Source organism: Cryptomeria japonica, chromosome 11 (assembly GCF_030272615.1).
Source record: "Cryptomeria japonica chromosome 11, Sugi_1.0, whole genome shotgun sequence".
In the NCBI taxonomy this organism is placed as follows: Eukaryota; Viridiplantae; Streptophyta; class Pinopsida; order Cupressales; family Cupressaceae; genus Cryptomeria; species Cryptomeria japonica.
In genome coordinates, this window is record NC_081415.1 from 691,736,840 (window position 1) to 691,808,928 (window position 72,089).

General features: G+C 34.8%; 2 protein-coding genes across 2 annotated transcripts; both read left to right on the plus strand.

Moving 5' to 3' along the window:
* Positions 1-32,997: 32,997 nt before the first annotated feature.
* LOC131038095 (two-component response regulator ORR41) lies at positions 32,998-34,305 on the plus strand. Its single transcript, XM_057970402.2, has 4 exons — positions 32,998-33,374; positions 33,486-33,632; positions 33,884-34,003; positions 34,173-34,305. The coding sequence occupies exons 1-4, from the start codon at positions 33,009-33,011 to the stop codon at positions 34,242-34,244; spliced, it is 705 nt and encodes a 234-aa protein (XP_057826385.2). The 5' UTR covers positions 32,998-33,008; the 3' UTR covers positions 34,245-34,305.
* Positions 34,306-69,144: 34,839 nt separating this feature from the next.
* LOC131038114 (zeatin O-xylosyltransferase) lies at positions 69,145-71,061 on the plus strand. Its single transcript, XM_059214225.1, has one exon. It carries the CDS (start codon positions 69,511-69,513, stop codon positions 70,939-70,941), a length of 1,431 nt encoding a protein of 476 aa, XP_059070208.1. The 5' UTR covers positions 69,145-69,510; the 3' UTR covers positions 70,942-71,061.
* Positions 71,062-72,089: the final 1,028 nt, after the last annotated feature.

Here is a 72,089-nt window from a genome sequence, read left to right on the forward strand (position 1 = left end):
TAACTAAATGGAAACCTCCTCCAATTGGCTTTGTCAAATTAAATTTTGATGGTTCATCTAGGGGAAATCCTGGTGATTTGGGAATTGGTGTTTGTATTAGAGATCATTTAGGCTATCTCTTGGTAGCTAAATCTTCTTCCATTCGTCCTGGAACAAATAATTTAGCAGAAGCTCTTGCCTTACTATATGGAGTGACATTGGCAAAAAAATTAAGATTCCACAAGTTACATGTTGAAGGAGATTCCTCTATTATAGTGAAAGATTGCATTTCCAAATGTTCATTTAATTGGAAAATTTCCTACATTTTAAAGCAAGCATGGTTATTACTAGATTCGTTTGAAGAATGTTGCATTATCATATATTTAGATAAGGTAATAGAGTATTAGATGTTTTAGAAAATTTGGGTTGTGATAAGATGGCAATAGACTCTACATCTCCAAATTTCAAGGTAGAAAATTTTCCTCATCTAGCAAGCATTATCAATGATGAAAGGAAAAATATTTAAATGATTAACACTCTCACCCTATTTCTCAACCTCTTGACTGAATGTATTAACTTTGGTTTTGTTGAGTGAGCAATTAATGAAGTTTTCTACACTCACAGCAAGTGGATTAAAAGTTTGGTGTGTTTGGCTTTATTCTTTGAGCTTCCATGTTGGCAGTATGGTGGCGGCCTTCCCTATGAGTCTTGTGAGATCAAAGTCATTCATTTGTTTGATTTCACACATGCGACATCCTCTATTATTCTGAAAAATAATTATAAACTCAGTATCAAGAATGTTGCTCATACTTGCTAATTATTTCACAACAGATGAAGATTTGAAATGATTTTGGCAGGGTATGAGAATATCAAGATAGACAGTGTTATTACCGGGTTTCATTCATAATCGGCATGTTCTTGCCTATGCAATTTGCCATGTTTTTTTTCATTATGGATTACTCTCCACAAAACTACAGAGTGCCTGAATTAGTTGCTAATTGGGAGAAGCCATTTGAGGACCATATTATTGAAGACCAGTTGGGTATTGTCTTCAACACCTCCTGTCAACATTGCAAACAAAGTATCAAGAGGATTATTGGGGAAGAAATACTCTATCCGTAGGAGAAAATCTTTCTCTTTCCTTCCCAATTGAGTTCTATATTTCTTTCCAATTTAGTAGATTTGTTGCAGTCTTGGGTCCCCTTGAAAAATATCGTTCATAAAATGATTCGAGCAGATTATTTGAACAATAATCAACTTTTGGGTGCCATCCGCTAGTATGATTTGTGGAATGGTCAGGCAAAAGTTGGTGGCCTTTTTCCCAGACAACTTCTGCTCACACATGAGGAATTTCTAGCAATATTTGATAGTATAAAGTGGTCACTTTCCCTGGAAAATGTGAGACCCTTCCAAATTGATTACCACAATGCGGGGAGAAGGTTAAATTTAGACTTAAAAAGAAGAATCTTCTCTAAAATGCATGTCATCCTAGCGATTTTAAGTCATGATCATGGGCAAACAGAGCCATCTGTTATTTCTCTAGCAGCGATAGCAGGTGATGAAGTTTCTATGCAAGTGAATAGTATTTCTCCTCCTTGTCGGCTCTCCTTTGACCAAGTCAATGAAATCCATTGTTCACCGATTGAAGACTTGATATCTGCCTTTGCTACACTAAATGTAGGTGATGGATTTTTGTCAAGATTGCAATGATTGGATAATTAATTCTCGATGCTCATACTAGTTTGAGGGACCAGCTGGACAATGCTGGTGATGATTTCGTGTTGAGTTCGTAGCTTATGGAGGTGTAATTTTGATAATTTATACAGGTTTGGGGCCTACCAGTTCATTCTATTAAGCTTTAATCTCCGACATTGCAGATCTGATAAGGGAGTCATTTTGTATTTCAATACTGTAGTATCGGTATTGGAGGTTCTCTCGTGAATTGGTAAATAAGTTAGCATATTGGTATTTAAGTTCCGGTATAACACAACTGGTTACATTAGCGTACCAATATTTAAGCTATGGTATAACACAACCGGTTTTGTTGGCTTTTCCTCTGTGGACCGGTATTCCCATCTACTTACTGGTAATGTTAGTGTTCTGGTCTTCACATCTTCTCACCAGTAACAGGTGTTAGTCTCTTCGGTAACCGGTAACAAAATTGGTGGTGGAGATATTTAGTAAATTTGCAATGTTATACCAGTAATGGAGGCTCTTATGAACCGATGAATAGGGAATCATACCGGTATTATAGTCCTATAATAACTCAACTGGTAACATTCCTTTTTCTACAGTTGACCGATATACACATATGCTCACTGGTAACTAGTTGTGGCCACTTTACAGTGCTCAGGCATCCACAATTATGTTTATCAAGATTAATGATAATCAGATGTGGCGGTCATTTTTAAGAGTTCTCTTGGTTTATCTTGTTCCGCTAGTCTCAATTTTGGCCTCTATGAGGTTTGTAGGGGTTCCTTCTTATAGCTATGTTTTCTCTTTCTCCATTGTATCTAAGCAAGGATATAGGGTTTTCTTCCTAGTTCTTTCCCTATTGAGCTCTTGAATCAGTTGTCTTATATATATATATATATATATATATATATATATATATATATATATATATATAAACTATAACAATAAATATTTCTCCTTCAAATCAATTCTCAAATAAAGATTACTATCAGCAGATCCCTTTTGAAAACCTTGATCAGTCAAATATTTGCCTAGCCTACCATACCAAGATCTAGGAGCTTGCTTCAATCCATACAACACTTTCTTCAACCTACAAACAATACTTAGATCATCTTTCACCTTACGTCCTTCCAATTGTTCAATATAAACTTATTCTTTTGGCTCTCTATTAAAAAATGTTGATTTTACAGCCATCTGATAAACCTTGAAATTTTAAAAGTTGCAAAAGCAAGAAACATCTTGCTAGCCTCCCTCCGGGCAACTGGAGCATATGTTTCCTCAAATTCAATGCCTTCAACCTATGTGTAACCTTTGCAAACCAACCTTTCTTTGTTTCTCACAACCTTTCCCTCTTCATCTAGTATGTTCCAAAATACCCATTTTGTTCCAATTACATTCTTATCTTTCGATCTGTAAACCAATTCCCATGTTTTATTTTTCTCAATCTAATCTAGCTCTTCTCTCATGCCTTTACCAAATTTTTATCATTACAAGATTTTTCTGCTATTTTTGGCTTATTCTCAAATAGGAAACATAACAAAACTTATTCCTGAGTTTATTTGCTTCTTGTGATGATTCCTTTGTTCTTATCTCCAATAATATGATCTATGAAATTATTCTTTTGCACATACCTTGGGGTTTTAGATATAGATGTTGGAGCATCCTAAATTTCCCTTTCTTTCTCATCTTCTTTGTTTTCTTCTTCTCTTCTTTTGTTAGTAGACTCATCAAACTCATATCCAATTGATTTGCCAGTTTCTTTAGAAATATCTTCATCAACCTTCACATTTGCACTTTCAACAATTTTATTCAGTCTCTTGTTGTAACACTGGTATGTCTTTCTCCTTGTATAATATCCTAGCACTATAACTTCATCTACTCTACTGTCAAACTTTCCAAGATTATCCTCATCTCTCTAGATTTAGCACTTGCTTCCAAATACCTTAAAATATTTTATTGTCAACACTCTACCATGCCAAAGCTCATATGATGTCTTCCCATGTCTCTTTTTGTATAATATTTTGTTAAGAGTGTATACGGTTGTGTGTATAGCTTCTCTCTGGTAAACTTCTGGAAGACCTACTCCTTTGATCATCATTCTAGCTGCCTCTTGTATAGTTCAATTCATTATTTCCACTACACCATTCTATTGTGGTGTCTAGGGGGCAGATAACTATCTTCTAATGCCATATTTCTCCTAGAAATCATTAAACTCATCTAAGACAAATTCTCCTCCTTTGTCAAATCTTAAACACTTAATTTTCCTATCAATTTCATTCTCAACTCTTGCCTTGAATATCTTGAATTTTTCTAATGCTTCTAGTTTCTCTCTTAAAAATGCAACCCATTTCATTCTAAAATAAGTATTAATTAACAACATGAAATATCTCTCACCTTGTATACTCCTTGTTATAGTAGGACCACATAGATCTGTGTGCACCAAATCCAGCAATCTAGTAGACAATTGTTCTTTTCCTTTAAACATTCCTTTGTCTTCTCTCCTTCTTGACATTATTTTCAGATGTTGTTATTGGTTTGGTCAACCCTGGTAAATCTATTACTACCCTTGTTGAACTGATCTTTACCAAATTATCAAAATTGATATGACACATCCTCTAGTGCCATAGCCAATTGTCATTGAAATGAGATAACAAACAGTGTCTTGTAGCTCCTTCTAGTTGATACATGTTTCCATTAGTCCTTTTTCCTGGTGCAATAATAGTTTTGGATCCCTTCTGGATCTCACATCTATCATCTTGAAAGATTACATTGTAACCATTTTTGTACATTTTCTCAGCACTCAAGATATTATGATGCAAACCCTTCACATATTAAATATTGTCAGTGTTATGCTTTCCATCAAAAGTAATTAAATGAATCCCTACAATTTGTGTTATCTAATCATCTCCAAACCTAATAGAACCTCCATTGTATTTCTCAAGTTTTATGAATGTACTCTTATCACCAATCATATGATTTGAACATCCACTATCAGTCAACCATTCATTTCTATCTCTCCTAGCATGTAAAGTAGTAGAGATAGTCTTAGAAACATCAATCCTAGGAGCATCTTTCTCTACCAAGAACAAATAGTAACCACCTTCATAATATGATTCATCATTTGAAATTTCAGCATCATCCTTAACATAATAGACTTTCTTATTGAACTTTCCTTTATTTTCTCTAAATTTTTGTCTTGTTCCCTTTTCCATTTATCTAGTAGCTATATGACCAATCTATCCACATCTAAAGCATTTAAGAGGTAACATACCTTTGTATTTTTTAGTGCCCTTCTTTAGTTTCCTTACCAAATTTGCTTCCATCTCATCTGAACTTGCATCATCTCGATCATCTTCAATGGCTTTAAATATTGCCTCAGATTTAGCTTTTTCTTTTTTAAACTTCCTTACCTCAAATGCAGTCAGAGTGTCAAATAGCTGCTCTAAAGTGAATTTCTTTGAATCATAGGTTTTTTTTTAAGGAGAGATCTTGTCACTATAGCTTGAACCAATAGGGTCATCAAAATCATGTCAACTGTGTCTTCATCACTCAGGGTGCCACCAAGCTCTTTGATCTCATTCATTGCACTGTCAACCTTCTAAAAGTAGCTTGTTATATCCTCTCCTTCTTCCATTTTCATATATTTATATATGTTCTTAGCTATCAGTATCTTCGATAATTTAACTCTCTCACTTCCTTCATAGATTTCTCTGAACTTTTTCCAAACTTCATAAAAAATATTCAAATAAATAACCTTTATCAATTTAGTCTTTGATGATGCACTAAAGATAGCATACCTTGCATTCTCATTTTCTTTGAATAGGCTTGATTCTCATCCGGAGTGGTAAGATCATTTGTCAGCATCACATACTTAGTTTCCACTGCCTTCTAGGTATTGTAACCTAATGAAACAAGATACCCTCTCATCTTCACTTTTCAGAAGTTTTAGTCATATCCCTTAAAGATAGCAATGGATAACTTATGTTCTATCAGATCTACCTCAAGCGGTTAAGCTCTTTTCCAAGGAGCGAAATCTCTTTAATACCAATTGTTAATTATCTGGCCAACTGAGAGGGGGTGAATCAGTTGACAATTAAACTTTCTTTTAAATGTTTCTCAGATATAGGATAATTGAATTAATTATAATAGATATAACATGAAAGAACATACACATAAGATATCAACAAAGATCACCAAATATGATGTGGAAAACCCAAGATGAGGAAAAACCATGAAGAATGTTAGCTCTCAATATATAACAATGGTTCAGGTGACATCAGTTAAGGTAATTCTTACAAAGGATGGCTCACTACTATAATTCTCACTACATGAGGGCTCACCGCCTAGAAAGGCTTGCTATCGAAGGAAGAAAGAAAGAAGAAAAATCTCCACCACTATAGTACCAGAACAACTTCCAGTCTCTATCAGCACACTTCACACATCAACATCAGGCAAATTTATATTTTCAATCTCGCACATCACACCTTCCTTTCTTAATGTTGCCTATTTCCATTTAGATCAACTCCTATTTATACTGATTATTAAAATCATAAATTTCCAAGTCGGCCAAGAAAAGTCTTGAAATAGGTCTACACTAAACATTCCTATGGTGGAAAGGAATGAGAAGTAGACCATAACACAACACACTGCATCTGAAAAATGAACATGCTACATATATATTACAAATACCAGACCCAAACCATAATCCACATGCTACACAAATGTTGTTACTCATCCTCTGATTTCGGATCTAACCAGACCCAAAATAGCACTACTCACTTTAGCAGAAACATGAATGGGACCAAGATAAACATGAAAACAATCAATCAAAGCCATGTCTGGTAAAAGGAGAAATCTATATCATCACCAATCACCAACGACTTGAATAGATATCAACTATAACATGTCGTCCAAAGCACCAAATAATCTGGGAACCATCCAGAAAAGAATCAATACCAAAAATAATATGTTGACATCAATGACAACCACAACCATCAACATCACATTTGCAACACCATTGACATTACATACCTTCAAATGAAGGTCCTCTAGATCTCATTCTCCTTAAAGAAATGCAGTTATCTAAAAATATAATATTTTAAATCATAGATTAAAACATCAAATTGAATCACTAGGACATGGGATTTTGTAGAACTATAGCCCTCAAACAATGTTTTTGAAAAGATATGATTTCAAACATACTTAGTTTAATTATTGTATTTATTTTTTATATTTTGTTGAACATATGTTTTTTAGATAATCATTAAGGTATTTGTTATACAAACATGACATATAGTAAGATCAAGATTTTTTTTACGATAAACAAACTACATATTGGCATTCTTGTTTCAAAAAAAAATTGGCCGTATATAAAATAAATTACATTATAGATTAAAAATATGTCGAAATAACAAATAATCCACCATGAGAAAAAAATAAATAAAATATGTAACAAAAATTATAAAAAATATATGTGCACTAGCTAATCTATGTTAAGAATTGTATTACTTTTGTTAAATAATTATGCATTATAAAACAATGTTGCTTATAAAAATTATTGCTAAAAATTAAAAGAAGCTATCAAAAATTACATAATTTTTAATGTTTTTAAAATTAAAGCAAAAAGAATCTACACCCAAAAATCTAAAATCACTATTTCATATTATCTTTCAATTATTAATGGTTTTTTTTTATTATTGGGGACAAAAAGTAAAATTTTTGTCAACAATATTGATTTAAATGTCCCACCTAGGCCAAAAAGTAGTATACACAATTGTCAAATCATTCAGTTTTTGCATTCAAAATATCAAATTGCTTATCATGCCTTTTCCCATACATATTTTTATGGGAACATTATCCATCAAGACCTAGTACACTTTCTATTTTGGGACTAGTTCACAGTCATGGACTCATCTTTGAGGTTGCAAGATCAGTGTGCTTTAATTTAATAATTTAAAATTAAGATGTGACCCACTTTCAGCATTTACCCTTATAACCTAGCGATAACTAAATATGAGTTTGCAATATCTATTGTTGAGCCCTTATATTTTAAGTTTCAATGCATATAGTTTGATCATCTCCTAATCATCTAATGATTTGGAAGTTATATTGATATATTGTTCACAACATACAATTCAATTATTGTCCAAAAAGGAAACTAGTTATGTACAAACATTCTAGTAGCATCTACATGACTAAAGATTGTTACTTTCAATCATTTTTCAATATCTATGGTTTGATCTGAAAGAATTTCATATAACTAACTAACCTTTAAAAAGTATTTTAATATATTATCAAGTTCCTAAATAATTAAGAAATATAAAGAAGTTGTCAAGGCTAATAAGGTAAATTGAGGAATAGAAGCTTGTTAAAAACATCATTAAGATTTAGAGGTACAAAAAATGTGTACAGTTGCAACTTAATCATAGACCATCCACGTTGTCTCTAAAGAAAATCAACAAATTTCAATTACTAACTCCATTCTTCTTATATCAAATTCTTTCCTATATTTAAATTTTTTGACCTAAGTAACAAGTTTAATGAAAATATTAACTTCATATACCTATATTATTAGCATACTAACGACAATATTATAATTTAATTTGTACAATAGGATTTGAAAAATTGGAAAGAAAGCATTTGTCATAGTCACTGCATAAAGAACACCAGTCAAACTTCCAGTCTAGCAAATACTCTACAAAAATATTCCAATCAGATCATTCTTAAATTCCAATATATGTATCTGTGTGTAGGTGTATTACGTTTAATAGGTGATCTTGAACATAAAAAGTGGTCTGGCTTAGTGGCTTTGACAATTGAGTGGTTGGTCCAGTTGGTCCCTCTTAACCTGATCCTTAACCAAAACTTTCTCATGCTCTAGTCCCTTCCTATTTTTGCTCTGGAATGGATTTTGTTCCTATTTTTGTTTCATTGCTTTCTGTAGACTTTGACTACCCATGTTTCCCACGTCAATATCCTACACAATTTTCTTGGGAAAATGGTCTCAAACTCGCATTTACATGAGGTTACTATTTATAGTAAGTTTCATTTGAGCACAAATGGTGTGAAATTCTCCCCAAAGCTTTGGATTGGCTAAATAAGCATGCCGACAAATTTTTGTCACAAAATCATATCTAGTTTTGAAGATATTAAATTTTCCATTTTTGAAGGGTGCGATGAAAGGTTTAAATTTAATTTTGAGTAATTTAGACCCTCCAAAATTCCTTGAAAAGTGGGCATAACTGGTGTAGCCAATTACAAGGTGATAGAGCACTTCATGAGATTTTCAATGCATCAAATGATTCGTCAATCGGACACCCGGTTCACAAGTTATGGCCTCTGAAAGTTTGGACTCTTGAAATAGGAAATATAAAATGCATCAGACACATAAATGAGGTGTAAAAGGGAGGAATACATGTTGATGTGTATTTTGACACGTCATAGGGCACCTATAATGGAGATAAGGTTGGTTGTACTTTATTGGGTGGTTTTAGCCCATGGTTTTGTAATACTGTTTGACAGTTTCTTGTATTGTATCTCCTATATATGAGGTATGTGAGATAGAGGTTGGGAGTAAGAGTCAGAGTATGGCTGTTGATTTACCTCTAAATCCCTTATTAGGGGTACTCTAGTGAAGAGCTTTCTCTGCAAGTATATTGTAATTTTTTATTGATTTCTAAATAATATGTTGAGCTACTTTTGGAGTGTGGGTGTTTTCTCTCGAAAGGGTTTTTTTGTTGAACACTAGATACCATTGAGAGGGGGGGTGAATTAGTGATTTCCAAATCTTTTCCCTTTTCTATCCTATGTTTATATACCAGTTAATAGATCTAACATAAGGAAAACATACCAATTTGATAGGAGGATAACAAAAATGCAACCACACATAAAAGGGACATCTCATAACACTGGATGTACGAGGAAAACCCAAGATGGGAAAAACCTCGATGAGAGATGTTGTTGGAGTCTACTACTCCAATCCAATCTCACAATGAAAACACTCGGTTATAACTTTTAGGGCACCAATCCAAGGAGTACCACTCCTACTTTAGGGCACCAACCCAAGGAGCACCAACCCCTGCAGTAAGCTCCAACTCAATGATCTACAATGAACATAATCAGTTACAAAAGTAATAGCCTTGTTACAAAAGAGCTTTGTAACTCTTATGCAAGTCTCTTCATCGGTTCTCCTCTATCCACTTCACTGTTGGTTCTCTGCTCACCTCTCTACTGCAGCCTTATCTTCTGTTGCAACTCATTCTCTACTGCAATCTTACTGGTTTAGCATCTGCTTCTTCTTTGTCGATTCTGCTCTCTATCGGTTCTCTTTTCTCTCTGTCACATTGCTGCTAGCCACCACTGGTCTTCTTCAGTTAGTCAGTTGTCTGCTATCTGGTTACTACTAATTCCTAGCTTACCAGTTCTCTTTTGATTCTCTAGGTGCTCTTCTCTTTGCAATCTACTATGGCTCTTCTCTACCACTTCAATCATCACTGATGCACTCCTCTGTCAGACCTAATGGCAGACTGTCAGTTGCCTCACTCTCACCGGTTGAAATCTTCAAACCAGTTCTCTCTCACACACTTAGTCTCTTCTCTAATTGACATTGAGCACTTGATTGATTGGCTCTCTTCATTGACCTCACTCTGTCATGCAGCAGCAACATTTACATCTTTGATTCGCACTCTTATAGCCAAACTTTCCTGCCTAAACGTGAGTTCAAATATTTGCATGCTAGGATTTCCGCCATGCAAAGAATCTACATCCAATCTGATCTCTGATCATTGTGGCACATCATATCTGATCAGATCTCATATCCTTGATTGATGATCTATAGCCTATCAATGAGTATCGCCATTCTATTTACCTTGCGATTCATGTCTTCTATCTTTTTCCTTTTGTAGCATGATTTTTGGCTTTGTGTTTTGTCAATCACATGCATGATGCAATTTCCTTCACCCACTTCAATCTGCAAGATCATTCTATACTAGATTTTTGTTGTTTCCTTGATCTTAAGCCGCAATCCTCTGCCTTCCTTCCTCTAGCTTTGTAGTCATCTTTAAATGTTGGACCAACTGCCAACGACCTCAACGACACATCACACCGACTTGTGCATGCATGCCACTTCAACTCCACATTGCCCCTTTGTTGGTATCCACCTTTGCTAGGTCCTTTGTGTCAATCCAGACAAGATCACCGACCAACCACACAATCGGGTTCATCGACCGATTCACAAACCATGTCGGTTATACCCTAACTGGTCTGCCTTTAACCTTGCACTTTTCTTCTCTTCCGGTGGAACACTCAAACTGGTCAGCACACTTGCCAACCTACCTCATCCACATCTTCAACATATAGGAGCCTTCTACATCTGCACTTTGTCAGCTTAAAGTTGACATCTATACCAATAGTATCTTCTGCATGTATACTGGTAAGATACCAAGCACACTGGTGGCACCAAACTTCATCTTCATTTCAGTTTCACTCTTTGTGTGCAACTACTCAATCTTGTCTTCTTCATCATTTGACCTATTCTCCAATCAATTGGTTTGTCAAAGTGACAAACATATCCTTCCTTCTCTGTACCAGCAACCCATCATGTCTACCTGGCTGATCGGGTGCATATCACTGATCACATGCACCTAAAGCAACTTAGTGTTACACTGGTTGATCCGGTGTGAGCCTTCAAACACTTACCTTTAACTCTTATGTCTTATTTCAGAAAACTATGATGCATTCCATGAATAATAGGAGATAAGCTCCACTTACCGGTGGGAGTGGATCCTTGTCATTTGCATCCAGCATTGCACCAATATGGCTTCCCTGTTTGAGCATGCATATCTTCAAACAGGCATATATGATCTGGGTGGGCACATTCACTATCAGTCATCTCTTCATATGGTGACTACATCTTTATTCGGTGGGAGTCCTGTTGTTTCACATCCACACAGCATACTGGTGGCCTGCACAAACTTCACCTCTCATGTTGATGTAATTTTTGTAACATTTTGTCTCTTCATTACAATCAACAATGCAACATTTTTCTCTCTTGATGGTTAGCAATAATGCACTGCCAACATGTCACTTACCGATCTCCAGTCCATGTCTTGTGTACCGATGAATCCAATGATCATTATGTTGAATGACATTCTCTTCCTTACCAATGACTTGCCATGCACCACTATTAATGACACCATTTTTGGTATGCATCAATGAGAACACTACTCATCAATCCTCTCATACCGGTTGCCACCCTATACCAGCTGACATCAATGACAATACAAAACCAAAATTTTCCCACATAAATCATTTTGTTCTAGTATGCATGATATTATGTTTATGTCTGTTTATGTAGCTGTTGTAACGATTTGTAAAAATTTTTGCACTACCCTCCTCTCAAGTTTAGTGTAGGAAGTTGTTCGAACAGGCATATATGATCTAGGTGGGCACATTCACTATCAGTCATCTCTTCATATGGTGACTGCATCTTTATTTGGTGGGAGTCTTGTTGTTTCACATCCACACAACATACTGGTGGCCTACACAAACTTCACCTCTAGTGTTGATGTAAGTTTTGTAACATTTTGTCTCTTCATCACAATCAACAACGCAACATTTTTCTCTCTTGATGGTTAGCAATAATGCACTACCAACATGTCACTTACTGATCTCTAGTCCATGTCTTGTGTATCGATGACTCCAATGATCATTATGTTGAATGACATTCTCTTCCTTACCAATGACTTGCCATGCACCGATATCAATGACACCATTTCTGGTATGCGTCAATGAGAACACTACTCATCAATCTTCCCATATCGGTTGCCACCCTATACCAGCTGACATCAATGATAATAAAAAACCAAAATTTTCCCACATAAATCATTTTGTTCTAGTATGCATGATATTATGTTTATTTCTGTTTATGTAACTATTGTAACGATTTGTAAAAGTTTTTGCACTACCCTCATCTCAAGGTTAGTGTAGGAAGTTGTTCTGAGCTACTTAACTTCCTTACAAGTTTAAACTTGGTTTCTCTTTGTAATCTTTAATCCCATCCAATATTTTTGTTAACCTATGAAGTGAGGGCCGATAGGAGGGTAAAGCAAAGTGCAATGATAGCACCTAGACTAAATATAAAATATAGAGGTAATTGTTTATTTCAAAGGTATGAATATATTGTTAGTGCTAAAACCCATTTATGTTAGTTTTTTTCTCATGTTTTCTATTTTTATTTTTTATTTTAAATCAAGATTGTAATCACATTTCTTTGAGGCATTCTGTAAACTAGTTAATTATGGCATGTTTGTATAGAATAAATTTTATAAAATGATGTGTTATTTAGTTATTAGTTTAGGATAGTTATGTATTATTAAAATGGGTTTCTTTGTAGAATTTAGGAATGTAGAATTAAAAACTGCAATATCACTTCATATTTATTTGTCTGTCTCTGAAATCGGTACCTAAGGTAGTGGGAGAGAATAATTACATATTTCTCTGCCAACCACCCCCATGTCTCTCTTATGGCTAGTTGTCTTATATCTTCTTTTGTTTCTCTCTTGCAAACATCTCTTTTGTCGAAATGGATTGGATTTCTTTAAACAGTTTTATCATTTGTTCTTTTGATTTCTTGCAGAAGTCTCTTTTGTTGAAAGCAATTAGGTTTTTGTTGGTATGTTTGTCATTACGCCAAAATATCAAGCTATTGACAAACTCCACAAACACCAGACTTACCCAAATCCATAAGAGGCAGTTAAGTCATGTCATGAATTCTGAAGGAGGTGCTGACCAACTAGCCAACAATCCCCCCTCAGCACTGACTGAGGGTTCTGCAAACTTATTTTAAGGAGACCACAAGGTGACCTCTACAATTTTGAGCCTGTGACCCAAGGCTCTAATACCAATTGTTGGTATGTTTGTCGTTATGCCAAAAGCTTGAGCTATCAACAAATTCTAAAAACACCAGACTTACCCAGATCCACAAGAGGCGGTTAAGCCATGTCATGAATCCCGAAGGAGGTGCTAACCGACTAGCCAATAGTTTATGTTAAAGAGATTAGGTTTCTATTAAATTCTTATAAGGCTTTTCTTTTTTTAACACGCTATATTTCTGTTTAGGTTAAGGTTATTGGTCATTTCACTTGTTTTATTGATATTTTTTAAACATATCTTTTTTATGAAAATTTAAACATATTTTGTTCACTCAAGCATATTGTCATTTTTTTCTAAGTTGGTGTTCTAATAACGAACAAAGTAAAATAATTTTATTATCCTATTATTTTCACCTAAGTATATTTTTTTGTGATGAGTCAATTTTCCTACATTGGTGTTCTAATAAAGAACAAAATGAAATATATTTTTTTTCTAAATTGGTGTTCTAATAAAGAATAAAGTAAAATAATTTCGTCTAATTATCATAATTGAACTTTCTCAAGAATTAGGTCAAGAACAAAGTAAAATAATTTACTTATCCAGATAGTTTTTACACCAATTAAATTAATTGTCTTAGGATTAGATCAAATGGGTTTAATTAATCATTTGTAGAGGTCTCTTTTTTACTTATAATGAATGCAATTTTTTGTATAAATAGTTTCTTCACTATAAATTTGGACTAAAGTAATATTATTATATTTTTGTACAATATATATCTAATATAATGGAGATTTTAGAGGGTTGCAATACTATTGTAGATGATTTTATGGAAGGAAGAATAATAGAGAAAAAGGTGGTTGATGATAAACTACTTATCTCTTTTTTAGACATATTTTAGATTCAATAAAATCCCTCATACATCATTGTTATGCTTACTTTCCAAACAATGGGCAATCCTTTGTAATTATGTTCTAGATATACATTTAAAATTTAGATTGTTGTCTATGGTAAAAAAAAAATTCATACATGTCCACCAAAGGATTTATAACTATTGTAGTTGACGAAAATCTCCCCTTTTTTATGCTTTGATGGGTATCCATGCATTGCTCCAAGGTGCTAGTTTTACCACAAGTAAGAAGGATAATGGCAAAGGATACAAAAATGTAAAGCGAAAAAATCAAACCCTAGTCGTTCTCTCCTCCCCAACTCCAAGGAGAGAGAAGGGAGAGTCACTAGGGTTGATGGTTTTCACTTAGGAGAGACTTTACATTCAAAAGAGGGGTTGAAACCCACAAGATCCAATCCCACGCAATGCAAGATTGGATTCTAAATGAGTTTCAAGGGTTAAGACATCAAGGATACCCTCTTTTGTAAAGAAATGTAGATAGAAAGATTGAACTAAGAATGCATGTAAAGTGGGAAATATTCGCTTATAAACAGAGATAGGGATATGGTATGAAGCTGCGGACCTGGAATTAGTAGTAAAATGTCGAGATGGTGCTGTTTTGCAAATTTGAGCGAAAGTTGACGGGACGATGGCACCCGGCGTGCACACGGTCCTCCGAAAAATCCGTGAAACGAAGGTGGATCTGTTCGTCTCTGCACAAGGATTCCAGATCTTCAATTACAGCCGTGTACCTGCAACCTTGTTGTAAGAATGTTTGTATCCTTACATGCGAAGGTGTAATGTATGTAGCATGTAATGTGTTGTATGTGATCTCCTCTTCAATGGTTGAATCCTTGTCTTGAATGCAACACTTAGCCTTGAATGGAGACTTAGAATGCTCAATTGCTTGAAGGAATGCTTGAATGCTTGAATGTTTGAATATCATTTCCGCGTCTTGCTCACATAAGTCCTCCTCCCTTTTTGAGAGAGGAAATGTAGTTTATATAATTGCCAATTAGGGTTGATAGACTGATTTTCCCGACCTTAGGCCGACCAGGAAATGTTATTTTCCAATTTGCAAACATAAAGACCCGAGACCCAAAAGAGACCGGGCCCAAAAATAGGGGCCAGGGACCAGGGCGCTGGGCGCCATGGTCCTGGGGGACCAGGGCACTGGGCACCCTAGTCCTGAAGGACCAGGGCGCTGGGCGCCATGGTCCCACCTCCCGGGACAGCAGGGTGCAAGGAGGATCAGGCCAGGGTGCTGAGAAATGCAGTTTTTGATGTCATGAACAAGTTTCGGGGTCTCCATTCAGGTTCCGTGTTGCATCGCCATCGTGAAGACCCAAATGCAGTTGAAATTGCAAGTGTCGCAATTTTAGGACTTTACATTTAGCCCCCACTTTAGCGAGAGTATAAGCGTATGCCAATACTTCCGGTAAAGTACAAGGAAACAACATTGAAAAACTTTCACCACGTCAAGGAGGCAAGATACACCAAGCCCCCAATGGACTAAGGATCTTACGACTTCGATTGACAAAGTAAAAGGGAAGATGACGAGGGAGAACCATGACTGTCAGTAGTAAGGTTCCCTCACTATGGGTCATGTAAGAAAGATATCAAAAATTTTCAAGGCAAAGCTAAATTTGTCAAGAAATTTTCAAGTATCTTGAAAAGATATAGACGGGATGTATGCCCCCTACGTTAAAGCGATCGCACACGCCTCACCGGGGGTGATTGCTTTAAGGTAGTGATACATATAAGAATGAGAAAGGAAAGGAGCACGTTATCACAAGGATTTAGCCCCCAAGTGTGAGATAAGCCCAAGGATAATAGACACAAAACACAAAGCACAAGGTGACTTCGCTTTCCTCAGGGTCAGTATGCTGTATGATGATTCATGTATATCATATGTATGTATGCATAATTGTTCTTCATTCCCCAATCAAGGAAGGTCACCTAGAAGAAGGGAACACATGTGTCTTTTGAGTCAACATGGGAGAGACCAAAAGAGATCTCAATGTTTTGCATCGTCCTCAAGTAGACAACACTAAGGACAACAAATAGAAGAATGAGAATAACACATAGAAGAAGTAACAAAAGAGAGGAGGAGAGAATCTGCTATGCTAATGAAACTAGTCTAGCATGTCATCTACCCCCCGATCTTGCTGATCAATATTTCGGGAAGGTAGGAAACACGCTAGAGGAGGAACATCCAACACAACAGATGGAGCTATCACAAGATCCAAACAAGGGCTATGTTCATATCCCAAGCCGCGGTGTTCTTGTCTAGGAGCTAGGATAAGTGCTTTAGAAAATGTGTTAGATAAATGGTTATCAACATCAACATATTCATATTCACTATCAGAATGAACAGGAGTAACATTTTCATCATGAATAACATTTTCATCTATATCATCATCAAGATTTATAAAAATAGGATCTTTAACTCGCACAGGATCAAGACCATCATGCATCTTATGTTTAGGAGATTTCGGCTCAATTGTCGGCTGAGGAGAAAATGGAATAATACTGGCTGAAGGTGTTTTTGGGGATTGCAAAGTTTGAGAAGCAACTGCCTGAGCTCTAAGATGACGCTTTCGTCGGCGTTCACGTGCAAAACGATTTCGTCTAGTCTTAGTAGGAAGTTGAGAAGATTGAGGAGGAGGAATGTTCTCATCCTTATTACTTGGGTGTTTAGGTTGTGGTCTCTTAGGTTGAATAATAGGAGAAGAGGAAGGTCTCTTCTCTCCATAAGAGGAAGGAGGAGGAACTGCTCCATATAAGGGAGGAATATTTGGTTTAGGAAGGAGACCAAGCCCATCATGACGAGGAGGTATAGGTCTACCTTTAGAAAGTTTATTAGACATAGGCATAGTTACATCCATAGGGATGGGTTGGGAATCTTCTTGAGGAAAGACATTAGTTTTATCTTTCAAAGGAAGAACTTCCTTCTCAAGAACGATAGGAATGTCAAGTTTGGGTGTTCTAGGTTCACTTAGAGATAGGATCATATCTTTTTTCCACTTTTGATAAGATTTGAAAAGATGATCACTTCGCGGAGGAAGAGATTGGAATTGTTTAGGCCAAAAGTAATCAATAGGAACGCTAGAAGTTCTTTCAGCTAGTTTAAAGAGACTATGATTGACAGTAACAACTTCACCATTATGGGGAAATTTCAAGCACTTGTGAATAGGAGAAGCAATAGCTTTCATGGAAGATAGCCAAGGATAGCCTAGCTTCACACGAAATTGTTTGGATGATGGAATAATAGCAAAGTCCACATCAAGGGATTTGTTATGGACCTCAATAGGTAATGTAATAGAACCAATTGCAAGAGAAGAAAATGCATCAAATAATTTCACAACCACATTTGTTTCATCATAGATCACTTGATTCAATTGTAAAGTAAAAAGAAATTCTTCAGTAATGACATTAACCATACAAGAAGGATCAATAAGCCCTCCACGGCAAGGTGTATTCTTGACTTTTGCAACTATATATAAAGGACCATCAGGAGCCCTGATAGTTTCATTGGAATCAAATGTGATGGAAGGTTCTTTAGGGATTTTCTGCTGCTCCACAAAGTTAATCACATTAGGAGTCATAGACACAAGATCATCAGGTGAGACAGAGGAATCAGTAGTATCAATCACATTAGAGGTATGAGAAGGCAATGGATCAGTAAAAATCTGAAGATTTTGGTTAGGAGGAGCTACAGATGTATTGCCTTTATCATTCACACCAGAAACAGAGATAGTATTATTATCAATCAAATCTTGAATTTTACCTTTTAAAGCAAAACATTTTTCAGTATCATGCCCAGGATGATGATGAAATTGACAAAAAGATTTGTTATCAAAATAGGGTGAATTAATCTTTGCAGGATCTATTTGCCTTATAGGAGGGAGAGTAAGCACATTTTGTTCCAATAACTTATTCATAATACTATGCAATGATTCATTCAAAGGAGTAAACTTTCTTTCTTTCTTGAAAAACTTAGAAATAGGAGGCACACCTGATGCTGCATTCACATTGTTGTTGATGATGTTTTCATTGAATTTAATGGACTCTCTGTTCGGTTTAAACTTCCCAAATGGTTGTTGACTACTATCACCCTTATCACTCAGAGTCATAGGATTTGCTTGTTCCATTTGCCTCACAGTCAGTTGATAATTGTGAAGAGTTGCGCACAACTGTTGGAAAGAAGTAAACTCAGAAAATAGGAGTTTCTCTCTAATGTCTTTTTGTAAATTAGAAATAAAGATTCTTTGAATATCATTGTCAGGTACTGGAAAAGAAATTTGAGCATACAAATGCTTATATCTACCAATGAAATCAGTCACTTTTTCTTTAACACCTTGTTTACAATGCATTAAATCAATCAAAGTAACCTTAGGACTTATATTGTTTTGAAATTGTTGAATGAAAGCATTTGCAAGTTGTTCGAAAGAAGTAATAGAATAAGAAGGCAACGAGCAATACCATTGTAGGGCTTTATCTCTTAATGTTCTAGTAAACATTTTTGCAAGCAACCTTTGGTCATAAGCAAAATCAGTACATATTGTTTGAAAGGTCTTAACATGTGTTAGAGGATCACCCTTACCATTATAAAGCTCCAAATGTGGAATTTCAACATGTTTAGGGGGGATAGCTCGAACAATGTCAAGAGAAAGTGGGCTCGCAACATCAAATGTGGGCACACTAAACTTAGATTGATTCATAGAGGCAATTTGTTGCTGTAAAGAAGAGACAGATTGTGCAAGATTGTTAATGGTCGTTTCAGTCGAAGAGTTCATATTAGACGTGTTAGATTGTGATGGAGGTGTTATGTTATTGAAAGAAGGTAGAGAATAAGGTGGTGGGACACTATGATAGTTAGTCATAGGAGATGATTGGATAGGAGGAACACTACAAGGAGGAATGGAATGGTTAAATGAATTGCCCCCTTGCGTCGTGTTTATTGGTGGAGATATAATAGGGACACTCATTGAAGGAATGAATGAAGAAGTTGGATTGAATGAAGGAAGAGGGTTGATTGCAGAAGAGGGATTGCCCCCATGACTGGTGATCATAGGAGGAATGTCTTGTGTTGACGTAGTCATTATGTTTGATGTAAAAGTAGGTATACTAGCAATAGAAGTCGTCAAAGGAATAGAATGATTAACTTGAGTAGGAGGTTGTGTATAACCTAAAGTTTCGGCACAACTCTTCATAGGCATCACATTCGAATCCACAATGTGTGCAATACCATGCAAAATATCAATTCCATTCTTATCACTTTGAACCATACGTTTTAGACCCTCAATTAATGAAAGAGCTTCACTGTCGGGGTATTCTTGAGACATCCATTGTCGAAAATCATCAAATTGGTTATCCAATTTTGAAAGTTGTTCTACAGAAACCTCATGGAGAGCTTCTTCATCATTAAGAGGATTAGAGGAATTACCCATGTCCTCGTTAAAAAGGCCATTCAAATTAGGTTCCATCTCCTCGGTAATTACACCTTGGAAAGACTTAATTCTAAGGCTTCGTCTAATGGGAATAGTGTAAGTAGGGCTTATTGTTGTAAAACTCATGCACTAAAGAGAGAGAGAAGATTTTGAATTTTAGAGGTAGCAAATTTCAATAAAATCAGCCAATCTCCTAGATTTAAGCTGTAAAATGCAATCAGGACAATCTCCCGAAATTTCGAAAAAAATTTCCGGGACCGTGGCGCTCGGAGTGCACACAGTCCTCGCAACTTTTTTCGAAATTTTCAGGGATGAAAGTTATGATGATTTTAAAGCTAATATGAAAAAATTGAGTGATTTTACGATCTGTAGATAGGCCAAATTAAAGTTGCAATCTCGAAATTGAACCCTACCAAGATTGTTGAAAAATGTAAAATTTTGAATTTTGAAAAAGGAGAGGGAAACTGAAATTTTGAATTTTATGATTTTGGAGGGAATACTAAAAGCAATGCAGGCTTTGAAATTTAAAAGTTGACTCGATTTGATGCAAAATTCGAATTTGAAAGTGGAAATCAAGGTTGTTGCAATTAAACACTTAATTTCAAAAGTCACAAACTGCAAAAATTTGAATAAAGCACTGAAATTTCGAATGAATGCTAACACACTTTTTAGATTTAGGACTGTAAGAAACACAATTTTGATATGAATTTCAATTTCAACAATTTTTGAATGATTATAAGCCTCAATCCAAGCAATCGCTAGACCAACTTTGACTTTAATTTTGAAGGTGTTAGAATTGATAAAATCAGCCAAAATTCTGGATTTTAGCAAAAAAATACAGTAAGATCTAGCTCCCGAAATTTCGGAAAAAATGTCGGGGACGATGGCGCTCGGGGTGCACACGGTCCTCGCAACTTTTTTTCAAATTTTTAGGGATGAAAGATATTGTGATTTTATTGCGGAATCCAAAATTACAGCCGATTTGGAGGTGTTTTGATTAGTGAAATTATCAGTCAAAGGTTGAATCAAGAAGGTTTTAAAAATTAAGGTTTTGACACTTAACCACTTAATTTTCAGAATTAAAGCACAAATATGAATTGATAATTTGCAATAGAAGGGTAGATCTGAAACAAGCATTAACAATTAAACATTTCACAAGTTTAATTACTAAAAAGAAAATTTTAGGGTTTTTTATGCAATCAACCTCTAAAATTTGCAAAAGATCAAACATGGAAATGTAATTAAGGAAGCAAATTTTTCAGATCTAACCATGAATAATCAGAATGAGGATGTTCACATCGGGTTCACCAAAATGTAAAGCGGAAAAATCGAACCCTAGTCGTTCTCTCCTCCCCAACTCCAAGGAGAGAGAAGGGAGAGTCACTAGGGTTGATGGTTTTCACTTAGGAGAGACTTTACATTCAAAAGAGGGGTTGAAACCCACAAGATCCAATCTCACGCAATGCAAGATCAGATTCTATATGAGTTTCAAGGGTTAAGACATCAAGGATACCCTCTTTTGTAAAGAAATGTAGATAGAAAGATTGAACTAAGAATGCATGTAAAGTGGGAAATATTCGCTTATAAACAGAGATAGGGATATGGTATGAAGCTGCGGACCTGGAATTAGTAGTAAAATGTTGAGACGGTGTTGTTTTGCAAATTTGAGCGAAAGTTGACGAGACAATGGCGCTCGACGTGCACACGGTCCTCCGAAAAATCCGCGAAACGAAGGTGGATCTGTTCGTCTCTGCACAAGGATTCCAGATCTTCAATTACAGCCGCGTACCTGCAACCTTGTTGTAAGAATGTTTGTATCCTTACATGCGAAGGTGTAATGTATGTAGCATGTAATGTGTTGTATGTGATCTCCTCTTCAATGGTTGAATCCTTGTCTTGAATGCAACACTTAGCCTTGAATGGAGACTTAGAATGCTCAATTGCTTGAAGGAATGCTTGAATGCTTGAATGCTTGAATGTTTGAATATCGTTTCCATGTCTTGCTCACATATGTCCTCCTCCCTTTTTGAGAGAGGAAATGTAGTTTATATACTTGCCAATTAGGGTTGATAGACTGATTTTCCCGACCTTAGGCCGACCAGGAAATGTTATTTTCCAATTTGCAAACATAAAGACCCGAGACCCAAAAGAGACCGGGCCCAAAAATAGGGGCCAGGGACCAGGGCGTTGGGCGCCATGGTCCTGGGGGACCAGGGCGCTGGGCGCCATGGTCCTGAAGGAGCAGGGCGCTGGGCGCCATGGTCCCACCTCCCGGGACAGCAGGGTGCAAGGAGGATCAGGCCAGGGTGCTGAGAAATGCAGTTTTTGATGTCATGAACAAGTTTCGGGGTCTCCATTCAGGTTCCGTGTTGTATCGCCATCGTGAAGACCCAAATGCAATCGAAATTGCAAGTGTCGCAATTTTAGGACACTATAAAAAATTATCTTTATCATTCTCTATATGTGTGTGGTATAGAACTTTTAGGTGATGTTGAATTATCATGAAAATTCTTTTAGGTGATATGAGACTAGCCAACTGTTGATTGGTATCACATAAGAGTGAAATGGTGAAATGGTGATTACAACCAAATTCACTATGATAGACACTCATGTAGATGATAAACAATTTTGGTTCTCTATAACCATACTTACACCCTAATGGTGAATTGTTGACTAGATGAAATAAGATTCTTTATGGCTTGAATGAATTTCTTGGTTCCAAGCAATGATGTTGACATTTAAACAAGCTAACAACTACACATAGAAAATCAATTTATTAGATTGTACATATTATACTTGCATGCATGTAAAAGGTAAATCATCATACTAAAATGATATAAGTTTTGTTTTTGGAATATCATAAAAACTAAACCATTATAATTATGTCGTAACCCATGGTTGAAAAGGTTTGCATCTACAAGCTATTTTATTTTATTTTCCTAAAATATTAGGACACTTGAAATCAAGATTTCCAAGAATAAACAAAGTATTTTCATAAATCTAATGCTTCCTTAGCATTGAGATTCAAAATGAGTTTATAAATCACTAAAATTAGTTAATCCTAAGATTTAAATCCAACAACAACAAAAAAAAATTCAATTTTTTTACATATTCCATTACTAATTACATATAGTGAAACTCTAGTTTTCCATTTGCAACAACTATAGGTGGAGTTAATATCATACATGACATGTCTAGGCTTTGGTTAAGGTTTAATGTATCACAAAAAAAAGATGGAAGATTAAAGGAGGATGAAGACACTCCACTGGAAGCCAAACATGTCATCTTTGTAAGATAAATCAATTGGTCAAGTCTCTGTAATATAAAGGCTAGCAACATTTATTCAATTTAAATGATGCTAGGGTATAACTACTCTACATTGGAATGATTGGTGGAAAAAATGGATTTTATTTACAATTTTAGGTTCTAATTTATTACTTCAAATTTTTATAAGTGTGTCTTGACTTCTTAGATGTAGAATATAGTAAATGCTAGAAAATATATTAAGAGACAGTTTTGAATTTTGATAATTTGAAGTTAAATTTGGAAGTCTATAGGAAAACATTAATTGGCCTCATTTTGAGCATTAATACCTAAATATAGCTTGGAATCTATTTTCAAGACTATTTAATGGTTTCATAAGAGTTTTAAAATTTTAATATCTTGGTGAATGCTTAAAGACTTTCCTAATGTATGAAAGATAGTGAGACAATATAAAAATTCTATGATTACATTCTCGACACTCAAATTCTTAAAATATGCATTTATGGTGAATGATGCAGGTGTCGAGATAAAGCTATCAAGTGTTTAATTTTTTTTATCAAAACCTTATTTTTTTGTAAATATTTTAATACATACCATGGAAGAGTATTAAATACTAAATAAAAGTATTCATGATGCAGAGAAATATTTCAATGTGATGTGTATTTATTCTCTTGGCATGTTAGGCATGCATGGCTAAAGAAATTGATAGGAAAGGTCAAAGACAATGCAATTAGATGAGAGATGATTGATAGACTTGGATATATCATGCATCATTCAATAAATGATGATTCTACGAGGAATGAGGTTCATGTATTTATTGAAGACTTTAAAGATACACAACCCTCATTCATTGAATATTTTAAGGGACGATAGTGTGATAGATTGAGTATTGGGCTAGATGTTGTCATACACTAAAACTTGCAGGATAAGATACAAATGCTACCATACAATCCTACCACTCACACCTAAAAAGATGATTCTTAAAAGTAGTCAAGAGTGCTACAAATTTTTGTATTGATTGTTAGGTACATTAGCTAACAACACATGTTTATGACTATTATTGGTGGTCGCAAATTAGCAAGAAACATGGTTTCCACAAGAACTTTAAAATTGTGAAGATTTATAACACATCTTGGGTTCGAGTCATGCAAATTCCAGATGGCCATGTTACATTTAGTGACATTAATGATCATTTAGAATGGGTGACAAGTGAAAGTAATCCTTGTTTCTGATATGAGGTGTATAGCTCATCACTTGATCTTTGTATGTGCTCTTGCAACTTTTCAATACAAGGATACATGTGCAAGTATGTGATCAAGGTGGGCTTGATGAGGGAGAGACAACATCTATCTAACAATCATTTGCATGTAGATCTTGATAATCTTGCTACTACAATTGATTCTATACAAGAAGGATGCACCAACAATGTCTCTAATGATTTGGCATCGACAAAAATGATTTTTTTATTCTAGTGGTATATCATTCTTTACAAAACATATGTTTTAAATTTGTTGCAATGTCATTGTAGGCAATTAATGAAATTAATGGACTTGGAAGCAATGAAAATTGTCAACTCTTGGAGGATCATTCTATACATAAATAGGTGACATTATAATTACATTTTGATCATTCCAATTCTTGTTAGTTTGATTTTTAATTTCTAAAAAATGTTTATTTGTATTGTAGACCATTGATAAAAGTGATGGAAATGCAGCAATAGAAATAAAGTTGCAACTAACAAATGAGTTTCAAGGAATTTTGAGTGACACATTTAATTTGGTACCACTTGCTTTCATCGGTAAGAATTTAAAGGACTTGTCAAACAAGGTCAAAAGTAGACATGTCTCATCCCAACTTGGATTAGACCATCCAAGTGTGCATCTTTTTCATCCTATACAAGATGGATTTGGTCACACTCATTGTCGACAAAGAGACTTGATTGAATGCATCAATGTGAGGAGAAGATCAAGTATCTCAAACAAAACACCTATGTTTCCACAAATGCAATGAAATATTAAGCATCAAAACCAGATTGATGATCTTGATAGGGAAAATGAATGAGACAAGGATCACACTCAATACAATGAACATTTTGGGGGCATGCAAGATACTATTGCAAGCACACAAGATCTTATTGAAAATACATAGGATAGTGTCATCACACATATTTAGTTGTGTACTATAACAATTTTTAAGATGTTGGAATACTATAATGTTATTTAGAGAATGTTACAAACATAATTGGAATGTTGGTCAATATCCAATTAGTCGAATTGGAGAATATGGAAAACTATTATTATGAATTAGAACCTAAGTGATGAATGAAACTATTAATCCTCGCAAACCTATAGAAGTGATTTATGACTATTTTTTATGCATGTGACTATATTAGCATGAGGTTATATGTAGCTATTGATTCTATTCTATCACTAGGAAATATCCATGTATATTGCATGACAAAGTTCAAGATTAAGGTAAGGATATAAGAGGTGTGAGATTTTGCCAAGATCAAGAGGCAATGGAAAGCACAAATAAGAGAGACAAAATATATGATAGAAATAAATTGTATTCTATCAAGATGAAAATACTGGTCAACTAGATCATCAATCATTACATACAATGAATATGAGCCTACTTATATAGGCAAGGCTATATGGATATGTGAGCACACAAACATGACATGTGGCTCAATAAGAAACAAGGGTAGGTAGGAAATAGGTGTGGGTAGGTAGGAGAAACAATATAATAGTCCACATGAGGTGGATCACCCACTGAATGTGGAGTGTAACAACAAGATCACACCATAAAAGGTGGAAATTCTCCTACACACACTATCCCAATGTGGCACAAACACCCAAGTGTCTCATACCCAAACTAGTATGAAATGCATTTCCTAAGTAAACTTAAGTAAAGTGTAATAATATCCATGATGAATAATTATTTACACCAACACCCCCCTTAAGTGCAACTTAGGGGAATGCACTAAAGTCTAAAATGCAACTAAGCAATGCAAGATGGGTCCCGACTACTAGGCTATGTTAGGTACCCATGTACAAATGAAAATGCAGGCAAACCAATGCAATGAAATCTCTCACAAAGTGGGGAAAGAGAGAAAAACCCAATGGGAAAAAACCCTCCCCCAAAAGAGAGATGAAAACTAGATACAAAGAACTCTCATAGAAGTGTATGAGGAACAAAACCCCATGTGAGGAAAAAGTCCCACCCCCCATATGAGAGAAGAAGAAGAAGAGAGACTAGGAGGTCCCCCCTCAATCTGGAATCTGCATCAATGATAGAAGCTCGAAGATGAATGAATAAACTGCTCCATGAACGTTGAACCACATTCCTCCCCTTAGGAAGAAACAAAATCAAAGGTGTATCCATAAATTCTCCCCAACCATGAAGGGAAGATGAAGCAAAAATACTCATGATGAAAGGAATCTCTAAAAACTGCTCAAGTGTCCCCATGTTGATGCTGAAAGGTACCCCCTCCAAAGGTGGTAAACTATGCCACACTGCTGAAAAAGGCACTCCAAGATCTAGTGGAGATGAATGTAGAACAATATCCAAAGACTCATATGTCTCCTCAAAAGATAAAGAGACCTCCTCCAAGTGTTGTACAAAAGTATCCACAATCATGTCAACCTCTAAAGATTGATCATGTAGAGAATGCACAAGAGGGTCAGAGTGATCCCTCACAACAATCAAAGAAGGATCATCTTCATCAAAGAGAAGATGAATGTCATCAATGGTGTCTCCCAAATCTGCAATGTAGGAGTCCACAAACAAATCTGTAATGTCTGTCAAGTAGGCATCCCAATCAACTGAAGCTGGAAGACATGAAATATCCTGCTGCACTGAATCATAAGAAGGCAAAACTGTCGCACTAGTTGCATCATCAGGTGCAATAGGTGGTGTGATATCAATAGAAGGAGATGAAATGCAAGGCTCAAGAACGGGGTCACATGTGAGAATCCCCAAGTTCAAATGCCCAAAGTTCTCCTCAAAATCTGAATTATCAACATAGGAAGAATCAACCTCATCAATAGGACCAAAATCTGAAAAAGAGTACAACCAAGATGGATGATCAACCACCCCAGTCACAATGATAGCTCCATTCTCCAAGTGTCTAATAATAACTGAATCAGGTGTGAACTCCACACTTTTCCTAGTTGCCCCATGTGTGATTTGATAGATGGAAAGAAGATTATTTGTCAAGTGGGGTACACACAACACATCATTGAAGGAGTTATCCCCAATGGCAATAGATCCGTTCACAATCACATCCATGTATGTATGATTGCCCATCAAAATCTGCGGCATGTGGCAAGGCTCAAATGTAGAAAACATAGACTGCGAAGATGCCATATAATGAGAAGCCCCTGGATCTATAAGCCATCTCCCTGAATCATGACTTGTAGTAGCACAAAGAGCTTGTCCCTTTCCTTTATCTGTCCCAAAAGAGTGATCCTTTCCTTTATCCTTGGAAGAAGAAGTCGATGTAGACATTCTAGAAGGTAGGTTGATTCTATTCTTCAAAAGAAGATTCTTCAACTCATCAATATCCTTCTTATAACAATGTTGTTCATCATGTCCTGACTTCTTGCAATATCCACAAAACAAATTGTCCTTATATGATTTCCTCTTAGGTGAGAATGGTGAATCACCTTGTTGTGGAGAGGAAGATTGTGCTCCATCTTGTTGTGGTTTAGACTTAGGTTGCTTTTGATTCTTTCCTTTTCCTTGATTACTTTGATTCCCTTTGTTAGCCACCAAAGCTTGTGACTTTGAAGATTTGAGAATCCTCATTGTGGTCAACTTAGATTGCTCAAGTATCAACATCTCCATGAATGAATCAAATGAGGGAGAAGTGTATGAGGAACCTTGAGCTAACCTATGGGTGTGAAAGCTAGATACAAAGGCTGCATACTCTAAAGGAAGCTTGTCCAACAAGTTATAAACCAATTGAGCATCTTTTTTGTCAATTCCACAATCCTTTAGCTTTGCTCTTAACTCAGTTGCTTTTGTGACATAATATTGGATTGTATCAAAATCCTTGGGATCTAAAGTTGTGAGTTCACTATCAAGCTTGTAGCCCTTAATCTCATCAACTTGACCATACAATTTCTTAAAAATATCCCAAGCCTCTTTAATTGTTGTACACTTATCAATGTGAAAAATGAGGTCATCTGATACATACTTTCTAAGAGTTCCAAGTGCCATAGCATTCTTAGTAAGCCATTCAATTTGAGCATTAGGATCAGCCTTAGGATCAGGTGGTGCTATAATAGTTTCATTTACATAATGAATGAGTCCTTTTTCCATTAGTTTACTCCATGCCTTAATGTTCCATGATGCATAATTATGAGGAGTTAAAAGTGGAAATTTAGGAGAACCCATAGCACCAAAATTTAAAAAAACACAAGATAGAGAGAGGCACAATCACACAAGACACCCCCCCAAAATGGTGATTTTGGCACTTTATACTTAGCGCATATACAATGGGCCACTTGTAAAACAAGGCAAAGTGGACTTCTGATTTCAATTTACAACTTCTCAAAATGAGATCTAAGAGACTTCAACAAATACTGCTAGTGATCTAAACTGAGATCCAAAAAAAATGCAAGTACCAAATATGCCAAGAATGGCCAAATACTGAAAGTACAATTTCTACTCAAAATAACTACAAACAGATGGCAGATTATGAAAGTAGATGAAAAAATATGCACTTCCAAAAAAATACGGCACCTGAAAAGGAGTCCATATGAGCCCAAACGAAGCCTCCAAAGTTGTAAAAATTAGGATTTCACGATTTCTGAAAAACCTGTATCTGAAAATCAGAAAAATCCTATGCCATTGTACAGATCATGAAATTCTACCCCAAAACAAAAAAAATTGCTTGTAAAAATGAGTCTGGATGAGTGAGATATCGCTATTTGAAAATTGTCTGCAAAATTATAATTTCTAGAAAATTTATGTCGCAGCGTCAAACTTCAAATGCCTCTAGATTTGGACTCCGAAGTCCGATTTGGATAAAACAAAAGGCAAAACTGACTTTCTTGGACCTCCTCAATCCAATGGTAACCTCAGATTTGACCCATCAAGCTTCAATAATAACCTGCAATAAAAAAAAATTCCAAAATACACAACCCCAAATAGCATCAAATTTCTCTCAATTAGCAAACCAATGACACTCTAATGGCTCTGATGCCATGTGAGATTTTGCCAAGATCAAGAGGCAATGGAAAGCACAAATAAGAGAGACAAAATATATGATAGAAATAAACTGTATTTTATCAAGATGAAAATACTGATCAACTGGATCATCAATCGTTACATACAATGAATATGAGCCTACTTATATAGGCAAGGCTATATGGATATGTGAGCACACAAACATGACATGCGGCTCAATAAGAAACAAGGGTAGGTAGGAAATAGGTGTGGGTAGGTAGGAGAAACAATATAATAGTCGACATGAGGTGGATCACCCACTGAATGTGGAGTGTAACAACAAGATCACACCATAAAAGGTGGAAATTCTCCTACACACACTATCCCAATGTGACACAAACACCCAAGTGTCTCATACCCAAACTACTATGAAATGCATTTCCTAAGTAAACTTAAGTAAAGTGTAATAATATCCATGATGAATAATTATTTACACCAACAAGAGGTAATGTTTATTCATGCAAAATCATATGTATTAAGATTGAAAGGTACTTGAGCTTCTTATTAATTTTTCAATACTTTTATCCTTATAAATCTATTTATAAAAATATTGTTAGTGATGTTGTAGAGAGTATTTTCACTATCATAAAGAGTTCTCTTAGCAGTGTTGTAAAGAGTATTTCCACTATTGTTAATTATATTCTTGATATAATTTGCATGTAAAACATTCTTGAAGAAATAATCAATCATTTGCACATATTTTTAACAACATTTATCAAAGGTTCAGCATCTAAAAGCTTATGATAATATATATTTGGGTAATGTTTGGTAGCATATATGTGGTTTTTTTAAATTTTGGCAGCATATATCTTTTGGTATAATAAAAATGTGAAAGCTAATAACTATTTTGATGTAGGTAAGATACCACATAATGCACATGCATGGCTAATCAATTGGTTGTCCAATTATTGGAGGCATCTTCAATGGAATTTCCTCCTTTGTATAGAGTAATTGAGCATCCCTTATTGGTTCAATTACTCCATCAGATTTAAGGTACATAACGTCATGTCATCATTCAATTTTGCATCCATGCATTGCGAGATACCTAAATGTATGCTACAAAGTTTGATGTGGAAATCAAAGTGTGGGCTATTCTTTATGATAGTGATAATGGAAAGGTGTTACCAACATCATTTTCACACAAGAATGATCAAAACTATGCTAGTGTTGGAGAGGAGGAAGAGCAGTGATAGGAGGGAATGTCTTGTATGGAGGTGTTTAAAATTGTCTAGTTATGACAACAAATATTTATGAAATAATTTTTTTCAAATCTTTACAAACTATTTACATATTGTATCCATGACTAAATTCAATTTTGAAAGGATTTACAAATGTTGTTGTAATAGTGTTTATGGGTAGGACAATATTTTCTAATTTTGTGTGGCAAATGTAATCTTTACACTAGTTTATCTAAATTAAATATTTATAATTCCATGTGTCATTAACCAATATTAAATACATATGCCTAAGCTTCTAGGATAAATGGTTCACTATGTGCAGCCCCTTGTTATATATGAGTGAACTTACATAATTTTCAAAATAAGAGTGTTGAATGTAAAGTTTGTTGGATGTATGTATGCATCTTGAAGTAGATATGGAACTCTAACTCTCATATCTAGATATTTGTTGTGGAGAATGATGATTAGAATTTACATTACAATAATTTTGTAAAAAATCATGTTAATAACATCTTTATGTTTCACAATAACCAAAATTTATAAATTGTGATGTATGCTTTTACACTACTCAATTACATTTACATTTTGTTGAAAGTTTATAAAGCTGGTTCAGCAAATCCATTTTGTACACATCCATACCCTGCTCCAAAGCTCTTAATCTAGTATGTAGGGAGGATGCTGGCAAAGGTTGTAGAATATTACTTTTACCTACTATGCTTCCACATTTTGGAAGCATGTTTACTCGAGCAATTTAGCCACAATATTTAACAAAATTCTCCCATCCTTTACCCCTTTCACTATGCTTTGATGGATGTCCATACCCCCATTCCAAAGCTCCCATTTTGGCATAGGTAGGGAGGATATTTGCAAAGACTGGAATGTGGCCTTACACCTATCAATTACATTTACTTGAAAATTTCAACAGTCATTTTAATAAATAAATTTTTGTGCATATCTACATCTCTTTGAGGCATTATGTAAAACTATTTATGTGTTCTCTGTTTGCTCTTCCATTTAGAACATTTCCAACTATAATACCAAACAAAAATCATCTTTCATCCCATGTTCCAAAGCTCCCATTTTGGCAGAGGCAAGGAGGATGTTGGAAAATGTTGTGGAATTTGGCTTTACACCTGCCAATTGCATTTACCATGATGTTATTCCATGAAATGATATATCTGAGTTACTATGTTAAACAGTTCACATGCCTTGTCTTTGCTTCCATGTCTATCTGGATAGTTAGACATACCTTGTCTATGCTTCCACATTTTGGATACATGGATAGTTACACATGTATCGTATATGCTTCCACATTTTGGAAGCAAGTCTCCTGAGTAATTACAACCACAACATTGACAAAATTCTTTTATATTTTACCTACAATATATGAAAAAAATCTCCCTTCCACTATGCTTTAATGGATGTTCAAACCCTGCACCAAAGCTCACGTTTTGGAACAGATAGGGAGGATCTGGCAAAGCTGTTAAAAACAACCTTTTTAATAAATCCATTTTGTCCATATCCTAAGATCATGGGATTCCATTAGATAATCTATTTGAGGAATTCTTTCAAACAGTTTATGTGCATTATCTATTCTTCCACAAATTGCATGCGTCTCCCAGAGCATTTCCAACTATAATATCTGAGAAAAATTATATTTTCATTATGCTTTGATGGATGTCCATACCCTGTTCCAAAGCTCCCATTTTGGCATAGGCAGGGAGGATGCAGCTGGCAAAGGTTGTGGCATTTGGCTTTACACCCGCGATTGCATTTGTTTGAAAGTTCCAAAAGCTTTTTCAGCAAATCCATTGTGTTCATATCCAGCGATCATTGTAACCCATGACCACATTTCTTAGAGGCATGTTCTCAAACAGTCCATGCCTTATCTTCTCTTCATGCATGGATACCAGGACAGTTGCGAATACAACATCCAAAAAAATTCCCTTGTCCCATTTTCACACAGGCATGGAGGATGCAAAGGTTGTGAAATTTGGTTTGACACCTGCCAATTGCATTTTCTTGAACGGGAAAGCAAATACGAAAAAGGAAACCATCAAACGGTCGAAACGGCAAATTCATAAACGGTAACCCTACGAACGGCGAAGGTCAGGTTAAAGGTTAATAGTGGGCCCGGCAACTCAGAGTCAAAAGAGGCAAAATCCATAAACGGAAACCCGCACATTTGTCAATATTTTTTGAAAAAGAAGAGATTACCTTGGATTTTCATAGATTTCATCGTATTCTTTCACGATATACCGCGTTGACGTAATTATTTCCGCGTTGAGATTTTGAGCTTTGTTTCAGATTTAGACAGATTGTGACATGGCAGTGTTTGCACGGCTATATAATCCCCATTCATGTTAAAACAAAGATTCAACACAGTATATTCTTGAAGAAGTAAGATATAGAGAATAACCAGGTTTCATAACACAATCCCAACCCAGTATGTCGAAGGCACAAATTGAGCAAGGCTTGATGGCCCAATGTTGCAGGTATTGTGTTGAGTTATGTTTTCTTGCGCTTCTGAGTACTCTTCATTATTTGATTTGGGGTGCTCTGGAGAATGAGATTGGGTGGAGCAAATTTTGTGTGGGGGAAGAAAGGTTGAAATGGATTGTGTGGGAATGGGTAGCAGTAGCAACATTTGTGTTTGTGGGTGTTACGATATATGGAGTATTTTGTAGGATCTCGAAGCCTCGCTTTTGTGAGCATTATGGTATGAACAACTTCAAACATTTGGATTCCTTATCATCCCAGAACTGCGGCTTTCAGAAACGAGTTTTGCTGGTAGAGGACACAAAAATCAATCGAGTATGTTGAATGCTGCATTATTCCAACTTTTTCCACTTGGCTTCTCCAAAGCTTTTATATGTTTACCACTACTGATGCTAATTATGCTTGTGATTTTGTTATCAATGGCAGATAATTTTGCGGAAGGTTCTTGAAAGACTTAATCTTCATTGCGAAGAAGCAGAAAATGGAAAGATAGCAGTGGATTACATCAAACAAGGACGGACATATGATCTTGTATTGATGGACAAAGAAATGCCCATCATGGATGGACATGAGGTGAATAAATTTTGTTCGTTTGATACGAATATTTTATTTGTTCTATTTTAATGTGTTAAGTTTGTCAAACATTCTTTTAATTATCAAGAGTGCATTTTTGAATTCGATTGTGTGTAAGATTTTTGCATCAACATTTCGGATCATACTCCATGATCCATCATCAGAATGAAGAAAGTCAAAAAAATAAACATTCTTTTTCTTGCACTATGATTGAATCATATTTTGTAACTGAAACTTTTGTCTTATACCAGGCGACAAGGCAACTAAGAAGAATGGGAGTTAAGACGCCTATTGTTGCACTGAGTGCAAACAGTCTGCAATCTGATAAGGACCTTTTCTTTGAAGCTGGTGTGGACGACTTTCAAACAAAGGTTGCCACATATGTTTTTGTTCATATTTCTCTCTTGTTTTTAGTAACATAGCTTATGCCATTACTAGCAATGTATCATGTTGTTTTTCATTGTACTGAATGGTTTTGACTTAATTATTTCAAATATTTCATAGTCACTCTGATTTCTAATTTTGCTTGTTCTTTCACAGCCTCTTTCTAGAGAGAAACTTCTCCAATTGCTAGCTCGGTATGGTCTTGAGAGTTCATGTACTGAGAAATAGAATAAATTGGGCTGACTACAATGAAAAGAAACACAGTTTCATTCTACTATAACAGGGATGTTGCTTCTTTATACATAAGCATAAGCATGTGGCAAGGGAATCAAAAAATTCAGTTTTCCAGTGGAGCAATTTCTTTACCTTGCTGATTTTTTTCCAAACTTCAGAGACATATTTTATACGGTGTATTGCATTGGCTACATAAATTCGTCATATTATTGTATATATATTGTATGGGAGGTAAACAATCTCTAAAAAAAGTAGAAAGGGGTCTTGTGGGGAATGCCTTTGTTCCAATATATTTCTTGTTTCTCTTTCGTGTCTAGCATGCACCATTTTTGTATTCTCTATAGTACAGTACAAAGAATGATATAAATAAATTTACTAGTTCAAATAGTTTATTTCTAGAGGAGCAGTACGTATTTACTATGAAGGGATTTCATTTGCTTTAAATAGCATTCTGTGGATGTTTCTGTGATAAGATTATGTTGGAAGAATTGTAAATCTCGCTTTAACAAGCAATTTATAAACTGACTAGTAGACAATTTCAAAATTATTGTTAAATTAATTATTAATTGCCTATATTAGCCCACATATAGTCGCAGAGTTTATTAAGGAAATCTTCAAATGTACGATTAATATTAATATTGTAGGGATCTTGAAGAAAAACAATGGAAGTTGGAGATTCTGAGGAATAAGAACTACAGGCGTGATGAAAAGTAATAAGAAAGAAGGGTTTTTCAGTGAAGGTTTTTATGCTTGCATGTACTTGCATGCTAATGCATGTACATCCATTGATATAAATCAATTTAGATCAGCTTTTTCTTAGCTGGTTTGATTGGCATCCTTCTATGCTTTTTGGGGGGGGCTGGTTTCAGGCAGACACTTGTCTGTTTGAATAGATGAGGTTCAACCTCTGGTCACATTCATGCTTTTCACACAAGCTATACATGATGCTAGATCTGATTAAAGAATGGAGAATCATTATGGATTGACTGGGTGTTTGTGGCAAAATGTTGATCTTCACGGTTAACACATTGGTAAATTCTGTAATTTTCTGTTCAGATAGTTATGGAGCAATTAAATTATATTTCTGCAAATAAAAGAAAAATAATTTGAAATGCAATATTAAAATATACATTTTTTATTTTATTTTTTTGGTATTCTGCCCCTCCTGGACTTATGATTGTTGCAGATTTGTGATGGGAAGGAATGCATGGCAAAACTTTTGTAATGAAATTCAAAATTCTTTGGATTAATTTTATGTCTAATTTATTTTTATTTTTATGAAAATTCAGACTTGCGAACACGACAGCCCAACAAATTCATTTTGAAATCTTAATGCATTCTAGAGAATCATTCTAGAGAATTGGGCGATATGGTACAGGACCAAATGGAATGAAATGGATACCATTTTGGCAGGCGTACAACCAAATTCTACAGCAGTAAATAGGGCTGCAAACCGTTGTATTGAGTTCAAGAATCCAATGGCGCGAGAATTCCATAGTTTTCAATCTTTTTTTTCTGTTTATTGTGAATAGACTGCGTTAGCAGCCACAAAATTGGTTTTGGTTTATCTCTGTCACTATTACATGCAAAGTGTGAAAGCTTGGACAAATAAATGAAGTGATTAATAGGATGCCTCGAAAAGGTGTCATCTCAATGGAATGTAATGATTGCAGGTTCGGTATAATGTTATAGCCAGTGATATTCTCTCTTTTTAAACCTAAGAGAAATAAGGTGTAATTGTTGTTAAGGTGTTTGTGTTTTTTGCAACCATGTCTGAAGTATATACTGATGACATATTGTCTCTACACATTCATGTCAATAGATGAGGAAGAATTAATCTCTGAATGTTCAAGACAATATAACCTTTTATGCAATTTTGTAACTAAGACATGATGTTGAGACAACTAGTTTTATAGATTGCAAGATCAATTAGGATACACAAAGTATAAAGATGTTAAGTATGATATACCTTCTTTAAGCATTTCAATAAGCTAAGAACGTAAAACCAAAATTTCCATGAAGAAAGGTGATGAATTGCATAGGAAAAACATTGTGCCTAAACTTGTTTCTTATATTCCAAAATAGTCGAAACCATAAAATCAGTATCAAGGGGAATTATGAATAAATGTCATATTGAGTCAAAATCTATTGATGATATTTGTGAAATTAAAAAATCTAAGAAATGAATAGAAATGTTTACTAAGACAATAAATGTCCAAATTTGTTCCCATAATTTGTTCCCATTGTCAAGGTCAAGGTCATCTTTCCAATAATTTCTTTGATTGAGATCCTTGTACGTCATGTGGTTTGCATACTCATTCTCCCAAAAATTCTTATCTACCAAAACCACCTTCAAACTCTTAAAAGCATATGAATTTTGGTTGGATGATCATTCAAGTTGGATATCTAAGGTTTATTTCACAACAGAATATTATAAGAGAGTTCAATCTATTATTTATGATAAAATTATGATTTCTCATAATGTTGATGATGTTGCTCTTTATAACTCTTCTAATGATGTCGTAGATCTCACTGAGCCAACAGTAACTACAATTAATATTGATATTATATGAGATACAACTTAGTATATTTGATAAGTATAGACCCTAAAATTGTCTTGTCTAATTAAATAAATATTTTATTTATTGAATTATTTAAGCCTAATTCTTCTATTAATTGAATGAATCTTTATTTATTTAATTAATTCATTTATCCTTTTCTAGCCTTTTTCCTCATTTAAATAAATACTTTTATTTATTTAAATTATCCTTTTTCCTAAATAAATAATTGGTCCCACTTCTTCTATTAATTAAATAATTTTTTATTTATTTAATTAATTTGTTAGCCTTTTCTACCCATGACACATGTCAGTCATCTCTTAATTTCTGCACTACCTACCCTCTTATTATTTTCTTATTTCCTTTACCTACCCTCTAATCCTAGCCAACCATTTATCTTTTACACCTCTCAATCTTATCACTCCATTTCTTATATAGTGTCTTCTATATAAGAGGATGCTTCTTTCATTATCAACCCTAATTGTCTCCTAATCATTCTATTCTCCTGGACTAGCATTCAAACTTTCATATGCGATCAAGTCTACTTGCAACCACATTTTCGTTCTTTGTTGAGCTCTTGTGCACACATAAAATCTAAGAGCAAATATATCAAGCAAGATCAATAGAGATAGGAAGAATGGAGATTCAAACCCTATTGGACATGTGATGGTATAATCTTTGTGATTTTATTGATTTGCATTTGTCTTAGGTAATCTTCATGTTATGGTGGATCTTTGTTGTTGTTAGGCTAGGGTTTTGTGGTTGAATTCTTTTAGTCTTTCAATATTGTTATTCACTTTTCACCATAAACATTTTGGCATGCCCAGTGGGACATAATTTTTGTTAGATCTGTGTTTTTAAGATTTTTCTAACCATATATTATTGTTCTGTAAACCAATTTGGAGAATAACCTTGTTCAGCTAGGTTTTTGGACACAAGATCAAGATCTTGGAGAGATTTGATCTGATCTCACAAACGGATTCAAATTTTTGTACCAAATTTTTTTGGCAAGCTGAGAACGGTATCAAGAGCTTTCAATCAAAAATTCAGATCTTTTGGAGCATATTTGTATTTTCTATGATTTTTTTATGAATTTCATAAAAAAGTAATTTTCAAAGCAAATGAGTGAATTTTTTGGATTTTTTTATAATTTTGTAAATCTCTCCAATTTATACATAGGATTTGTTCTTTGTGATTTTAATTTTAATGCAAAATATTTTCTAAAAAGTCAGATCTTTAAAACTTAGGGTTTTTCATTATTTTGATAAAATCTCACAAAATGCTTTGAATTTTGGCATCAAATTTTCTTTGAAGGTCAATAATAGTATCAAACATGCTTAGTTAAAAAATCAAAATTTTTGGAACATATTGGAATTTTCTATGATTTTGTTATGCGTTTTCATAAAAAATTAATTTTGAGAGCAAATGAGTGAATTTTTTTGATATGTTTACATTTTTGAAAAAATTTCATAATTATACACAGGATCCGTTATTTTTTATTTTCATTTTAATGCAAAATATTTCCTAAAAAATTGGATCTTTAAAAATTAGGGTTTTGCATTATTTTGCTCATATCGCACAAATTGCTTGGAATTTTTTAAGGAATTGTTTTATGCAAGTTTGGAATGCTATCAAGAGTTTCCAATAAAAATTTCAGATTTTTTGGAACAATTTTGCATTTTGTATGAATTTTTTATGATTTTTCATAAAAAAATAATTTTTGGAGCAAATTAGAAACTTTTTTCGATTTTCTTACATTTCTGGAAAAAAATTTAAATTTTATAGATGCTCTATTTTTTATGATGCAAAATAACTCATCGAAAATCATATCTTTGAATCTATCAAAAAAATGTCTTGTCGAAGGCCCCTATTTCACAAAGTCTTTTGGATCTAAAATTTACCTAACTTGTGTGATTGCAGGAGGGGTATTATTGCAAAATTACTAAAAAATCTTTGTTGGATAATTTTGGCAAGGGTTTTCTTTTGATCTTTATTGTGTGTCTTGTTTTCATAGATTATCAAACACTTCAATTGGTGCATTAAAATTGAACTAGTGTCTTTGTGTCTTGAGCAATAGGCTCTTTTTGTTTAATCTTTAGAGGGCCTGTCTCCCCATGTGGTCATTAGGACTACTAGTGAGGAGGGAATGACCCAAGTGGTAGCGAGGCAAACCCCCCTCTTCTGAACCACTATAAATAATTGTATCTATGGTGAAAGCCATGGGTAACGAGTGTTGATTAGTTCATACCAACACTTTGTCTCCCCATAAACCTGTTTGATCAAATTTATTTGATCAATAGTAGGGTGTAACCCCTACCGGCTGGGAGCCTTCTGTATTTATAGTACTTAAAGTGCCACATGTATGGCCACACGAGCGGATGCCCTTACTAGCACCTTTTTGTTTTAGAAGCCAAAATCCTTCTAGTTGTTGGGGCAGGAGGTCGGACCTCTGGAGCCACCCACACACATATGGTTCTAAGTAGAGATATAAATTTTGCCACGAGGAGTTTTCATGGGGACTGGTTCTTGGCTACCCTAGAGAAATGAGTGTCGAGGGTGGAGCCAGTGGGGTCAAGCATCTAAGTATCCGCTTTGAATAGCGTAGCCTCGGGGGAAACCCCATGTGGTATCAACAACTATTGTTTTGGCCAACTATAAGAATTGTGTTTGTCTTCTTTTAAATATTCAAACATTCAAGATCAAGCATCAAAACATTGTGTCTTTTGTGTCTTCAGGTGTATGCAAAATATTTTTACATCAAACAACACACTTTTCTTTGAGTCATTTTGAGCCTAAACACCTGTAAACATTGAGTTCTCATCAACATTGTGTCCTCTTGTCATGAAAAACGATCAAAAATTCAGATTTGGTCACAACAACAACTTCACAAATTGGAAAAAATTGCACTTATATTCTGGAAACGCGACTTTGTCTGACAAAAACACATCTGTGTCTTGTAACCGTGTCTATGTAGGACAGAAACGCATATGTGTTATCATAAGAAAAGATGCATTCACAAGATTCTCGGACGCATATTTGTGCAGTATCCAGTCAAGTCTATGTTGGGTAACTACGTCTGTGAAGTATACAGGCACATCTATATTCAATAATGGAAAAATTTACAGTCCAACAAACAAGAGCAATCAATTTCAAAATTCTTGAGCTTCCTAGGTTATTCCTCCAAGTTTTCATCTAGCATTCAACCTATTTTGGGGTCTCACAAAGTTCATTATTGCTTTATACCTTGCATTACATTGACATTTGTCTAAACTTGATTCAAAAGGTCACTTGCTTGTCCTCATCTTGCTTTGTCAACACAATACATACAACAACATTTTGCTAAGTGGTCCCTCATCAAGGTCTACACCTTTGGGTCTCATTTGGTCTTACTTAGAGTCAAGGTCAACTTACCTCATCAAGAGATCTATCATCTCTTTGGAAGCCACACCTACTCTACTACATACATACTTGGTCTTACACTTTGGACATTGCAAGTACACCTCAGATTCATTTACATTCCATCCAACTCTTGGTCTTCCATACTCTTTCCATTTTCATCTAGTCTCACACATCTTGGTCAAGACCTAGTTCATGGTTGAAACCCATTCCTAAAAATCTAGGAGGGAAGCTAAAGATGATCAAGAGTCTGCAAACATGAGTGGTTATGAGTACGACAACGATATCTTTTTTAATTCTGATCATACCACATTACCTGACATAGGCATCTATAGAAACACTCAAAATGTTGAGAACCTAGATAATACAAACAACAATGATACACACAATGACAATGTGGACAATATTTCATTACATTTAGCAGAAGTGGAAGAATCTATTATGGATTCCCATTTTGATAGATTGTTTGAAGATATCATGAGAAGAGATAGACAATATTTTCTACAAGTGATGGCACAAAGTGGAACTAAGATACCTCATGATTTTGACATGTCTTAAATAGTGGAAAATTGATCTATGCAAGAAACTCAACTCAACATGGATCAAAGGAGACCTAATAGTGGAGGTACTAGAGTACCACGTTTTGTGCCTGAGTCACCATCATCTTTGTTTCAAAAACCCAAGGTCCCCAATACAAATGGTCAAGCTTATGATACTCATGAACAACTCCGTCTAAGAAAACCATTATGGAAGTCTTATGTAGATAAATACACTCAATTGCATACCAATTCTAAGGACCAACCTCAAAATTAATTGGATATCCAAAGGCATGCTCAAAATTTGGACACAAGAAAACCCCATGTCAAATTTGGGGGCACTACACAAGAATAAACTCATGACATGCTTGTAAAATATGATATACATGGACAAAGCAGATATTCCATTCCTCATTATGACTCTATACCAGGTGGTTCCTATATGCAGTATCATTATAGACCTCCTCCATATGAACATGTTTACGATCAATACCATCCATATATGCAGTATCCTCTTCCACCTGGTGGCTCAAGCATGGGATATGATCCAAGAAGTCGGTTTCCACCTAAGAACAATTTGGAACAGCAAATAAAGGACTTACAAAAGAAAATGGAGGACATTAATACACCAAAGTCAGCTTATACAATGAGAGACATATGTCCCTATCCATTTGATAAAATCATTCCAATGCCACCATTTCCTACACATTTCGTGACACCTAAGTTTGATAAGTACAGAGGAAAAGGAGACCCTAAGGCACATATAAGACAATTTTTCACAACTTACATTGAGGTAGCAATAGAAGAAACATACTTGATGACATTGTTCCCACAAAGCTTAGGTGATCAAGCTATGGAATGGTTCTCCCAACTTCCACCTAGAATTAAGTCATGGGGTGATCTAGCAGAAGCTTTTATCCAACATTTCTCATACAACATAGAGACAGATACACCAGTCACCACTTTGTGCAACACCAAGGAAAAGGATGGGGAGTCATTTTCATCATTCCTAAAAAGATGGAGGAATTTATCCAGTAGATGCTCTTATGAAATTCCACAAAAAAAAAATGGTAGAGATGTTCACATAGAATGTCCACAGAGAAATTGGTTATGACTTAAGAAAAGATTGTTTGTCCACTTTCAAGGATGTCATTGAAAAAGGATTAGCAACAGAGAAGGTCTTAATTGAACAACGAGTCATTAAGATATTCAAAGAAAATAGAGAGGACTTTAAAGGAAAAGACAAGCCACAATTTTGGAGCAAGAACAAAACACAGTAAATGATGGTGTTATTGATGCTAACACAGTGAGACCCAAAATCATTATTTCTAGATCAAGTTCTACAAATAACCAAGTGAATACTCAAACAACTTCAAAACCATGAAGGAAATAAACCCCATTGGGAGAACCACTTGAATCAGCTTTCAAGAAGCTACTAGAAAATAAGATAATAACAATTCCAAACAATCCTCCATATGATCCAAAGGTCAAACCAAATTGGTGGAATGACGATTTAGTATTGTGAATATCACAAGAGCAAAGGACATAAAACAGGAAATTATCATCGGCTAAAGAATATTATACAAGACCTTATTGATAGAGGTGACATTCAAATCAAAAGACATTCATCCAATCAAGAACATGAGATGTTTAAGGAACCATTCCCTAAACATGACAAGGGAAAAGCCAAAGCCATAGATGAGGAAGCCAACTATACCAAAGCCTCCTACAACTATGATTCAACTGTTAATGACATTTCTATGAACAATTATGTCTCTACCATTATCATAAAGGACAAAACACTTGAAAATTCTACCCAAAGACCCAAAGTTGTCCTAAAAGGCATTGAACCTTCTTCTGAATCTACCTCTGAATGTAATGTCACAACTCGACAAGGTAAAGTCACTCTGCAAGCTGCTCCAGCTAAAACCACAGCTTCCTCAGCAACCAAACTTGAGTACGATCTGGTAGAATAGTTAGGGAGGACGCCCATGCTTATCTCCATCCTTGAGCTTTTACGCATATCCCCCACACATAAAGCCATCCTTAATAAAACTTTGAGAGAAAATTTTGTTCCCATTGATCTGAACGTGGACCAGTTTCAAGCCATGGTGGGATACCTTTCCGTTCCACATTCTCTCACATTCACTTAAGCTGACGACACCTTCGTAATCCAACCACATAATGCACCTTTACAAATTGAAGCCTTCCTACACAAACATAGGATAAAACAAGTCTTGATAGATGGAAGAGCTGGTCCCAATATATGTACATTGAATACTCTTAAGAAATTGGGATATTCTTAAAAAGTTGTGAATGCTACAAACATAATCACCATTAAGGCATATGATGACAAAGTGCGCTCATCCAAGGGCACAATCACCTTACCTCTTAGAGTTGGACCAATAACAAAGGATGTGGTTTTTCAAGTCCTCGATCTAGATCTCACATACAACATACTCTTGGGATGCCCATGGATTCATGAAATGAGAGTTATTCCCTCAACATATCATTGATGTATCAAGTTCCCACACAATGGAGTTGAAGTGACCGTCAAAGCTAATCCAAACCCATTCATATATTGCAACAATTTGCAACCTAGATCATAAATAACAATCTCAGTCAATCGAGAGGTTGTTCCTTCATCAGCGTATGTCAATCCAGAATCCTTGAAAGCTTCTACATCAAAAAAAGCAAAGATCAAAGAAAAGTTCAAGATTAAAGATATGGGTTGTGGTGAGTATATCTTTCATGTTGATCAACTCCCACTATCTCCTAAGGTATTTAGTCAACAGGAACAATCTACAAACAATTTGCAATATCAAGGAATTGGGTGTGAACCACCTAGTGTTGTGGCTACTAAGTCTAAATACAAATCTCCTCTAGTGGTGCAAGTAGCTCTTGATATCAATAATCCTAAGAGTGGTTGCAGTGAAGAATCTATTGAGCGTATCGCCAACCCTCTTGAGAACTCACATAGCTTTACCATTCTATCCATTCATTCCATTTCCACTCCTCTCCCAAAATTGGATCAACAAGAATCGGAAAAGCCCTTACTCAATGGGGATAAAAAATCAAGCTATGAAAAGAAAAATCTACAAGTCAAAAATAAAGAGAAGTCCTTTAGTCCAAATCAAAATCAAAAGCTATTGGACTCTAAAAAAATCAAGGTCAAGGATAAAAAATCCTATGAAGAAAAAAGAGAAAGAGATGATCTCCCCTAATATCAAAATAACTGGGGGCAAAAGTTCTACAATTTTAAGTCAAAAAGCATACTTGTTGATCCCAAGTCTCCATCATGTCATGATACTTTCACTTTTTTTCGCAATCATAAGCCTTCAAGACTCGTCCACTCATTTCACACATCCATTCTATTCTGGTGATACATCATGGACCTTTAATGGAACTTCCTTGAAGGACTTTGTTATCAAGGATGCCCAAACTTCTATAGGTGACACGCATGCAGGCCTACATAGTCCACACATTACTAATTCTATCTTAGTTCCTTTATCAAGGAAGACAGTCACTCGAGCTACACATCATTCAGTCAAGGAACGATGCAGCTACAATCATAAGATAAAGCCTCACACATTTGAGGTAGGTGACTTAATTCTCAAAGAAAATCCTACAAATCAGTAAGATAGAGAGAAGAAGGGAAAGTTTGAACCAAATTAGCTTGGTCCTTACATCATTACAGTAGTTTATGGATCTGGTGCATATCAACTCTCAACCCCAGAGGGAGAACCTTTGGAGGATCCTATCAATAGCATGCACCTTCACAGGTTTTACACATAGCTCTTTAGAATATCTTAATTCAAAAATACAAAAATACAAAAAAAATCAAAAAAATTATCAAAAATACAAAAAAATCAAAAAATTATCAAAAATACAAAAAAAACAAAAAAAAAATCGTTACTTGGTGAAAACTTGGCAAATAGGCGCCTTGTGACACAAAAAATTTGAAAAATCAAAAAAAGTTAAAAGAATAAATTCGTCCAACGGTGAAAACCACTTCGGTGGCGCCCTGGGCAAGTACCATGGTGAAAACTAGGTTACTAGCACCATGTGTAGAGACATTGCTCCTCCCTCCTTTAGGATTCAATCTCATCCTTTCACTTTGCACACACTCACAGCCTATCCATCCATGATAAACTTACCCATTCCCATCATGGCTTGTTATTGATCTACCCAAGATTGGTTAGCCATTGATAAAAATTCTTCCTTTTCACCCCTTTCCATCCATAATAAATCAGCTCCTATCTGTGGCTAAGACAAATCCTAAGTCTAGTGATGGGTGTGGAACTGAGAGCATCACACGTTCTGAGGAGTACAGTTTTCTTCAGTCTATCCACGTACAATCCACAATAAAGAAGCACTTGCATCACAAATCCGCAATAAAGTTTCATCTTCTCCTCAATAAAGTATCAGTTTCATGGATTCAGTCAGTTTTAGATGAGACAACAGCAACAATGGGCTTCAACAAATCAAATCTTTCAACAGACTCGGACAACATTATGGTTCAGTGTTATCTATCCTTTTGTGAAAGTAAACATTGTGATCACAATCAAATAGACTTATACAAGTGACAAGAAACACTAAACTTGAGGACTACAGTGAATGTTCGTGTCGAGTCTTGGTTTTCTTTTAATTTTTTATCTTTTGGTGACATGTCTTTTAGCTTTTCCGAGATGTCTCTGACTAGAGATTTTATCTCCAGGATGTCTTTGACTAGAAAGGTGAGGATGGGGTATCGTCACCTATTTTTCTTTGTTGTCTATAGATTGTCTCTTAGTAACACTATGACTTGTCCAAGGATATGAGGACACTGAGAATCTAGTATGAATTGGGGCATTCCTTGTTTGTGACTGTCTGATCTCCATGCAAACGAGTACAATGGGGTCAGTGCAAGAAGATGAGTCCACTTTTTGGCCAAAAAGTGGAACTGTTTTCCCTGTTTTTCAGATTTTGTCTCACTTGAGCTTAAATTTTGAAAACTTAGAGATTGAATCTTGGAAAAAGTCAGTAATATAAAAGATAGCTCTTTGAGTGTACTTTTCAAATATATAATTTATTTTAATACCCACATAATAAAAAATAACTTTTTGAATGGAGTTCTAAAAACTATGTTTTAAAAATCCCTGTTTCAGGACCATACCATGCATGTGTACAACCCACACTTTTTGACACAATTAAAATTATTTTCTCAAACCGTTTTGGGAAATGGTTTGTAACACACTGAAGATTGATGAGCATATTTTTCTGTATTTTTTTTTCAAATATTTTTTTTTTAATTAATTTTTTAATGGCCGTAATTATCTTTTTAAAAATTTGACGTGTACGACCCACATAATTTGACGTAAACTTAGCATTTTTTGAATTTTTTTTTTTTAAATTGAAAAGAATTTTGTGTAGATTGATGACATATAATTTTTTTTTTTAAATTCATTAAAATAAAAAAGTTATTAAATTAAGAAAATTAGTTAATATTTCAAATTTATGAACCTGATTTAGTATAAATTAAATGAAAAATAGTTAAAATAATCAATTTTTAAATTAATTTACATATTTAGAATCTAGACAGTATAATCTGAAATGGGTTTCAATTTCGTATAAAAATTCTCTGATTAGAGGCACGTAAACTATTTCATTTCATCATATTTGTGCTTTCATTCATGGAGCTTTGAATTTGCAGGTTCATGTCTCAGGTGTGGCCATCCCAGGCCTATCTCGGGCCTAATCCTAAGGCAAGAGGTGGGTTGTGAATTCAAATTTTGCATAACGGGCCCCCGTTTTATAAACAGGGGCCTGTTTCATTTTTTGCCCGTTAGATTTAACAACGGGCCCCCGTTTTAAAAACGGGGGCCCGATATTTAAATAACGGGCCCCCGTTATTAAAACGGGGACCCGTTATTTAAATAACGGGCCCCCGTTTCTAAATAACCGTTACTGTAAAAAAAAGATAGATTGCATCGATTTACGACACTATCATTGAAATCTGTACTGACAAAGATTTTTTACATCATTTGGCAGTACTTTTTAATATTTTTTACACGATTTTTTTAAGAACTCAATAAAAAGATATTATTTTTTGAAGATGAGTTTGTAAAAATGGGTTCTAAGCAACGTCAAAAGAAAAAAAAGAGGACAATGACAGTGGACGAAATTCAAGCACAAAGAGAGAAGGAGGCAAAATGCCAAAGAGATCGAAGATCACAACAACGACAATTGAATAACACTTCTGAAGCATCTAGTTCAGTGCCCATTGTAGATGAGACCATTGAAGACATCATGATGGATGCAAGAAATGTAGAACCACACACGGGTATGACTGTTGATGCAAATGTTGATGTGGATGCGAATCCTGGTATGTTTTTAAATCCCGATGACTATGATGCCAATCAAATTGCTGATTTAAATGAAGCTGGATATAAATTTCATACACCAATATGAAAAGAAATAAAAATTGAAAATATTACACCACCCTCTCTAAAAGAAAATGAATGTAATTTGTTTACTATTGATAGCAATGTGCTAGATAATCTTAATGGGTTAGTTTCTTGGAGACAAATCAGAACACATGCAAACAGATTATATAAACAATTTTTCTATAATAAAAAGTTAGGATTCCAATGTCAATTAATGCTACAATTAATAAAAATGTTAAAAATGCGTAAAGTCATGAAAAAAATAGGTATTTATGCAAAACCAAAAAGAAAAGATGAATCATATAAGCAAGTTGTATCTATTGTTGCCAGTGCTATCGATTCTATAGGAAAAACAAGTCGATCTAAAGATAAGAATGCAGCACGTAGAGTTATAACGACTGCTATAGTTGACAAAATGATTGTTAGTAAAAGAATGTTAAGTGATATAAGTGGCTATTTGAACTTACATCGTAGAACCTTGTCAAGAGCGGCTAAAAGAAGAGACACAATTGAAATTGATCCACTAAACCATTGTTGGAGTTTTAGTGGTAGACTTCAAAGGTCGGACATGAAATTAAATGATGAAACTAAACAATTAATTGCAAAATTTTGGCATGATAACACTAGAGTTTCATCAAATGCTAGAGATGTTTTAAAGTTAAGGGTGGGATCAAAAATTCGTGATCCTCATCCAAAACATCTTCTTGACATGACTCAAACTGAATTCTTTAAAAAAATTAGTGATGAATCTATGTTAATGAATTTACGAATTAGTCAAAGATCATTTGAAAAATGCAAACCCTGGTATGTTAAAATCAATAAACAAAGAATATCTTGTTGTTGTAAAACTCATGTCCAGTTTCGTTACTATTATGATGTTTTTCGATATATTCGTTGTATGTTGCATGGTAATGATCTTGTGCAGGATTGTGCTGTTTATGTTCCACCTGAAACTATAAAAGATTTTATTGGAAGTTTATTTTGTAAACCACCTAATGAACAATTATTTCTTTCCAGTTCATGCATTTATGGTCTTTGCAATTTATGTGGGAACTATTCTTCGATAGGTGAATGTTTGCATGAACATGTTTCATCTGAGTTTGGACAAAAAATGGTTGATGTTAGGAGATTTAAAAATATAGAATACCCTCTAAAGGATGGAAAGATGGGGAAACGTTTAGAATTGATTACAGAACAGAATAGTGTGAATGCATTTATTAGTGAGTTTAAAACTCATATTGTTCCAAAATATGTGAAACATTCCCAACATGCCCGATGGCTTGATGGACAGTTTCGCATATGCAAGAACACATTTCCAGTTGGAACAATAGTATTAGTTGTGGATTTTGCAAAAAATTATACTCTAAAACCACAAGAGGAAACTCAATCACAATACTACAACTCAGTGCAAGTGGCCATATTTGTGCACATTATATATAGACATGACCATGATAGTACAGAAGATAACAGAAAAATTTTGAGGGAGTATCATTTCTATGTTAGCGATAATCGATTACACTCTTCAGAGTTTGTCCAACATTGCTTCGAGGTATTTTATGATAATCTTAAGGAAAGAGAAATTGACATGAAACAACATATGATATGGTCAGATAACTGCACTGGACAATTCAAAAATGCAAGAATGTTTTATTGGCTATGCAAAGTTCACAAGATAACCAATGTCCAACATTTATGGAGTTTTTTTGAAGCGGGACATGGTAAGGGGGAACACGATGGAGTCGGTGCTTGTATAAAAAGAGCTCTTGCTAGAGAACAATTGAAATTTGAGGATGCAGTGAAATTCAGAGATGCTCGTGCAGTTGTAGATTGGTGCAATTCAAAGTTGTCAAAAGGATCAACTGAAAACTCTACAATTCGACGTTTCTTCTGGTTGATAGAGGAAGATAGTATTCCTATTCGGCATGATTGTAATACCATCACTGGATCAGCTAAATGGCATTCATTTAAGAGTTCTAATTCAAACACATGGACTATATTCACAAGGCAACTTGCTTGCTTTTGTCAATTTTGTGTTTCCGAAGATTGGGAATTTTGTGAGAATAAAGAATGGGTTGAAGAATGGCAACAAAGATCATTGACACCCATAGATGCAAATGATCCACATGAAAGAACTGATGAAGATATGGATCAAATGTTTGCATCAAATGACTATGATCGCATTTCAGATCTTATACAACAAGGTAAAATTATTTTTGAAATTTGTTTTGATTTATTAAATAGTACATAAATTTATGAAATCTTACAGTGTATATTTTTGTTTTTATTTCTCATTAAATATTAAAATAAAATTGTTTTGTGCACAGGACATGTCTATGTTGTTGTTGCACCAGAGGACAATGAAGAGGGGACAGAGTATTGGTTGGCTCGATGTGTAGAGCCAAAACATAAGCTAACTACTCCTCGAGTAGATGATGATGGTTATGACTATCCAATAGGATCTGTGGTTGTTGTTGGCACTTGGCTACGCAAATATCTAACAAGAAAGAATGGACTGCCCGCATTTGAAGATTATGAATTAGAGAAGAAGATTATACATTACTCGCATTTGGTAGTGGCAACTAATATAAAATTGGATAGATATCATGGCAGGCTTGCTAATAAACAATTATGGACTCTCTCTATGGAAGAGCACGAGACAATTATAGATGCTTTGCAAAAGAGAGAGGATGCAGATGGTATAACGGAATGAATCTAGTAAAATTTTGTTTCAGGTCTACCACAAGTAGAAGGCATCAATGAAAACAAAGTTATTTAAATAGATTGTTTATTTTATTTTAGATATGTCTTCTTGATTACATTTTGTGTACAATATACATAAATGAGAGACTATTGGTCAAATTTATGAATGAGATAATTATGTTTTAATCAAGTTCTATTCATTATATTTGTTAAATGATACTTTTTAATTTAGAATATGTAATAATTATAAGATATGTTTCGATACTTAGTTCATGATGTATGCACATTTAGTTTATCTAATCACAAGAACTATTTAAATGAAATTCCAAAAATAAAATTACAAGTTCATTAGGACTATCCTAGGTTCATTAGGATTGTCCCAAGTTCATTATGGCTTTCTTAGGCTCATTAGGACTTTCTTAGGTTCATTAAGACTGCCCTACATTCATTAGGATCATTTGAGGCTCATTGGGACTATCATATGTTCATTGTGATTGTCCTAGGTTCATTAATTTAATTCGTGTGTTCATTAGGACTATCTCACGTTCTCAAATAGCTTCAACTAATATAATTGATCCTTTTATACCATCACATGACATAATAGGACCATAATAGGACCTTTATGCCATGACATGGCATAAACCTAAGCCTAAACTTTCATATCTAAAATTTGAAGAGTAATGTTAATTACTTTTAAGGTTATACTAATTTAGTGGTAACTTTTGTATTGCTTAATGAGGATTAAGAACAATTTAGGTACATATGTTCGGTTTTATTTCAATTTCATTTTTGAACGTTTTTGTTTTTGTTTCCATTTCATTTTCGATTTTTTGTTTGTGTCGATTTCGTTTTGTTAATTATCTAGGTTTGGTTTTGGTTTCTAAATTTGTTGATTACGGTTTAAGGTTAACTGTTCAAAAATATTTTAGATCAAAATCAAGAATTTACAAATATAAAAAATAATTTATTTATATGCTCCTATAAAAAAAAACTAAAATAATAAAAAAAAAACTAAATAATACATTAAAAAAACAAGAAAAATATACAAGAAAATTATGAAATGTGAAAATAGATAACTGAATGTGTACCTGGGATAGTGGTGGAGGCTTGAAGTGGAAACCACAGCACGGGGGCCCGTTTTTGATCTCTTCTTGTCAACTCACTGTCACAATGAAAATGAAAAATTGTCCAAAAAAATGGTAAAAATAGAATTTAAAAATAGGGGCCCGTTTTTTTACAAAATGGGGGCCCGTTTTATTTAGCTTCGGCACCCCGTGACCTTTCGGCTCGGGAGGCCGAACCATTAACGGGCCCCCATTTTTTATAACTTGAAAACGGGGGCCCATTTTCAAAAAATAGGGGCCCGTTTTGCGGAACACGTTTTCCAACGCACAGACTTCTACGAATTTGTGACTCATTAGCTTGCACATACCCAATGACTTTCTCAGTCAAACATATACCTCGATTGTCATAACCTATTTGCCATAATAAAGCTCAATGATGATAATAGCACAAGAAGCTCCTTCATTTCCATATCTTCTATCTTTCATCACCCTTTCTTGATTGACCTCCATCATCCTTGAGTCTATGTAGCTCACTATCACATGACTGAGTATAATGACACGCCAAAAATATTTGCATTTCATGTAGTTTTCACCTACATTACCACATATTAACATTTCATACATACATATAGATATCACAATTGCATCACATCCTGCACACAACACATGTTAGCACATTTTACATTCTCATCATGTAAATAGTTATTTTCATTATCATATTCATCTTCATTTCATACATTCACATTCACATTTGCATAACATATAAACCCAGAAAAAGAACAAAAATGTTGCATTTTATCATGTACATATTTAAATCCATATCATAAGCATTACATATAGACATGCATCACATAGACACACATGCATATAGCTACCACAAAGATGAATCATCTCATATATATCTCAAAAAATCATAAGTGGCATGATACATAGGTATCCCTCTAAGGCTATGATAAACTCCCTCCCTCGGAGGCAACTAGCCTTGATGGAGTCTGAGGCCTGGAAGGACCCTCCCTAGGATCATCTCTCCTAACCCCTCTATCTGGTGGTGGTGGAGGACCCATGACCCTACCAATAGACGCCTGTCTCCTGTCTCTCCCTCTAGTGGTCATCATCATCTGTGATGGTCTCCAGAAGCTCCTAGCCCGCTAATCTGGTGGAACCACTCCATAGTACAGGTCTCTCCAGTAGGCTATCTCCTCCCCTGCCCACAAAATATAGGTGTATCTAGCCCCTGTGTCCTCTACTACCTACCTGCCTGCCCTCATTGTTATCTCAGCCTCCATATAGCATTGAATAGCCTGATCCCTCTCCTTCTTAGTGTCCCTCAGCTGTCTCCTAAGCCTCACTCCATCCCTCTCTAGATCTTGGATCTCATCTGCTTGTCCCTGACAGATCTCCCTCAAGGATAGTATCTCATCCTCCTCCTATCCTCCTCCCGCATCCTGTCCCTGTGGCTTCTCTTGTCCCTGTCCCCATCCTTGTACCTGTCTGGGAACCTGTGCTAAAGGCACCTATAATGGCAATCCACCTCTACCCCTCACTACATGCACCTATCTCTCCTCTCCTCCATCTCTCCTCTAAGCTACCCTCCTCTCTGCTACTGTGCCCCGCCTTCCATCCCTACATGCTCCACATCCGCCCATATGTCCCAAGGCATTGGAACCATCTCCAGCATTTGTGTCATAGCCTGATCATAAGACAGTAATGGACCCAAATGAGCTTGATCCCTCACTGTCTGTGCATACATCCTAGACCCCCGTGGCATTTGTTGTATCCTGTCGAACTATCAGCATACCCTATCAATCAAATGCCTCTCAATAATATATGGTGTCCGACCGATCAGATACCTACTCCTGAACACATATGGCAGCTCCACTGCGTCATCATCCCACTCCTCACAATCTAAGTAAGGCCTCCATACCACACTATCTACCTCATCAATAACTCGACGCCAATACTCTATCCTCCCAATTTGTGGCTAGGAATTAATCATATCATACAAATGTACATAACTATGCCTATGTCCTCTACCTCTAAAGTGTATCGAACATGTAACCGGCAAATGCTCATATGCCCATACTTGCAACAACGTCACTTTGCATCCTAATCATGTTGATCCATGATATACAAACTGATGCAGCTCATAATACAAGTCTGCTAGCAGACACGACCCCCATGCAAACCTGGTGTGCTCAGTCACCAATGTCTCCAGAGTCCTCCCCCATCTCCCAGCCAACCCTCATGTCGCTCTATTCGAACAGAGGAACCCACTAATAACTCCTGCCAGCACCGCCGATAGCACTAATCCTGTCGCTATCATGGTGTCCCAAGCCACATGTCCATCCCTCATCTCTAGTACTGGATCCTGGAACACTCATCTTCGTGCATCCCGATCTCCCTCTCGATCGTAAGGAACTAACTCCCCAACGATCGGTATCCTCAGTATCCTGTGTACATCCTCCAAGGTGACTGTCATCTCACCCATCAACAAATGAAAAGTGCATGTCTTTGAGTGCCATCTCTTGGCTAATGCAGTCATCAATCCCATGTTCAACTGAAACTCAGGCATATACATAATATATCACAAGCCCATAGCCTCTGTTGTTTCTCTATCCTTGAATGTCAACTCTGGTCGTAAACTCTGAGTCGAAGGGAATCTCTCCCATGACTCCAGCATAGGTAGGTCCTCTTGCAGTCAAGCAAATCAACTGTGTCAATCCTATTAGTACTCCCTGTTCATCACAAAGTACTTCTTTTAATCCTAGTGCCTATATCTATCATATGGTACTCTATCCTAGTAGCATTCCTTGTTCATCACAAAGTGCTATTTTTTATCCTAGTGCTTATATCTATCATATGGCACTCTATCCTAGTGGTACTCCCTGTTCATCACAAAGTGTTTCTTTTATCTTTTAGGGCACCTACTTGAGTGTATCCTCTTAAGTAGCTTATCCAATTGACAACATATGTTTTATCCCAGAATTGTCAATTTCAGCTTAATCCAATTGGCAACGTATGTTCTATCACTAAATTGTCAATTTCTTTGGTACTCCTTGTTCATCACAAAGTGCCTCCATCAATCCTATCCTAGGGCCTCTGCTTGAGTGTATCCTCTTGAGTAGTTTCCTGATTGGCAACGTATGTTCTATCATAGAATTGTCAATCTCAACCCTATCTGTTATCTTAGTCTTCCCTAGAGGACCTGCTTGAGTTTATCCTCTCAGCAGCTTATCCAATTGACAACGTATGTTTATCACAGAACTACCAATTTGACCTTGAAGACATAAACGCGCATTAATGACACAAATGTTCCTGCCCTACATAAACCCGTCTGCATTTCACGGACACGCTCGCATTGGACACAAACGCCTTTGAAAGCACAGACGCGCTGACATTGGACACAGACACCTTTGAAAGCACAGATGCGCTTAAACCTGACATAGACGCACCTAGCCTACCCAAACGTGCCTTAGCGCTTTTTACCCCACTTGACATTTTTTGCAACCTACTTAATACGCATTTATTACCCTACTTGACATGAATTTATGACAACAATTAATGCAACAAGGTACAAGGAGGTTTTGTGGTACTTACCGACTCTCCTGCATCTACTAGCCTCTGATATCGGTGAACGCGATCGAATCTATGCACCAATGCCATTGTTGTTGACTTCTCTCTGCACTCTTATCTCTTAGGTGTGTGAATGACAATGAGGATGTTTTCCCTCGTAGTCTATCTTATAGACTACCCTAGCCCTAGTCTCCCATGTCAATCTTCTTTATCCCGTGACTCTGTCACTTTATCCTATCTTGTCAATCATTTCTAGACTTTCTTTCTTATCGAGAGATTGTCTGCGCTCTCTTCAGACATTTTCATCTAATCTCTCGAGGGGGCATATCATTCCCATCTTGGGGAAAATTTATATCAGTTTATCTTATCTTCTTTGAAACAACGCGACAAGCTGCATTGTCTCAAAGAGGGGCAAAATGTAGACACCTAAAATTGTCCTATCTAATTAAATAAATATTTAATTTAATTATTTAAGCCTAATTCTTCTATTAATTGAATGAATCTTTATTTATTTAATTAATTCATTTATCATTTTCTAGCCTTTTTCCTCATTTAAATAAATACTTTTATTTATTTAAATTGCCCTTTTTCCTAAATTAAATAAATATTTTATTTATTTAATTGATCCCACTTCTTCTATTAATTAAATAAATATTTATTTATTTAATTAATTCATTAGCCTTTTCTACCCATGACACATGTCAGTCATCTCTTAATTCCTACACTACCTACCTTATTATTATTTTCTTTTTTCCTTTACCTACCCTCTAATCCTAGTTGACCATTTATCTTTTACACCTCTCAATCTTATCCCTCCATTTCTTATAATGTCTTCTATATAAGAAGATGCTTCTTTCATTATCAACCCTAATTGTCTCCTAATCATTCTATTCTCCTGGACTAGCATCCGAACTTTCATATGCGATCAAGCCTACTTGCAACCACATTTCCGTTCTTTGTTGAGCTCTTGTGCACACATAAAATCTGAGAGCAAATATATCAAGCAAGATCAATGGAGATAGGAAGAATGGAGATTCAAACCCTATTGGACATGTGATGGTATAATCTTTGTGATTTTGTTGATTTGCATTTGTCTTAGGTAATCTTCATATGTTATGGTGGATCTTTGTTGTTGTTAGGCTAGGGTTTTGTGGTTTAAGTCATTTAGTCTTTCAATATTGTTATTCACTTTTCACCATAAATAATAAGTACTCAATTTTTATGAATGCTTTGGCTACTATTGGAGATGCAATTTATTATGATTATGATGATGTTGATCCTTACTAATTTATTTTATTTATTTAAGGCTATGGAGATAAACATGTTGTCTCTTATTTAGTGACTCCATCAGGGAGACCAAGTTGTTCAGATTTTTCTCTCTCATTTGTCAAAGGGGACTCTTGTGTATATGTCAAAATAAAGTGGAGAAGCCTTGTGATTGGTGTGATGATTATACTTCAATGTGTGCTATTTCAAATTTTAGTTTCAATGATAATACACAATTGTCCAAAATTGATAGGTGGTGATTCCTCGTATTGGTCACTAAAGTTTGATCATTTTTTCATATTTGCAAAATTAACAAAATAAAGTCTCATTTTGAGGCTTGTCAAAGTAACATGCTCATTATGAAAATTTCAGACTTGTCAAATTAACAAGTTCACTATTAAAATTTGAGATCTATCAAGATAACAACCACATTAGTAAAAGTTGAGACTCATCAAAGCAATAGGCTTAGTATCAAAGTTTCAACCCTATCAACGTAACAAAGTTAGTTGAAACAAATTTTAAGACCTATTATAGTAATAAGCTTTATAAGATACTTCAAATCATCCAACCAATATCATTTGCAAAGTGATAAGTTGAGAGTAATTCAAAATACTTCTTGGTTTCATGTTCACCCCTTTAGACCAAGGGGGGATGCTATTTCATGTCAATCATCAGGGTTAATACATTCATAAATTATATAATTTTCTTTTATATTCAATTAGCTATGCAATAGTTAATTTATATTTCTTCCCATAAAATAAATGCAATCATTTATTCATAAATAAAATTAAATAAAATATTATAATATACTTTTTGATATTTTGTCCCTCTTGGGCCTAACAGTTTGTAGAGGAGTTTGGATGGATATACTATGGTCATTAATCTAGAAGTAATTATGGGTGTTGTGATTTTTTTTCTATAGCATGCCTTGATATGAGTTTTAATCATACATTGACTTTCCAAGAAAAATGATCTTGTATTACATGGTCGTTGAGGGAGATATGCCAGTTGTCCTTGCAAATAATGGATTTTACTTTGTAGTCTTTTTAAGAATAGTGGATAGGAATATGACATTTTAGGAGAGACACATTTTTGCAACCAAGCACAATTATTCATAATGAATTGGCATGTTATATTTGATTATGTGGAGGAGCTTTCATCTAGAATTCCAATTTGGGTCAACATTTTGATTGAAGGTGACTATTTTCAAACAATAACAAGGTTAAGCTTCCCAATCAACTCTCACCCTAATATATCTAATTCATCACCTTAATCATCCACCTTTCCCAAATATAAGCCAAACTCATTCAAAGGATTTAATTTCCTTCCTCTAATCCATCCCAATCAATTTCCCCTAATCATTCCTCTAATAATTTTGTGGTTATCATTTTTCCCTAATCTCCAATATAATCCATCTTAATACGAATCCCATTCTTCAAATATTTTCAATCCATCCTCTAATCTTTTTTTCCAATCATACTTCTAATTATTCATCCCAATGAAAACTAATCTGTTATTTAATCCACTTCTTTTAAATCCAATCCCACCTAATATAATTCACATCTCTACATCCTTCTTCATCCTCATCTAATCAAAACCTTTCAACCATTTCTAACTATACTCCTTAAGCATCTACATCCCTCTCATCATTATTATCCAACCATGGATCATTGAATCAAAATCAACCCGTATCATTAGTCACTTAGAAATATAATCCAATTACCAAATCATCTTTTTCTTGATAATTTATCCTTTCTCTTTCTTAATAACTTAGCCTATATGGAATAGGTAATTGATATTTTTTGCTTAAGAACTTCGCCTATCTTAAGTATAGAAATTAAATCAAAACCATCTTCATTCAATGTCTTGATTCTTAAACCATCTCATTCATCCAATTCTTCCCACTTTTTCCCAAAAAAAATCCGTTCATCCTTTATTTCTTCCATTATCATAAGTTCTAATTTATATTACAATTATAAGATCATACATAGTTTTGACATTGAGTTTGACACAATTTTGGATATGAGATATTACATGTAATATGATAATATAAATTTATTTAGAAACATACAATGATTTTTAAATTAACTAAAATGTTTTATAAAGAGTTCAATCTCAAAATATTTGATGGTGTTTCTTACTTAATTTTGTGGATTTGATTTCTCTTCATTATTGTAAGAGAAAAATTAATTGATAATTGAAACTATAAATTTTGATTTTAATTAAAATAGAAATAAAAATAATTTCATAAATTTTAGTGTCATTTCCTTTTCTTTGCATGGTTGTACAAGTAATATGAATTGAAACTACAAATTTAGATTTAGTTTAAGAAAGAAAATCTATTATAGTTCTTATATAGTACATTGGACACTTAAAAATAAAATGCCATTTTAATTATATTGCATTATTATAGTGTCTACAAATACATTAATGTTTCAAGATAAATTACAATAATTCTATACAAATTGATAAAAATAAAAATATACAAGAAAAAAATATATGTATTTTTCTCCTAGAGACTACATTGTAAGTAGTGTAAAATTATAAGCTAGCTAATATCTTCTACAATTGTGGCAAATGAAATGAAGGCATGTAACTATAATCTTATATTCTCATGTGTTTGCTTGCCCATTTTTTGTGTGAATTCAAGTGGATTGTTTGCACGTGAATCTTTAATTATGAAAAAAAAGATAATTTAGAATCTTTTCTTATTTTAGTAGAACAATTTTATTTAAAATTTGAAAACAAACTATAAAAAAAATAATGAACTAAAAATCAACTACAACTTGATATTGCCAAAATATCATGTTTTGAAGTTCTAGTTCCATACAAGGACTAGGTGCCTGCAAATACGTTTAAAAACAAGCAAGCTTTTGTCGTCATAGATAAATGTGATGACTGCTCTATTCTAGACAACTGTGTTTATGTCAGAGGAATCTTGATCAAAGACATTCTGTTGCCTGCAATTTCCAATTTACCGTATCATTTGTCGATCTTTGTGATTTCAATGTACCTTATTATCTTTTGTCATTTCAATATTTATCATTCTTTAAAGTATTATTGTAATATTTATTTTATGCTAGATTCTTTTAATAATTAAATGGTGAAAAATGTGTGAATTATTTTGACATTTGTCTTTTTCATATTTCAATTGATTTGAGAATTAGTCAATCAAATGATTGTGTTTTTTTCACTATTTTATATTCACTTGGTTGAGTTATCTAAAACTTTAGATCATATCAATTTATTTTTCCATTCTTTTTACAGTTTTAATATATGAATTTTCAGAATTGAATTGAATTTTTTTTTGTTTTTTAATTTCTTTCTAATATTAATAGTAGACTATTTAATTTTACTTCATCTCTTGTTTCTTTAGGTACCTTTTCTCTTGTGCATTATTCCTTCTCTTATATCCTTTCCTTATTAGTCAATTTAGGTGGCTAAAAACTATTCACTATTTTTTCTTCGTCTTGATGATAGATTAATGTGATCTAAAACTTGAGCCAAGAAAATAAATATACTTAAATCCAAAGGATTGCATAATAGGTATCTATTACAATATTAATTTTCCTTGATACAAAATTTGATGCATTCATTGCATCTCTTAAAAAGATCCAAAAGATTGAGCCATAAAAAGCGAGTCACATTCTTTGAGCAATTCAAAATATTTTACTTTAACAAGAGCATCTCTAATCTAAACCATTCTCTCAAGACTAAAGGTGAATTAAAACATAAAACTCAATGGTGAAGCAAGAGATGAAAATGATGTGGGGTTGGATGATTGGCTTGCATAAGGTTGCTAATAGTTTTCTTATGTTAAGCTTAGTGTCGCCACCAAATAAGATAGCAATAATGAGAATATTGATCAATGAGAATTTAGAGGCATGCACAAAGCTACTTTTCATTCGAAAAAAAGGTTTATGGTTGTGAATATAAAATATCTGAAGATTTTTAGAGTAACTATAATTTTTTTAGCATAATCTAGAATATTGTAAAAAAAATGTAAACTTTAGTATACTAATTTTATCCCAATTATTTTATAAGGTAAAACTACCATGTATTTCCTGCTTATTTAGATATTGTAAAGAATAATGTAATCCATTTTTTTAAAATGGGATAATTTCATCATCAACTCTTTTCTAATTGCATAAATCGCATGTAGCCTATATTATATGTGCAACTTTCATGAGGTTTTTTATGCAATACTTTGTACATTATAACATGCGAGCTAGTTCTTATCATGTTGATGTCTATCCAATTCTTAATGTCGACTCTAATCAAGAAAATGTTAAGGAATGCCAATTTTATACTAGGATAATGGTTGGTATATTTACTTATTTGTCAATAAATGTAAAATTTGTCAATTCACATAACTTTATTTATATTTTATATTAAAAAAAAATATTGGTTGATGGTTTAGATTCATTTTTTCATTATTCAATATAATATTTGTAACATATCATAAAGCTTATAAATATTTGAAGAAGGACTCCACCAAAATATCCCCTACTTTAATTTATTCTTTATGAAGAGAAAACACTAAAGCACAATGAGTGTCTATAACAACATTTGGATTGCACCTAAAAGACATAAATTAATTTCTCTTGAAATTTATAGTGAGTTTTTTATATCCCATTAAAACTCACCATGTTATGTCTTTTTTTTAACCCCCCTAAATTATCCATTAACATTAGTAGCAAGGAAACGAGCCTAATAATGATGAAATCCCACAAGCTTACACTTATAATAGGCCAAGTAGATCCAATTTTCTCATATTATATATTTTAATTTAAGTTTTTATAGATTTACAATGTCTCAAACCCATATATATTTAGTGGACTCATATGCAATAAAATTTGAATCTCATAGGAAACTATCCCACAAGTAGAAAAGTGGAATCTAATACAATGATAGTATGAAAAGATGTTTTACCTTACTAGTTCACATCTAACTGGTTGTCCTATTTACACTATTTCTTAAACTCAATTAGATATTTTTCATTTTTTAACCTCACCTCGTGAATTCTCTATATGTGTCCTCAAACTTATTCTAAGTATGCCCACACATTACCACTTTTGGATAGATAGTTTGTATTCTATTACTACATTATTTCTTCCTCCTTGTCAAGCACATCCAAGGATCATATTATACATTATACATATATTTGTTTGATTATTTACATTATAAATTGTTTACTTAATCTCATCAAGCTCTCTCTTAAATAAGTCATTGAGAGTGGGAGCAAGACTAGTTGTGGGTTGGGAGCTAAGTTTTTGACAGGAGAGGGAGATGCGCGAGAAGATGTGGAGGGAGATGAGGAAGATGATGATGGGGGTTTTGGGCCACTGTTCTTTGCGACATTGTTACTTTGGCCGCTTGTTGATGATAGGCATGGGTTTGTTTTTGTCTTGCTTCTTGTGGCTTGCTCTAGATGGAGGGTTGTTTGGGAATGAAAACTCTTCTTCTTTATTCTCTGCTTGTCTATCCTGACTATTGGGGTGTTGCATTCCTAGTTATTGTTTCAACTTGGTTACTTTCTTCTCATTTGGGATGTAGAGGTTCAAATAGCAATTTAATTTTAGACCCATACTTTATCCCCAACATCAAATGGGACCAATATAGAGAAAAATACTTACCTATTTTTCTAGTAAAATCTCAAGACAAACATAAGCCAAATATGGTATGGATGCCAATTATTACTACTTCTTGTGGAACTATAATATTGAGAAATGAATATAGAGTCAAAGGGAGATTTTTAATAGTTCATAAGGCCTGGACCTTCTTTCCATCTAAATGCATAACTCCCCTAACTAAAGGCTCATACTCTAGTTTTAATGCATCTACTATATGTTTAGGCATAATTGTAGTACTAGCACTAGAATCAATCATAGAGTTGTGTAGTAATTTGTCCCCTATAATTAGAGTTAAGAATAAGGGAGTGGGTTTTTGTTGAACACACCTTAGGACTAAGATGGGGGTGAATTGGTCTGGACCTTAAAACATTTAACCTTAAACTTTATCTATCCAAAACATTTTCAACTTATCTTTAACCTTATCAGTAGTAATGAAAACTTGTACAATGAAATACAATGCATAAGAGAACACCATATTTACTTGAAAAACCTAAATAGGGAAAAACCATGATGAGAATCAACTCAAATATATGAAATGATTACAAATCTATTTTACGCTCGCTATCAAGGAATCACACTGCCACCTAAAAGACTTGCAGAATGAGATGCACTAACCCATGGAAAGATACACAAGGATGTGCAGGTCGAAGGTCGCTTCTCTAGAGAAAGATACATCAAGACTTGTAGGCTAAATCTTACTACTCCGGGGCAATATCTAAAGACTTGTAGACTAAAGATCATTTCTCTAGGGAAAGATACAAAGTCTTGCAATTTGAAGATCACTTCTCCAAGGCAAGATACTAAATCACATTGATATTTGAATCAATAAGACAAATTCTTCTCCAAATATGAAGTTGCACTTAAACCACTATCACAAGTAGCCAACTCTAACAACAATCACAACCACACTTTCACTATCTTCACATTATAAAACTTTGCAAATGATATGATCATAAAAGCACATTCACACATATTCTAATTTTTACACTCACATCACAACACATAACTCTAAATTGATCTTCTATATATACCATCTTATTCATTACGAACATCAATTAGGCCATCCAAAACAAAGGATAGGCATAGGTTCTATCAAGTTGGCCACCAAATAAAATTATGGTGAATGTAGTCCAATCCAAGAGATAGAGAGGAACTAAAATATCATATTACACTTCTTTAAGTATCCTTAAATAATATACTCATTGGTACACATCATCCAAGGATAGTAACTAGGTAACGTGTAGGTAAACAATGTAGCACATGACCAATCATCCCAAAAGAATTGCATCAAAATGAATTAACTCCATGAAGATCCCCACATGCCAAAGGTAGGACCCAATAACACACTCTCCAAAGTTAGAGTATATCATTAAGATCATAGAACAAGCCAGAAAATAAAACTCTATCGGCCAAACAAGATCAATTTCCCAAAAAGATGACATCAGACATAATGCAGCACCAACCTGAACATTCAACACCATGAAAAGCACACAAGGAAATTCCTATAAGACCCAACAACATTCCCAAATACTTCTTTCTCACTGTCACATCTATACATGTTGGCGCAACACAAACAGATACAAAAAACTTCGTTGCCAAAATACTAGGAAACATAGTTCTAAATAGGTCATCATTAAATCTTCTTATAGAATACTTCAACACCTGAAACTAGAACTGAGATAACACACAAACATAACAAGCATTTCCTCCAAGTTGTAGCACCTAAAACATCAATTTGGATAAATGTGGAGCATTTTCTAGACCAATCAAATCCTCTTTTGATAGGCAACCAGACTACCATCACAGAATAATCACTAGCCACATCAGTTGCAACCCCAAGAACCAAAAAAGATAGAAGTGTAATATCGACAAAGCATAAACATAATGTCCAAATATGCAAGACCAGATTCTCAAATGTAGAGGAATATGGTGCATTCTTCCAACCATACTTTAAATACTCTTTCCTACATATCACATCTCCTCATACTGAAAAACATTCTAGAAACAACATTAACCTGAAGAAAAGTGCTAGGGTCAAGGAAAGCACATCATAGTGATGATCATCATCATCATGCTACAAAATTATACTACCATCATTAACACATCAACACCTCATATTGAATGTAGACATCATACACCAAGAAGGTGAACATCCATAACCCAAAGCAACTGCAATCAATAATAACTATCTCATTATATTTTACCAAAACATATCTAACATCCCAATACAAACTGTAGGTTGACAACAAATGAAAACACTTCCAACACTCTCACCATTAACATCGACAACAACACATAAACATCAATGATGTTACAAGTGTGATTGTCGTTGCACCAAAAGATCGACCTGTTAATGCTTGATACAACCACTAGACTTATAGAATCCATAGGAGGTAGTTAATCCATGTCACAAACTTGAGCATTGCATTACATAGCACAAGGAGAACAAGGGCGCACACCTTGCAACAATCCCCCCAGCACAAGCGAGGGGTTTAAACCTATGACCAAGCTCTGATACCACTTGTTACAAGTATGGTTGTCGTTGCACCAAAAGGTTGACCTATTAATGCCTAATACAACCACTAGACTTATAGAATCCATAGGAGGCAGTTAAGCCATGTCACAAACCCGAGCGATGTGTTGCATGGCACAAGGAGACCAAGGGCGCACACCTTGAAACAAATGACCACATAACAACTTCTCATCATCAAGGACAACAAATATTATCAAACATGTTGACATCAGTGACAACACATATTTCCAACAATCTCCCCCTTTGTCATTGATAGCAACACCATATAATATTATAAATATCTAGATAAACTACTCCTATGAGTAATAACTCTTCTCCTCAGCTGGTATCTCTCTCTTAGAAGGTCTCTATCCCCCTTCGACATCGAGAGAAAAGGGTACACACATACACCTCATCATTGTTCCAACACCTAACCAACAATAGAAAACATCTTCCCTTAGCTAATATCTCTCCCCCCTTTAATTTTGTATATAAATCATTCTACCTCTACAATAGCAACAAACCAACAACCTACTCCTCTTGAGAGAAATACTATGCATCAATTCAGGACTAAGGATATATCACGAAGTTCTCCCCTTGGATAGATGCACCATTATATGCATCTTAGTTTGAAGGTAAGGCAATAACCCCTAGCTTTTGTCAGAGATAATTAAAGGTATCTTTTCAAATTACCTTAGTGAATATGTCTGTAATCTTATCATTAGTGGGCACACACTCTAATCTTACTTCCTTCTCTACAACTTTTTTTCTTAAGAAGTGATGTTGGATAGAAATATGCTTAGTTCTTGAATGCATTACAAGATTCTTTGAAATATTTATTACACTACCATTGTCACACATAATAGAAATAGGCTCATCATAAACTACCTTGATATTTTTCAAAGTCTACTTCATCCACAACACCTGAGTGAAGAAAGATACTGTAGCAATATATTCTACTTATGTAGTAGATAGGAAAACTAAATTTTGCTTCTTGTTGAACCAGGAATCCACTCTACCTCCCAAGAAAAATGCACTACCACTAGTACTTCTTTTGTCATCAATACAACCAGCCCAATCAACATTTTTTTAAGCCATGAGAGAGAGAACATTGTCCTTTTTGTACCATAAACCATAATCTGGAGTCCCTTTCAAATACATGAATATCCTTTTGACAGCAACGTCGTGAGATTTCTTAGGATTTGCTTGAAATCTAGCAACCATAGATACTACATGAATAATATCTAGTCTAGAAGCAGTCAAGTACAATAAACCACATATCATAGATCTATACTAAGTCTAATCAACCTCTGGAAATCCATCATTCTTACTAAAGTGATAACTAGTAGTCATGTGACTACTTATTGGTTTAGCATTCTCCATTCCAAACTTATTTAACATCTCTTTAGCATACTTTTCTTGAGAGATAAAAATTTTGATACCTAACTAGGCAACTTGAAGGCTAAGAAGAAGGATAACTCAACACCAATTGACATTTCAAATTCCTTTTGTATTTCTTCAACAAATATTATACATACCTTATCTTTTCCTTCAAAGATGATATCATCAACATGTACACCTACCATCCAAAAAATTCCATCCTTAATTTTGAAATAAAGATTGTTATTAGTTGTAGCCTTCTTAAAGCCTTGGTACAGTTCAGATACTTGTCCAGCCTAGCATACCAAGCCCTAAGGGCTTGCTTGAGACCATATAGTACATTTTCAATTTGTATACCATGTTCAGATCTTTTTCCAATTCAAATCCATTAGGTTATTCTATGTAGACTTCTTCTTCTAGATCTCCATTCAGAAAAGTTGATTTGACATTCATCTGATATACCTTGAAATTTTGTGAGCAAAAAAAGCTAAGAACATTATGATTGCCTCCATTCTACCCAACAAAGAAAAATTCTCCTCAAAATCAATGCCCTCAACTTTAGAATATCCCTTACATACCAATTTAGCCTTGTTCCCTATCACTTTTTCGTCATTAAATATGTAGTAGAACATGGACTTGGTTCCAACAGCATTCTTATCAGTAGGATTGGGAACAAGTTCCAATGTCTAATTCTTATCACTCTAATCAAGTTATTCTTCCATGGTTTCCATCCATCCTTCCTTCTTGCATGCATTAAAAATTTCTTTAGGCTCAACTTCTAATAGAAGACAAATATTTAACTGTTCACTTGTCTTGACAAGTCTCCTCCTAGTATAAATTCCTGCATTCTTGTCACTAATGATATAATCCTTAGAATAATTCTTTTGAACATACCTTGCCAAAGTCTTGGGGGTCTATTCAAATTCCTTTTTATCTATTTTCTTTTCTTCTTCTTCCTTTTTTTCTTCTTCCTCTTCAATGGAGGGAGCAGCATCAATTATGAAATCCTTAGGTACTAACGTAATCTAATCCCAATCTTCATCTACTCTGACATTTGCACTTTCAATTATCTTCTCGAGTCTTTTGTTGAAAGATCTATTGGCCTTTATTCTTGTTGAGTAACCAAGAAATATTCCTTCATCAACTCTTAAATCAAACTTTCCAAGATCATCTTCATCTATTCTAATATAGCATCTACTTTCAAAGATCCTAAAGTATTTGACCACATCCATCCAGAACAAAGTCAAACCACTAGCTACACTCGCTAGAATAGATTACCACTCAAGAAGAGAAGTGGGGATAGAAATAGAAATTTGAACAATAATGTTACCATCACATATGCCCCATAGACACCCAGTTGAACCAATCTAATATATTTGAGAAGAACATTTAAACAAGCTAATACCAAGTAAATTCACATCATCAAAAACTATCAAATGAAAAGGTAACACCCCACCCAAAAGAATAAGGTCCATCACAAGGGAGGGATCAATAATGAAATACAACCTTACTTAATAAGGAAGGCCAAACTAGAATCAAAATCTAGACACCCAACATATCAGACCATTCAAGGAATAGAGAAAAGTAGGAACTAGAGGCTACTCCTCAGAAGATAACCCAACTAATGCTCCATTGTAGGTCACACCAAGAGGGAGACAGTTGGCCATTAACCCCAATAGAGATAAACACTTAAACAAGAGGAAGAATATTGTCAATATTTGCTATGGAAAGAGTAGAAGCTACAATCGAAGAGGAAAAGTAACCATACAAGAAGCTAAGATCCATAGCCAAAAGAGTATTAACCACAAATGGGGAAGAAGAACCACAACTAAGGAAACCAAAAAAAATTAAGGTGGGGAGGGAACCCTTACGACTTAGACTAGAAACCCACTAATGATTGCCAACCACCATACCAAGCATCCATCATTTTAATAAAATCCACTCTCACTACCTCTACAAAATTCTCTCTAGCACCATCACCAATCCTACTCAAATAAATCTTGTTCAGAGCGATCCATGGATGCAACAAAAAGTCAAATAGGATAACTTAGAGTAGTTTATCCCCTAAAGACCCTTGTTAGCCACCAAAAATGGGGGTTTCCAAAATTCATGGCCACCAACATAGTCCCAACCAAAGGTTAAAAAAATAAAAGGGTGGGATAGATAAATAAGGGAGAATATCCTTGCTCCACCCAAGGTCAACTCTTGTAGCACCAACCCCTCACCCAATGGGGCCACTCTCATTCTAAAAATTTGTCCCCCTCACCATCTAGATCTTCATCTCCTTCTTCTATGTCATCACCAAAAGGAGTCAAAATCCTAAAACTTCAATGACCCATCACCAACTTGCTCCTCACCCTAGCTAGAATAGAGTTGACAATCAATTTGTTCCATCTAATTGATATGGACTTACCTAAATAAAATAAGTAGGCAAATATGAAGTGGTCTTACCTAATAGAATAATTAGGATAAAATTACATACGAAATTTTACATTTACAATAAATATTTAAGATTATGCTACTAAAAAATGTAATTAGTATAAAAACACCAAAATATTCGACATTCATAACCTCAAACCTATTTATATAAGGGAAAATGTCTTTATACATGCCTATAAATCCACGTTGAGTATTCATCTCATTATTGCTATTTTTTTGGTGGTAGCACTAAGGTTAGCATAAAAAAACCTTGAGCAACTTTGAGAAAACTAGTCATCCAACTCCACGTCACTTTCTTCTCTCTCTCACCATTAAGCTTTCTTTTCAAAATCACCTTTAATTTCAAGCCAATAATTTAAATTAGAGATATTTTTGGTAAACCTCTATTTTGAATTACTCAAAAAGTGTGATATACTTGTAAAGAGTCAATCTTTTAGATCTTTCTAAGAGATGCAATTAATGCATCAAAAAATTTATCAAGGAAAATTAAATTATAGCTTATAGCTATTATGTTCATATCTTAACATATCTTGGAGGATATGATATTTTTTGGATTCAACATTCTTACTTTTAGATTACAATTCTTGATCTATCGTTAAGATGAGAAAAAGTTGGAAAATTAGATACTTGAATTGAATAGAAAGGCAACAATACAAGAGAAAGAACATAGCATAAGAGTAAAGATACCTGAGGAGACAACAGAAGAAGTAAATTTAAATAATCTACTACTAAATATTGGAAAGAATGTGAAAAAAGGTAGTTAAAAAAATTGAACCAAATTTATAGATCACATGTTAAAACTTTATAAGGAATGAAAAATTAAATTGGTATGATTGGATGTTGTAAATAAATTAAGTAAATGAGTACAAAACAATCACACAATAAGATATAAGAGAGGGTTTTCATTTATCTTAGATCACTAATATTTAAAGAAATAACTATTATTCATTATAATGGCAATATTACTATTATTTTTTTTAAGAATTTCAAAGAAAGAAAAACACAATCATATAATTGACTTATTGATTATATTTATTTGAACTAATTATCAAAAATATTACTTGTGATAACTAATGACTTATGTATAACAAACATTTTATCTCTATCATTTATAATTTTAAATTAAAATACTTTAATAGGAAAAATGTAATAAACATATTAAAAATAATAAATGAAATAATAGCCACATCTGAAACATCTTATAAATATGAAAAAACCTAAAATAAAATAAGTATTAATATATAATATTATTTTGATATATTAAATGACAAAGATGACAAAAGCTGACAAAAATTAGCATACATTTGATTTCGGGAATATGACACGATAAAGGAAGATTTCAGCCTTAAAATTTTAGGGATAACAAGAAGATAAGGTAAATTGCAGCCTTTCTCATCCTTGTCATGAGCGTCTAACATTTGTAGCCCTCAAATTATGCTACTTGTTTGTGATGAATGCAAATCAAAGAAAAATCTCTTTAAACTTCTGCAACCACAAAAGCTTGCCAGTAATGACGTGTATCACTACCACCCTTATCTTTTAATTAAGGCTCTGAAACTGATATGCACCGTTTACCCAAATACGAACAAGTGATTTGCGTCATCCGAGCCATTTTTTTAGAGCGAAGGAACAAATATTTGGTGGGATCTGTAAGGTGAGCTCTTTACGTGCACCATTACAATCTCAGTTTGTGTAAGCTCTGGAACTGTCATTTAGAAGAACTGAACCTTAGGTGTTTTCCACTAAGTTCACCGTCCTATCCACCCCTAGATCTGTATATGAATTGGGGTCCAATGGATTCAGATGAAATTAGTTCTGCAGAAATCCATGTCGTGGTGATGCCTCTCCTCGCACAGAGTCACATGAATCAGCTCCTGCATTTCTGCACAGCCATAGCCGGACGAGGACTAAGCGTATCGTTCGTGGCCACCTCCACCCATATTCACCAGGTCCGCCACCGTTTCGAAGGTTGGAACCTTCACAACTTCAATATTCGTTTCGAGGAACTGCCCATGTCAGAATTACCAGATGGAGAGCCCAGCGCTGGAAGCACACATATGTTTCCCGTCCATCTGGCTTCTCTATTTGATTGCGCGGACCTCCTACGCCCTCAAATGGACAGCTTTCTATGCAAAATCTGTTCCTCCAATATCCAGAAAGTCGTGATGGTGTACGATGTGCATATGGGATGGGTTCAGCCATTGGCCGACAAGTATGAAATTCCAGCCTATGAATACATGCCTGTGGGAATTTATCCCGCACTCTGGTTTGCCCATAAACGGATCGGCACTGAATTCGCAGGGTTAGAGTTTTCGAGTCTTAAAGTGCCGCTTTTCCGGACCATAACTGAACAACATTTGAGGTTCTTGGAGCACCAGGAATCGTTCCGCGGGCCTGCTAAAGGAACAATCTTCAACACATTCCGAGCAATTGAACCAGTACGATTCATTGACTTGGCCGAGGAGAGGAAAGTTTTTGGCGACAAGCCTGTGTGGACAGTGGGTCCTCTCCTTCCCCAACAATTGTTGAGCGAGGAACCGGCTGCGGCATTGAGGACGGATTGCGAGTGCACGAGATGGTTAGACAACCATCCTCCGGCGTCCGTTTTGTACGTCTCTTTTGGCAGCGTTTCTTCTTTGCCCGCAGAACAAATCCAGGAAGTGGCAGTGGGATTGGAGCGCAGTGGACAACCTTTCGTGTGGGTACTTAGGTCCTCCGACACATCCAGTTTTTCCGCGGAAGCGGATTCGAATGGGATATGTGAGTTTCTGCCTGAAGGGTACGAGAGCCGAATACGAGGACGCGGCTTTATTGTGACCAAGTGGGCGCCTCAGCTTGAGATACTGTTCCACAACTCCACGGGAGGATTTTTAACACATTGTGGGTGGAATTCGACGGTGGAGAGCATCTGCGCAGGAGTGCCCATTGTCGCCTGGCCTCTGCATTCCGATCAGTTCGCCAACGCTAAGCTTTTAGCTTGCGAGTTGAAGATAGGTGTGGAAGTGAAGGAATGGAGTAATACAGAGGAGTACGAGATGGTAAGTGCGGAGGAGGTCCAAGTGGCCGTGAAACGATTGATGGTGAGTGAGGAGGGAATGCAAATGCGGAAGAGGGCGCAGGATTTGAGAGCTCAAACCCGGATGGCGATTGCGGATGGAGGCTCTTCGTCCGACCAATTCGATTCCCTTATCGATCACTTCTCCCATTAAAGCAAAAGATCCATTTGCTAGCAAAAGATCCCAATTCTACGCTCTCACTTAGCTCCTTTTCTGAATTTCTGTCTGTTTCTGCTTTACAAATGTCAGAATCTCTATGTTTATATTAAAAATGTCAGAATCTCTATGTTTATATTAAAAATTATAACCATTATTTATTTACATCTTAAGCATATTTATGTAAATTTTAACTAACAGGTGCAATGGTTATGCTAATAATCAGATCCAGAAAATTGTAGAAAATGGAAATTACTTTTATTAGGAGTAATTGTGTCATATTCAAGCATATGATCATTCACAATGATAGGTGTCCCCATAGATTTTGTATTATGTGTACAATAGAAGACCACCTTTGTGTAACAGTGTGGTCAAAAAAGTAATATTAATTTGATTAATTCCTTTGTATTGTCTTTGAAGGTGACATTACACCAATATGTCCATGCATCAATTGCAATTTTAAATATGTTGTTTGGCAAGCTACATTCAGCAAACATTCTTAACATGCTTGTGCAGCCAGAATGATATGATTCATTAGTGAGAGTCAAAACTATCACATCCTGACATGATATATTAAAGGTTAAGAATGCATGTACATCTTGATTTTGGGCACCTGCGATAATTAGTATTCTCCACAAACCAATGATTGAGTTTAAGTATTATTAGTGAAAGCAACAATTTTGATAATTCTTTGAAAAGATAGGCAAATATAAATAAAAATCTGGTTACCTTCACCAATGTTCTATGATAAATGTCATTTGGCTTAAAAATCTGTAGAATGTAAACACCAAAATAATTAGATGTGTAGAGTAAGTGTAATACTTTTTTAAGAGGTTATATAGTTTAAGTGATTAGATGAAATGCAAAATTCTAAAAAATGAAAAAATGAGAGATTTCTTGCACTAATGTTGAATTTCAATCTTAATATTCTCTGTTACTTATAAAACTGGAAAAAAAAGACAAAAGTCAAAAGAAAACCTAAAAGGTTGTTAAGTCTCAAATTTAGTATGAAGTCAATGTTATTAAAAGACGATTGTTAAGTTTAGCCAAAACATTGGTAATAAGTTAAGTTTAGCCAAAACATTGGTAATAAGTTAGCAAGGAAATTGGCAATTTGTCTACAACGCCTAAAAGACCCAATGTGT

Coding starts and splice junctions, on each gene's coding strand:
- LOC131038095 (XM_057970402.2), top strand. CDS start 33,009: ATGTCGAAGGCACAAATTGAGCAAGGCTTGATGGCCCAATGTTGCAGG. Junction 33,633..33,883: donor CCATCATGGATGGACATGAG/GTGAATAAATTT, acceptor GTCTTATACCAG/GCGACAAGGCAACTAAGAAG. Junction 34,004..34,172: donor TGGACGACTTTCAAACAAAG/GTTGCCACATAT, acceptor GTTCTTTCACAG/CCTCTTTCTAGAGAGAAACT.
- LOC131038114 (XM_059214225.1), top strand. CDS start 69,511: ATGAATTGGGGTCCAATGGATTCAGATGAAATTAGTTCTGCAGAAATC.